At 43.4% G+C, this 72,089-nt stretch overlaps 2 protein-coding genes and 2 pseudogenes across 3 annotated transcripts; 3 read left to right on the forward strand and 1 right to left on the reverse strand.

Annotated features, from left to right (window-relative positions):
- Positions 1–14,680: 14,680 nt before the first annotated feature.
- On the forward strand, positions 14,681–21,310 carry LOC122106220 (annotated as a pseudogene).
- Positions 21,311–34,269: 12,959 nt separating this feature from the next.
- LOC122106294 (serine/threonine-protein phosphatase 2A catalytic subunit beta isoform-like) lies at positions 34,270–35,512 on the forward strand. Of its 2 annotated transcripts, none has more exons than XM_042677639.1 (2): positions 34,270–35,308; positions 35,356–35,512. In XM_042677639.1, exon 1 carries the CDS (start codon positions 34,270–34,272, stop codon positions 35,197–35,199), a length of 930 nt encoding a protein of 309 aa, XP_042533573.1. In that variant the 3' UTR covers positions 35,200–35,308; positions 35,356–35,512. The 2 variants fall into 2 exon arrangements, with proteins under 2 accessions (XP_042533573.1, XP_042533572.1); XM_042677638.1 differs by having other exon boundaries at positions 34,270–35,300.
- Positions 35,513–39,212: 3,700 nt separating this feature from the next.
- LOC122106297 lies at positions 39,213–39,947 on the reverse strand (annotated as a pseudogene).
- Positions 39,948–56,663: 16,716 nt separating this feature from the next.
- LOC122106221 (golgin subfamily A member 2-like) lies at positions 56,664–59,036 on the forward strand. Its single transcript, XM_042677514.1, has one exon. It carries the CDS (start codon positions 56,664–56,666, stop codon positions 59,034–59,036), a length of 2,373 nt encoding a protein of 790 aa, XP_042533448.1.
- Positions 59,037–72,089: the final 13,053 nt, after the last annotated feature.

The following is a 72,089-nucleotide window of genomic DNA, read 5'->3' on the forward strand; positions in this document are numbered from 1 at the left end:
AATTGCCAATAGTGTAGTTAGCACTACTGAGTAAGGTCCCTGCCACTTGGGTTCCAATTCGGGAGCACAATGCCTTTTTACCCACAGCACGCCAGCTGTCCAGGCAGGAAAGAATGGATGCAGTTTTTCTTAGGAGGCCAGAGGGTCTCAGCTACCAAAGGATAGGCAAACAAATGAACCTCTTGCAAAGCCTGCAGGGACTGTACCAGATTGTTGTTAGACATTTCTGTTAATATAGGAACCAAAGGGGGCAGCCTACTATAAATTATTTCGAAGGGAGTGAATCCTCTAACATAAGGGGTGCATCTTGCTGGAAGGAGAGCAAAGGGGAGGAGGCTTACCCAGTCATGGCCAGTCTCTGTAATTAATTTAGTTAAAGTTTCCTTTAAGAACCTATTCATTCTTTCCACCTGCCCTTAACTCTGAGGTCTATCAATACAATGTAACTTCCAAGTTCTTAGGGCCTTAGCTAACAATTAAGTAACTTGGGCCATGAAGGCCGGGCCACTGTCGGACCCCACTACTATGGGTAAGCCAAATCGAGGAATTATTTCATAGAGTACATTTTTAACTGTTACCTGAGCGAGCGGTGTCAGTTTTTGTCGGGAATGCCTCAGCCCAGCCTGAAAAAGTCTCCTAGTACTAACAAATACCGATACCCATACTTTGCAGGCTTTACCTCTGTGAAGTCCACTTCCCAAAATTCTCCAGGTGAGGCCCCTTGAATACACACCCTCTCCACATGTTTCATCTTTCCAGCATTTACCTGCTGGCAACTTTCTACATACAATGGGTAGCCTTGTCAAGCTGAGGCCCCACTGGTCTTCATGGCAGTTTTAAGCAGTGGCCCTGGACAATTTACCAGGGTGACAAATAACCAGACATACAGAGACAGAAGGCAAGTGCCATCTCCACATTTGCACACTTATGATGACTTTTTTGCTTCTTCCTTTCATCTTAACAACTAGTAGCTCCAGAGGCCCCACTAGTTTTAGGGTGGCCTCCTGAGCTAGGTGATCAGCTCGGTTGTTTCCCTGAACCTCAGGGGTCTCGAATTTCTGTAATGCCTGTTAGTACTTTGAATCTCAGTCTGGAGCTTGCAGACTTCTTCCATTGTATCCTCCTCCTTTTCTCTCAAGCTCACTTTTATGATCCCAATTTCCTTCTCAAAGTCCTTCTTAACCTGCAAGTGTTCTGCTGGGGTCACAGGAGAGTTCCTTTGACTGTCCAGCTGCTGCTCCTTCTCATAACACCTTTGCTGGATCTTCAGCTCCTCCTTTAATTTCTCAATGGTGCTATTGAGAGGATTTTCTCGCACGTCCACCTATTCCAGTGGGTCACACCGCTTCTGCATTACAGTTATGGTGAGGCTCTCAGCAGTCTGTTTTGGGCTTTTTCCGTAGTGGCTCCTCTTTCTCATTTTTCAATTCAGTGTGTTTTTGAGACAGGTCTTTCAACTTGTCTGTTTAGCTCTTCTGTTTTTCTGCCTAATGCTCTTTCCATTTCCCGAGCATTTCCTAGCAGAGCATGTATGTCCTTTAACTCTTTCTGAAGAGTAACAATCTCTTTCTTGAGCATGATGTTTTACTGTTTACTTTTCTTGGCTGCTTCTTCTCTGATATGGCACTTCTGTGCCTGCTCCGCTAACTGCTCTTTCTGGGCCTTGATTTCTGCATGCAGCATCAGGATCCCCTCCTGGCCTTGCTTATAATCAGCAAGAATGGCATCACTGGCATCCTGTGCCTCCTTCAGCCTCTGAACTGTGGCCCCCAGCTTTGTCTCATGCTCACCCAGGCTGATGTACTTAGATTCCATTTGATCCTGAGTGTTTTCCAGGTTCATTTGAGGATTTTGTTCTCATCTTTGACTCTTACAAGTTCATGATTTATGTCTTCAAACCTTTTCTTCACACCCAATAATTCTTTCTTAGTTTTCTCCAGTTTGCTGTTCAATGCACTTTTAACCTTTCTGTGTGTTTTGACTGGCACATGCTGGAGATTCAGAGTCTTTTTCAAGCCAGTGTCACCACATTTTTTTGTTGAACACAGTTTCCAGGCGATTAACTTGCTTACTTAATCTGTCATTTTCCATGTTTCTCCTCTTTGGACATTCCTTTTTCCAATGTCCATTTTGCTTGCAATAAGCACATTGATCTAGTTCAGTACCTACTGCCATTTGCAAATGAATGATACTGTCTTCACCAAGGGTTTCTTGATCCTGTTCTGGTGCTGCTACCAAAATTCGAATCCACTTTCTTTGTTTTTCTTCCAGGGTTTCTCTGTTGTCAAACACCCGCTGGGCAACCACTACCAGCTCAGATAACACGTTTCCCTGACAAACTTTCTAACTTTGAAGCTTTCTTCTAATATCTGGGGCCGACTGGGTAACGAAGGCCACATTTAGGGCTCTTTGATTCTCTGGGGCCTCAGGATCTATGGGTGTATAGGTTCCATAGGCCTCCAAGAGACATTCTAGAAAAGCAGCAGAGGACTCACTGGGGAGCTGTACAGTCTCACTCACCTTAGATAAATTAGTTGGCTTCCTAGCTGCTGCCTGTATCCCTGCTAACAGAGTCTGGCAATAATTGGTAAGCGCCTCCTTACCTCAATCGCTGTTGTAATGCCAGCTTGGGCAAGTCAGGGGAAAGACTCGCTCCAAATGGACTGGGTCATCAGTGGGTAAACCATCTGATCCAAGGACCACCTTCAAGGCACTGAGTCAGATTCGCTCCCTTTCCTCCCAGGTGAAAAGCACCTGTAAAAGTTGCTAGCAATCGTCTCAGGTAGGCTGGTGTGTGAAAAACACTGTCTCTAATAAGGAGATGAGGCCCTGAGGTTTTTCAGAAAAGAATGGATTTTGTTGTTTCCAGTTATACAGGTCACTGGTTGTAAAGGGAACATACACTAGAAACGGGGTTTGCCTACCATCTCCCCATGTGTCTGTCTCAAGGGTAATAAGGGGACTGTACCACCTTGTACCACCTCAGGCTGGTACAAGGAACCACTTCTAGTATTGGAGGGACTTAATATTTGAGGTGCGGATGACATAGAATAGGGGGGAGAGCACGCCAGTGTGTCTTCCTCTGGGGGATCCTGTAACACTGGGGGAGAAGTTTTTTCAGTTACAGTTTCACTTACGAGAACTTTAGGACATTGTTCTCCTATCCTAGAAAAAAAGAGTAAGCAGAGGTGTATACAAGACACGGATAGAATTATCAGCAAACACACACAAACAAATAGCAACAGACACTTAACCCACATGTCCCACATCTCCCAGATGACCTCTCTAGGAGGTCTCAGATGCCCTCGTGAAGAAGTCCCCAATGACCTCCAGAAGAAGTCCCAAATGGCCTCTGCAAGGAGACCCAAATGACCTCCCAAGGATGTCCCAGATGGCTTTTCAAGGAAGCTCCAGATGAGCTCCAGAGGAGTTCCCAGATGGTCTCTTGAGGACACCCCAGATGACCTCTCAAGGTCCAGATGGCCTCTCAAGGAAGCCCCAGATGACCTCTGCAGGAGGTCCCAGATGACCCCTCAAGGAGGTCACAGATGGCCTGTCAAGGAGGCCTCAGATGATCCTCAAGGAAGTCACAGATAGCCTCTGAAAAGCCCCAAATGACCTCCAGAAGAACTCCCAAATGGCCTCTCAAGGAGGCCCACATGACCTCTCAAGGAGGCCCCAGATGGCTTCTCAAGGAAGCCCCAGATGACCTCTGGAGGAAGTCCCAGATGGCCTCTTGAGGAGGCCCCAGATGTCCTCTCAAGGTTTTCCTAAAAACAGCCTGACAAACTTGCCCAGACTCACCCCTAAAGGGTTCCCAAATGATTCTTGTCCACACTGGTCCTCGGGAAGCAAACATTCCAGGGAGGTTCTCACCCCTGAGGGCTGAGACACTCACCTACAAGGGGGTTTCCCTAGGGCCAAGGCCTGCTGCTGTCCAAATGGATTATCTCACTGGAGCCTCCAAAACTTATCATCTCCAGAGAGCAAGACAATCCATCGAGGCACAGCAAGAGGTGAACAAAAGAAGTTTATTTACACTATTTACACCAGAAAGGGGACTTGAGACTACCTTGTCCTGGGAGAGATACCCAGAACCAAGAGCAGCCTCAACCACCAAACCTCCAAGGCTCCAATAGGCAGTCCTGAGCACCGCCCCCCCACACCTTTATTAGTTGGTCTTCAAACCACCAGTTAGTCGGTGTGCAAATGTCCAAACTCTGACCTCCAATGCTCCAAAGCTCCAAAGCGGAAGGTTTTTCCCTTTCTTCCCTTCCTCCCCTTCTGCAGGCCTCTCCACTCTCCACAGGCCTGCCCTGCTCTGCTCTGGACGGTGCCTCTCCACAGGCCTCTCTAGAGGAAGGTCCTAAATGACCCTCCAGGAGGCCCCAATGACCTTCAGTGGAGGCCCCAAATGGCTTCCTCGAGAAGCCCCAAATGGCCTCTCAAGGCTTGCCCTGTCCTCCACAGGCCTGCCCTGCTCTGCTCCAGCAGGCTTTCCCCTCCTGCTGCCTCTTCCTCCACTCCTACTCCTCCCCTAACTGTAGTAACTATTTTTCCCTATAGGTTCTTCCACTAATGGTTTTCCCATAACAGTTTTCCAACTGCCATTCATGCTTCTCCCCCAAGCTGCCCACTGCCTAATCACTTCCTGACAGCTTGCCATGTAGGGCTTGACGCCTCACCCCTCCAGTAGCGCACCCCTCCCCTTCCAGCAGCATGCCCTACTGGCAGCATGCCCTGCCCCTTTTTGCAGCTTGCCCTGTGTGGTGGTGACGTCAGCCTCTCAAAGCCCTGCTCTGTCAGTGGCCAGGTCTGTGGAGGGGTAAGGCCCACCTCTTGATGCCCTGCCCCCTCCCACAGGCCAGGCCATGGGGGTCACACTGACTATTGGGCCCCACTGATTATTGGGGCCCCATGGGTTATTACAATAGGTTGTGTACCTCCCCCACTCGAATAGCTCCAACAGTTTCAACTGTTATTCCTGCACCTCCCCCAAGCCACCCACTGTCCAACCACTTCTTGACACCTCTTGACAACCCACCCCGTGAGTTGGTGACATCAGCCTGGATGCCCTGACCCCTCCAGCGGGCTGAGCCTTGAGGCGATGAGGACAGCAAGGGGCGAGCTTCAGCCCCACTGGTTATTGCACCAAGAAGTAGGCAGATACACCACAAGCACCTGGAAGGAGGGGAGTGGTAAAAGTAGGGCAGTCTGGAGGACTGCATGGCATTGACGAGGCATTTCTAAGACCTGAAAATATGGGGCAAAGTTGAGACTATACAGTGAAAACTGTTCCTGCTGCCAGTTTCTCATTCACCACCTGAATTCTGGAAGTCTGATCCACCAAACCTGATCATGAGAATCTCAAACACAAGAAGGTCTAGAGCATTGGCCAAACAACTAACTCTTGGAATCACTGAGTAATTACAATTGTGTGGTAGAGATCTCCTGATATGAACAGATGTATCTGTGCAGGCACCCAACAAGAGCTGCTCCCTCACTGACCCATATTGGGCAGAGATACATAAGGGAAGGGCAGCAGGACAAGCTGTCATTGGGCCTCCACCCATTCTGCCTGGATCACAAGATTCTGGCAACACCTCCAAATTTTCCTTGTTTCTCTCTAACCAAAGGGATACATGGGTTTAGGCCATTCCCACACCCTATGTTGCCACGTAGCACTGGGATTCCCCTCTATAGGTTCACACCACTACAGCAGTTGAGAGAGGTGGAAGTGGTGAGTGGTGAGTGAGCGATTCAAGGTGATTAGGAGGTATAGTGGAGGTAGACAGCTAGTGGTGATTGTAAGAATAGAGTTGATTTTAGAGAGCCTAGGAATGTGCCCCCCCCCCTCGACATCCCAGTGCTGGGATATCTGAGCGTGAAAGACAAAAAAAATTAGCTGCAGGAAAGAAACAACTGCAAGAATACCAGCAGAAGAATGGTCCTGCTAAGCCTGCAGATTACAAGAACAAGAAGAAAATTAAAGAAGGAGGTAACCCCAAGACAAACACTGCTGGGGACTCCTTACTCAAGGGTGTGGCCCAAGACCATACAAACCCTGAGCCCCCCCCCATTCCTGGGCACTGTCAAAGCAGCCAGGGTCAAGAGTGTCACAGGTCCCAACAACACCAAGGACCTGGAGAGACACAACCAACACCTGGTGCTTGCCTGGACTCCAGCACAATACAAAACCAGCAGAGATCCAACAACTGAAGCAGGAAATGAAAGAGCTGCAGCATAACAGAGGAAAGAGAATGAGAAGATGGTCTGTGTGCACAAAGCCCTGAAAGCAGAGCTGGAGCCACACAAGCTGTCGCTATTGATACAGCTGTTGATTTCTGAAAAATTAGATTTACAGCCTTCCCTGCCACACATGCAGCAGGTGGCCAATGAAAGAGCACTGGAGCAGGAAGGTCTTACCAACTGCCTGCAGGCTGCACACCAGCACATGACAGAGCTAGGAAACAACGTTGTCTGCAGTCTCCACCATGCAGAATGAGACCTAGCAGAACAACATAGAGCTCATGAAAGCCCTGAATTGCGTGAAGCTGCAGCTCCAGGAAAAGGCAGAAGCTATGAAGACCTGGAGGATGAGAACACCGAGCTGCAGGAGAGGCTGGAAGTGCTCCTGATAAAGAAGGCGACATGAACATCCAAATCCACACATTCGAAGAGGCACTAATGGAGCAGGCAGAGTTGGAAACACAACCATATGAAAGGGTTGGTAGCAACATTAAAGGTGGAAAGAGACACCTTTGCAGAGGACCTGAGGCTGGAGAGCTCCACGGGGAAGGAGAAAGTCCAGCAGCTGCTAGAGCAGGTGAGCCAGCTGAGAGAGGAGAAGGAGCAAGGGGTGAGGCAGGTGTTGGAGCTGGAGAGCAAGCTGGTGGAGCTGAGAGAGCAGCTGTCAGAGCTGCGGCCCCCAGAGCTGCCTGCAGGGCCAGCTCAGGCTGAGCAGCAGCTGCAGGCCCACACCCTGCAGTTGCAGAAGGAGCTCAAGACCCTAGAGGAGCAACTGCACTCCAGGTGGAGGAGAACCAGAGCCTCAGTCTCCAGAACCTATGGATATTGGAGTGGCTGTGGATGTTGCAGAAGAAGGTTGAGGAATGGAAATAGCATGCCGAGGACTGACACAAGATCCTCGAGAAGATGGAGAAGGAACACTAGATATTGAGATGCACACTGGTGCACTTCGTGAACTGAAAGAAGAGCTGGCCCAGCTGCAGGATGCCTTGCAGAGGCTGAGTGTTGAGAAGGAGGAGCTCGCCAGCATCCTGCACGCAGAACAGCAGAAGACAACCCAGCAGGAGAAGCTGGATTAGCTTGAAGAGAAGTTAGGAGAACGAAAAGACTTGGCTGAGTTCAAGCGCCAATCAACTGAAGGTGTGCAGGAGCTGCATGACAAGTACCTGGCCCAGGTGCAGGAGCTGAGCGCCACCTGCAAACAGCACAGGGCCACTAACCAGCAGCTGATGTCAGAGAAGGAGGCCCTGCAGCAGCACCTGCTGAATCAGAGCCATCTGATGGACCAGCTGAAGCAGGAGCAGGTGCAGGGCAAGTTGCTGGCCCAGATGGAAAGGGAGAAGTTACAGGACACTCTGAAGTGTCTGGAAGCAACAAGACAGGAGAATGCGCAGCTGCGGGCCCAGCTGAGCGCCCTGGCTTTCCCCAGGGAAGATGAAGGCCTGAGCCAAGAAGAAGACAAGGGTGAGGAGGCGACTCCCCATGATGTGACTGTCCCAGAGGACGTAGACAACCCGCAGAGCATGTGGGCTTTTTACATGGACACACTGTCCATCGCAGAAGGCAGGAAGGCGAGGATGAGCAGGCAGCTGCAGGAGCAGCAGGCCCACTGTGGGTGCCTGAGTCAGCTGGCAGCCCACTGCCAGAGAAAGCTGGAGAGCCAGGCCGCCTTCCCCCAGCGCTGCATCCACAGGCTGTTTGGCAAGAGGAAGCAGGACACACAGGCGCCCAAGAAGCAGCTGCACATCTGCTTCCCTGAAGACCTGGCTGGCAAGGGGCACCCCCAGAGTCACGTGGATGACCTCCACCATCGCTGCAGCCAGCTGTCACAACAAGTGAGTGCCATCGAAGAGATCATTGTGTTCTACAAAGAACAGATAGAAGTCCTGGAGAAGCTGTATCAGGAGAAAGACGAGTGTGTGAGCCAGCTGTCCCAGGAGAAGAAGAGGAAGAGGAAGGAGCTGAAGGAGCTGCTGCTGTGCCTTACAGGGGAGAGCACAGAGTGCCAGGACATGATGCTGGCAGCCGCCCAGGCCCCTGCTGCCGAGGCCCCCTCAGACCTCTCAGTCCCCCTGAAGACAGAGGTCAGGCAGGAGCAGCAAGGCTGTGAAGATACGCATCTTCAAAAATACTTGAAGCCTGTCCCTGGAGAGGCTGGGGCCCCTGGGCCCCTGGAGAACCCCACTGCAGAGCCTCCTGTGCCGCTGCTGCCTGCCATCCAGCCCCAGCAAGAGCCCACAGACGGGGCGAAGAGTCCTGCCTCCCTTTCTTCTATAAGTGAGAAAGAGATGATGCATTTGATATCATTACCATCTAAAGACTGGGGCTACTATTCTCCAAAAGATACTTTTGGGCATGAGAACTGAAGTATAATGGGTTGGTAGGAAAAATGGGGTAATTGTAAGCCAGACAGAGCAGAGGCTGCTGGGAGGTAACTGGTATCTAGGGACATCTAAGAGTCTATGGGTTTCAGGGAAGGGACCCAGGCAAAAGTTAGTGCAAGGAGAAGCTCCTTTACAAAGGAAGGTGAGCAGCAACACCATCACTTCATATTACTATTTGATAATGGTGACAGTAAATATTTTATAGAGTAATTTAATAATATGGTAATATCTTAGTTTCTTTTATTTTTGATCAGTTGTGGGGCTTGAACTCTGGGCTTGGGCACTGTCCCTGCGCTCTTCAGCTTAAGGCAAGTGGTCTACCACTTGAGCCACAGCACCACTTCCAGTTTTCAAGAGGTTTATTGGAGATAAGAATTTCACAGACCTTCCTGCTCAGGCTGGCTTTGAACTGCTATCCTCAGATCTCAGCCTCCTGAGTAGCTAGGATTACAAGCATGAGCCACCAGTGCCCTAATTTCAATACATGATATTACCTTAATTTTTATATAAAATATTTATATTGCAGTACTGTATACTTTATGTTCATTTTAGATTATATGTTGGTATATTCAGGGTACAATCAATGCATTTTCGAAATGTACAGAAATCTACCCCAGCAACCGTAAATTTTCTTGTTTGAATATTAAAATGTCATGATGGGAATATTGATTTGAGAAAACAAGAGAAGGGTTCTTAATGCTGAATGTTTGGGAAAAAGGAAAAGTGAGTTTAACAATCAGAGATGTGCTGGAATTGCAAAACACCAAATGGGGTACAGAATTCTCATCCTCAAAAAATATCATTATATAATACACACAATGGAATTCTATGCCTCCATCAGAAAAAATGGCATTGCTTCTTTTGTTAAGAAATGGAAAGACGGGGCTGGGAAGGTGGCTCAGTGGTAGAGTGCTTGCCTTGCATGCTTGAGGCCCTGGGTTTGATTCCTCAGCACCACATAAGCAAAAAGAAAAAAGCCGGAAGTGGCGCTGTGGCTCAAGTGGTAGAGCGCTAGCCTTGAGCTGAAGAGCTGAGGGACAGCGCCCAGGCCCAGAGTTCAGGCCCCACGACCAGACCCCCCCACCCAAAAAAAAGAAAGAAATGGAAAGACTTGGAAAAATTCATATTAAATAAGCCAGGCCCAAAGAAACATAGGTCCCATAGTTTCCCTTATTTACAGTGGCTAGTACATGTCTAGCACAAGCAGAGTAGGTCAAAGGCTATGTACATACAACCATATGAGATAATGGTAAGCAAAATGTACCCCAAGACAGGGACACAAGAGGTTTTTTTTTTTCTCTTTCTTTCTAGTGCTTTTAATGTACTTACAATACACTGTGTGATTCTTTTGTTCCTATTGTATGTTCTTTCTCCATGGTATAACCCATTTTCACTGGATTTGATGCTGGTGTTCTGCACCTTATATATATATTTTGGTAATTTGGGGAAGGGAAGGGATATTGCAGAATGCTTAAATGAGGATGCAGGCTGACCCATTGTTATGATGAGATGTACAGGACACTATATTGAAAATGAACTTTACAATGTCGAGGTTGGGGGGCAGGAGGAGTTGGGAAGGTGGGGAAGGAAGTGATGGTAGGGGGAAAAATAATAAAGGAAGTAACAATGCTCACTATGAAATGTACTCATTACCCTACTCATGTAACTGTAACCCCTCTATACAGCATCTTTGCAATAAAATAATAATAAAAATATCATTATAGAACATCTATAGAATATCATATATCTCAATATTTTTCACTGAAATGTACTGCTTCATGTGTTTTTAAAATAAAATATGAAAATTTACTTTTCCTGTTATCTTTTGCATTTCCTGATTTAAGCTATAAGAAAACTGAAAGTTATATGTAGAACATGTTTTGTGACTTACAATGTCTTTTTGTCTGGACAACTCTGGTCTTTCCTGTTGCTTCATCACACCAAAAGTTATCTATGTAAATTGGTTAATAGCCTCTTGAGAGAGTTTTATGCAAATTACAACAGAATGAAACTGATCAGGATTATCACGATTATTTGTTTTAGACCTTTGTAAACCCTCAATTAGACAGTCACAGCAGCCTGTTGAGTTTGTTAAAAAGGACCTAGCCCCTGTAATTTTTTTGATTTAGTGGAGCCTTTGAGAGTTAATTGCTGAATTCTTGTCTTTAGTTAGACCTGGATGAGGTAAGAATTTAGGCAAACCAATAACTATTTCTTTTTTGTGCAAGTACTCCAGCCTTTACCTTCCTAGGCCTTTTTGGTAAGGTCTGGTGCTCTACCATTTGAACCTTGCCTCTAATTCCAACTTTTTCCTGATTAATTGCAGGTAAGAGTGTCTTGGATTTTCTACCAGGGCTGGGTTTGAACTGAGATACTCAGATCTCAATCTCCTAAGTAGTTAGGATTACAAGCATAAGCCATTGCCTCCTGGCAGCGGAAAACTAGGATTCTTGCAAGTGGCAGATTGTTAGCAAAACGAGCTCCCTTCCCATAACTTAATCTACTCCTTCCCTTCTCCACAGCTGAGCATGCTCCCTTCCTAAACAACAGTAGGCCCACTTAGTAAAGGCAGTAAATAATCAGCCTCCAATCCCCTCTACCTTGGGATGACACTTCTCTGGGGCAGCTACCACCATATAAGGCAACAAGATCCCCTTAGAGTGACCTTCAGGTCTGGGCAGCTGTAGGATCCCTTATCAACTACTTGGATAGCAACCATAAATCCTAGTCCACCATGATGAAGCCCCTGGCCCAGACTTTCTTACCAGGGTCTCTGCCTCCACTCTAGCCCCTCCCAAACCTTCTAGGTTATACAGGTCACCTCAGACAACAGCCGGTGCTTCGCCACTTCTCCCTTGTGAGGAGAGGCCTTGCCGGCCCCTTTCCCAGCAATAAACCTTTCTTTCTTCTCTGTACCTGGATGTCTCCATGGTTCTCTGGCAAACTCTAATAATCTAGCACAGATGGAAGAAAGAACAAAAGAAAAAACATATACTTCATCAGCTGTAATTTTACAGTTAAGAATCATTGTATCCAGGTGCCAGTGACTCATATCTATAACCCTACCTACTGAGGCCAAAATCTGAGCCAGCCCAGAGTCTCATAAATTTATCTGCAACTAACTATCAAAAAGCCAAAGGCAAGCTGTAGCTGAAGAGATCAAATTCTAGCCTTGAGGGGGAAAAATAAAGTCCAGGAACTTCTCCCATGCCCGGGGTTCCAAGGATATCCTCTATGCCCTGGGTTCAAGTTCCAGAACTAGCGCACATGCACACACACACACACACACACACACACACACAGAGTTTTCACTTATATGTGAACCTCAGCTAAGAAAGTGCAAATAATCTCAATTACATTGTCCAGTTGTTTTTAGGAAATCCAAGAACAGGCTGAGTTTTGCCCAATGATGCACTTTTTGATTTGGAGTAATTTTTATGTTAGTGGCTGAAGAAAGGGCCCACATCTAAAGACTGTTGCTGTCCCCATATAATTTTGGCCTCCATTAAGCTAATCATTGTAGAACACACTGATAGACATATATAAAATAACACAAAAACAAATTCCATTAATCCAGAGTCCACTTCTACATAAATTATCCTTTGCCATTTTTTTTTTCTTTTTAGTCAGTTACTCAGGTATAATATTGCCTAGGGGGTAAGATACAGGCAGTGATTTGATTCTTCTTTTTGTGGTTTTGTTCTGGTTTGCTTTTTGTTTCTCCTGGGGCTAGAACTCTGGACCTGGGCACTGTCTCTGGGCTTTGTACTCAAGGTTAGCACTCTACTACTTCAGCCACTGCACCACTTCTGGCTGTTTCTGTAATTTGGGGATAAGACTCTCACAGACTCTCCTGCTGGACTGGCTTCAAACCGAGGTCCTCAGATCTCAGCCTCCTAGTAGCTAGGATTACAGGCATGAGCCATTGATTACCAGCAGTGGTTTGATTCTTAATTTTCAAAAGCGTTCTCCCAAAATAACCTCATTCTCAAACCTTGCATTCTTAAATTTTTCTCTCACAAGGACAAATTTTTTATTAATTGTTCCTGCATTGTTTTGACCTTCCCAACATAGAAAGAACTGGCTTAAGTTCAAATAGAAAGAGCTCAAAAACAAGGCACACACACAGGATTTCAACTTTTCTCAAGTAGGAAAGAGTGTTGAAGTAAGAAGAAAGCAAGATCCAATGGTGCACGACTGCAGAGGACTTACCAGGAATCCAAAGGGTCTCTAACTCTACTCATTTCTCTGCTTCACTGAATGGGGCAAAAAAGCAGCCAATAGTTGCCCAAGTAAGAGAGACAAGGAAAAGTCACTGGAGTAAGAATTATTCTACAGCTTAAGGAAACCAATTCGTTTTACCTCTTTACCTAGGGGTAACTCATTGCGAGTGACAAAAATCTCTCCTGCATGACTCACCAAGGCTGCTACTGGCTGTTCGGACTGCACACTCTGAATCCAGGAGTTTCACATTAGACCAAGCCACAGGTCCTCATATGGCAAATAATTAGACATGGTGAAAGACAGGAAAGATGATTTATAAAGCTAGCCACTGGAATTATAGCACTTAAGTCCATTTTCAGCCATCCTCAGGGTCATAGGTGTGACTACAGGTTAAATATAGAGAACTAGGGGTAGGAAAAAAAAGACATACATAGTTAGTCATAGCAGTCCCAAGCCAAAACTGTGGCCTGATTGAACAGTAGCTCAATATTTGACTCTAGAAGCTCTCAGGTCATCTGTACCTTTTGGCTATTTTACTGAAGATGGTGAGAAGAAGGTATTGTCCATCTGAGAGTCGGTTTGCTTTTTGTCCACCAAGATTCTTCATGGTGAATTCTATTTTTCCTGGAGCCCAACATGATTGTCAATGACTAGCAGCGCATGGCTCAGATCCAAATGCACACAGGCAAAGGAGGGGCCCTGGGTGGTTGGGCTTTCTGTTCATTCACGGGCCCAGCAAATGGTCTTTCACATTGTCTCTTAACAAATGCTTTCCATAGATGGTGAGGTTCAACCCCAGTCTGAGGCTATTTTCTATCATGAGAAAATGGATGATTGGTTCCCTCAGTTTCCAAATCCTACCTGAATTACAGGTCTCTGAGTTCCAGGCATGAAAAAAAAAAATTGAGGGTATTCTACAAATAGCAGAGTGTCACCAATAAAGAGTTTTAGCATGGATTTATTTTAGTAGAATGAAATTGACATTTTTTTAATCAAGGAAAAATTATTTTTACTCCAATTGCAGGAAATGAGAGTTAAAGATTGAAAACAGCAGCTGTTATCTACTAAAATTATTCTTTCTAAGCCGGGGAAACATATATGACCCATATGCATGATCATATATACATGATCATACATACATAATCATGTCCTCTAGCAACCATTAGACAATATTTGTAAGTGGCCAGGATGTCAACGGCTCCTATTCTAAATTAGAGAGGTATCTCTGGGCTTGCCTGATTAAAGATATCCAAGGATTCTCACTATCCAAGTTCCAATGGGTCAACTCCCAATATCATATGTGAAATACCAGGTATCTCTTGACAAGGCTAAAAGATCGATTTTAATGGGTTAACAGGACCCAACTTTTGGCTTTGACTGACTAGATCTTTTTTCTAACTTGACCTGAACTAATAACCAGTCTTATAAAACTTAAATGATCAACATTCACTGCTCTCCTCATTGTAAAGCTATGAGAGAGCCTAGTCTTGATTCTCAAGCCTCTTGAGTTGCTGGGACTACGAGTGTGTACCACCACAATGAGCATGTATTTTTCTTGCTGTGTAAACAGTGGTTTCAATCCTTTATCCCAACAGCCCTAGTCCTGCCCCTGCATGTAGTTACCTTCTGATCTGCTCATGCACTGTGAGGATCAAAAATAGAATGCAGCCCTACCCATCAGCTCCCTGTCTTGTCAGATCCCCTCTGGAGCAAAGGGCCCAGCAAGGTCTCATGCCTGCTTGGCCTTGTGAGGTGGTGCTTCCTCCTGGTTACTGTGTGGAACAGTTCATTGCTGTGCTATGGCTTCCTCTACTGGGCACACTATGCGCAAGCATCCCAGGCCACGCCTTGGGAGAAGACAGGCACCTGATTTCCCAGCCATGCTTATCTTTTGAGGAAATACCCATAATGACACTTGAGTAATGGTGCAAAATGTTTTTCTGCCCATTCACTGGCCTATGCCATAGCTTGTGATGAAGGAAAACGTTACTGTAATTAAATCTTAACAGATTTGGACACTCTACCATAGCCACTAATGGGTCCATATATACATTTGGTGGATTTTTCTAGTGTAACCTGATGATATCCTTGTATACAAGCCTCCAAATTGCAAAGCTTTCAGAGATGAAGAACTTTGTAGAAATGCTGCATGTATAGAAGATTTTTGGGATAATAATACTCACAGTGAATCTTGGGAATCTGGGAATAATATTTTTAGAGCCAAATGCTCTACAAAACAGCTGCTTCTGATGATAGATGTAATAGATAAGCAGAGTGTGCCAGCTGTGCTGCCAATACAAAAGGGAGCCAATGCTGGGATGACAGGAAATGCATTTCAGCAAATGGTAACTGTAGTGCGCCTGTCAGAAAAGAGACCAAATGTCCTGTGAGAAGATTTGTAACCAACTTACAAGCTGTAAATCCACTCACTAAACATGAATTGCCAATGGGTTCAGTGAGGAGAGCAATGCCAGGCTTGGCCAGCTCATCTTTGTTGCTATAATCTCAGTGGGAATCTTTCTTCATTAACACCTTGCAAGGAGGTGGATAAACAACAGAAATATACACAACGGAAAGTATCACCTTGGGTTGGGCTGGGCTAGATCAATATATCCCACTGGGTACGGGAAGATACATCCCCCATAACAAATGCTTCTGGAGAACTAAATGCTTCTGTTTTTTTAGAAAGGGCTGCTGAGGCAGGCTTAAGAGCAAATCCTTCTACATCAAGGTCTGTGAAAAGCCTGTCATTAGTCCAAACCAAAATGTAAGGCCATGTCAAGATCCACAGTCTCTACAACATTATGTTCCAACTATACAAGCAGCTTGTACAACTAGTATATGTGGAACAGCAGTACACACTGATGTGTTGGCTCTAATATCTATGTAATCTGGGCAATGGCTGGAGTGGCAAAAACTGTCACCCACTCTCCTCAAAATTGTTCTAAATTAAGAACCTGTGGACATTGTTTAGAACAGTCCAGATGTGGCCTGTGCATTGATCCTGGTGATGCAGTTAGAAGACACTGCATTGAATGGTCTTGGTGAGGACTAATGAGGCTTGTTGAATGCACAATGAGAAAATTCTTGACACCAATCTTTGCCCCGAAGAAAAGAACTGAGTGGTCTCTTATCTAGTGTCCAGCTGGCCAGTGTAATGGACATAGTACTTGTATCAATAATAGTGTGTTTGAACAGTGTAAAGTATCTCCCTACAGGAAAAAAAATGTCAAGATTACATGCTAGGTTATTAAGGAGGTCCAACCGATGGTGGACAATGTACAGCTTGTACATGTAGTGACCATACAATTATATCTCATGTGCACACAGTAAAATGTTTCTGTACATCCAGAGGAATAAAAGTTTATCTATGCCAATTATGGGATTCTAAAATCATTATGTTGACAATCAACAAGTTACTGCAGCCTTTTGATGGACTATCAGTTTACCTTCAGCTTGTTGTAGGAAGATGATTGCTGTCACACTGCCAGAAACTTCATAGCAAGCCCAGAAGAAGCACGCCAAAATGTGGATATTTCAATTAACACATCGAACAACTTTCATCTCAATAGCACAAGATCAATGGGTTCAGCAGGTGGAACAATACCTGGTGAAGAGACTCCTCGAGTTTCCAAGACTAATAGAAAGGATCACAGAAGTAGATTTTCATATAAAAAGTTTAACTTAGAAGCAGTCCTAATATTACATTCTATGTGTATGTCAGCAACTGTTCTTGTCCTATTAAGATACAGATTGCATTCTCACAACACAAGACAATCTTGTGCTTTTTTTGTCACCTTTTAAGTAGAGTTTTATCTTTATTACTTATGGCTTCTGTGGTATGGAAGATCAAGCCAATTTGTTGTGTTCTCCATGGAGAATATGGAGAACTTCCATGGAGGTGTCCATATTATTTAAAGCAGCTGCTTTAATAGCTAGCCGTCTTTTTGCTTCTGGTGACGTAGAGCCTGAAGTAGGAGCTAACCAGACTTTCTGCAAGGGCCATTTAGAGGGGGCTTCTGAAGCTGTTCTGTGGTCTCAACATTCACTTACCATCCAGAACCTAAATACAGTTCCCTCAAATTCGGCAATATCCCAAGTGGCCAAAGAATGTCAGTAGTTTTATTGAAGTACCATTACTGATGGTCATAGGTGATAAGGTCAGGTTTTCTTTACTAATTAGGATTATCATAGCTAACATTTAATTGCTCTGGGAAAAGAGGTACATTATTTCTTAAAGCAGATGAAAAATATGTAATACCTATCAATCAGCTATGTATATTTCAAGACTTTAAAGAAAAACAATTAAAAATGCTACAATGACTGGGGCTGGGAAGGTGGCTCAGTGGTAGAGCGCTTGCCTTGCATGCCTGAGGCCCTGGGTTCGATTCCTCAGCACCACATAAGCAAAATGAAAAAAGCAGGAAGTGGCGCTGTGGCTCAAGTGGTAGAGTGCTAGCCTTGAGCTGAAGAGCTGAGGGACAACGCCCAGGCCCAGAGTTCAGGCCCCACGACCGGACCCAAAAAAAAAAAAATGCTACAATGATGAAAACTGTACAATTTTTGCCTCATTAGTAAATATAAGTCACCTGTGTATGAATAGGCAAATGTGCGGCCATGAGTTCAAATTCTAGTAATGCCAAAAAGAAAAGCTGATATTTACTTCTCATTTATATGGCAAATTATTTCCCCACATCAGACCAGAGATAGACATTTCTATTAACTGCTGTGAATAGGATCTTCCTTAGTCCCTTTCATCCCTATGGTAATATCATAATGACATACTCATATCCAATCAATTTAGGCTGACTCAAAAATGATTAAGATAAGGTGGGGCACTGGGACTCATCCTGTAATCCTAGTTACTCAGGAGGCTGAGCTCTGAGGATCCAGGTTCAAAGCCAGCCTGGGCAGGTAAGTCCATGAGATTATTACCTCCAATGAACTCCCAAAAAGGTGGATGTGGAGCTGTGACTTAAGTGGAAGAGAGCTGGCCTAGAACAAGAAAGGTCAGGGATGGCATTCATGCCCTGACCTCACCGCCTAGCACCTGCACAACACCACCAAAATGAGTTAACTGAAAACCATTCCTTCTTTTTTTCATTTTCATGGATATCCTGTAATCTGATCAGAAGATAGAGGCATTTAGCCTTTGTGGTCCTTCGAAGAGTCGCCTCCTTTGGTTTCACTGTGGTGAGTAACTAATGTCTCCCGTCCCGGTGGGTTTTAGATCTATACAGTTCAGTCTAGGAGCAAGATCACATGCTCACGTGGGCAGCGCGTGTAAAATCACTTCAGTCCCCTTCGTATGTGACAGATGGACACAGGCGCCATTTTACCACATCTATTGTTAGATACATTCATGGCGCTCCCACCCCAAGACACTGTCTCAACACGCTTCCTACTTCCTTTCAATGAGCACAATCTCTGAGCCTGTGGGGTTTCATTCTGTAGCTGAAGGTGTATGGGCTGGGCTTCTCTACTGTGCAGAGAGCGGTCCTGTCTGTTTCGGAGGTAATGAAAGCCGGGTTCCTTTCTGCCGTGGGGATGTGTGTGGGGATGTGTGCGTCCCTCCAAAGGCGCCAACGGCCTGAGGCCCTCGAGGAGCGGGGGGCGGGGCTTCCGGCAGGACTGACAGGTGAGGTCGGCTTTCCGGTCTGGCTTTGTGCTCTGCTGGCCTGGAGAGACGCGAGCACGTGGGAGCCTCCGGGGCCTGACGCTCGGGAAACGCGGGCAGGAATTGGCCGCTGCGGCCGCCGTCATCAGGTCACCCAGCGCGTGCGACATAGGTGCCATGTTGGACCCCGGCGGCTGCGGAGGCTCAGCTGCCGCCTTGGTCACGGCCGCTGCCCGGGCTCTCCTCTCAGTGTGGAGGACACAGACAAGGAGACGCGGGGAGCCTGGCCTGAAGGGGGAGGACCACACAGGAGGACCCAAGGAAGACTACTCTGAAGGGTGAGTGAAGTGGGCCGTGGAGGCCTGGGCTTGTCAGCGCCGCTTGGGTCGTGAACACGCCCGAACTTCCGGTCCTGCGCAGTGCACACATCCCTGCCCATCGGACCAGATAGTAACAGCGCAGTGGTCATTGATGTCTAGTTTGAAAGGTGGCATTTTCTAAGAAATGAGAGCCCAGCAACTTATACAGGGTCAAGGCTTTAGTGGGCATCAGATCTGCCCCCCTGCTCCAAGCAGAAATGGAATGCTGCTACTGGGAATGGAGGCAGTAGAGCTGGACAGGTATGGACAAAATTTAAGTGAAATTCAGGGGACTGTCATGGGTCACATTAAGTGGGCTTTGGGAATTGGGGGAAGAGTTAAATTCGGAAAAGAGGTGTAGGAGAAGAGGTGTAGGGGGCCTGATGCAACTGGGACAGGGATTCTTGTGTCCCACAGGGAAGTGTATAGCATCCAGGAAATAGACACTTAGCAGGTTTTTGTAAACAGGAAGGGATGCAGGGAGAGGACTTGCCAGGATGGGCAAGCTAACTCCAAGTCCTTAGTTCCTATGCTTTTTTTTATTTTTTATTTTTTTTATTGTGAAAATACTGTACAGAGGGGTTACAATTACATGGGCAAAATAATGAGTACATTTCTTATCAAGCATTGTAGCCTCCTCCTTTGTTTCTCCTCCCCTCCCATCCCTTCCCATCCTCCCCCCACCCCAACCCCTGATTCCTATGCTTTTTATGCATAGGTTTAAAAGTAAGAGGCAGAGGGTGGGCAAGACACTGTCTAGCTGTTTCCTGTTGTTTTGGGGCATTAGGGTTTAAACATGGGGGCATGTGGAGGTGTCCTGAGGTTCTCCTTTTTCAGGACCTGGTATCCTGCCATGGAGAGTTCGGTGAACTTTTGGTTGGTGAAAGCTTCCATACGTTCCTTTAAGAAATTGCTACTGTTAGATTATTTGGACTTTGCCAAAACACCACACAGACATCCAGGTACAGAGAAGAAAGAAAGGTGTATTGCATTGCCGAGAAAGGACTGACAAGACCACTTCTCACAGGGAAAAGTGAGAAGAAGCACTAGCTATTGTCTGAGGTGACCTATATAACCTAGGAAGTTTAGGAGGGGCTAGTAAGGTCTAGGAGGCAGAGACCCTGATATGGACATGTGGGCCAGGGGCTTCATCATGGCAGACTAGGATTTATGGCTGCTGTCCAAATAGTAGATAAGGGGTCCTGCAACTGCCCAAACCTGAAGGTCACTCTAAGGGGATCTTGTTTACTTATATGGTGGTAGCTGCCCCCAGAGGAGTGCCACCCCAAGGTGAAGGAGGTTGGAGGCTGAATATTTACTGCCTTTACAAAATGGGCCTAGTGTTGCCTAGGAAGGGAGCATGCTAAGCTGTAGAGAGGGAAAGGAGTGTTCTAAGCTATGGGAAGGGAGCTATTTCACTAACAGCTGACACACTTGAATAGACTGGATCCAAAAGGAAGAACCAGGATGAGGAGTGGTAGGGTTCCCATGAGTAGTGGGATCCACAGGAGGAGAGACTCCCACATGGAGCAGGGCAGGGACTGTGATTGTAATTAATCAAGTTTTGGAGCTTGGTCTAGTAGTCTCTTGGTCCCCTCCCTCACCAGGCCAGACTTGTTATGATAAAAGCAGCATTGTTCCCAAGGGCCAGATACACAGCACCTTTTTCTGCAGGTAGAGGTTCTGGAGAACCATACCTGCTAGAGAACCCAATTGGTCTTGTACCTCAATACATTGTTGTGCAATTTCCTGAAGAGTCTCCAAGCTCAATGGAGAGGGTCTTGTAATTGGTAAGAGATGTAGCCAGACCCCTGAGCCCAATGCAGTACCTACTTTTATCCCCAAGGCAGCTAGAAGGGGCACCAGCTGGACAGCCCTGCTGGAGGGGTTGGATTGAGAGGGAGGATGGATGGGACCTGAAATGAGGCATCTGCAGGGGCCAAAAAGACAAAACAGTGAAAGATATATAAGGGCACAGGCACACATCCAGTTGGTAGGCTAGTAAAAGTAGGAGTTTGAGCCACAAAGGAAAAAGGAGCCATCTCCAGGCAATCATGAGGACATGTGAAAAGAGAAAAATGGAGCAAAGGATAGACACCTTGACATTCAGGCTCAGCCCTGCACACAGGAAATGAGGACAACAGAGCAATGCCTGGGAGAAGGGCATTGAGTTGGAGGCAAAAGAAGATTGGAGACTTTGCCAGCAGGACATAGTGTTACTTTGCCCAGGGAAAAGAAGGAAGGTAGGATCTGTCCACCAGCCATGAACAGTTTAGGCCAGAGGCATTAATCTTGTCAGGGGGAACGGGAGGGGGTTCCCAGGAAGTAGCCGGTTTGTAAAACCTTGCCCTTGGCCTCCAGGAACACAGTTGATCTACTTGGATATTTTGATGATGGTGGTAATGGATAGAAATGGTACAGTTACAGGCGTCTGGCAGCAAGATTCCTACCAGGGTAGAGAGAAGGGTAGGAAGTGAGGAGAAGCAGAGGGCTGCTCGGGTAAATAAAGGAGTATTACCGGTGATGGGTCCAAAAGTGGGAGTAGAATTAGGTGCAAGTGATAGAAGGAGTCAAAGTAGGAATAGTGCAAGGTAAGCTGCACTTCCCTGGGAGAAGTGTAGTATTGGAGGTATGCATTAGATTGAACAAAGAAGGAGGAGCCTTTAATCTTGGAATAGGCTAGGCAGATGTGCTGGGTAAGAAAGGCATTGAGGGGAATAGGGAGGGCAGAGTAAGCAGATGAGGAGTGAAACCAACAAATCCAGCCTCCATCTGCATATGAGATATGTTGTGATTTTAAGATAAAGTGAAGTTGAGGGATCTTTTCAGGCCTGTGGACTGAAGGAGAGGATTGCCTGCTACTCCCTTGAGAGGGAGGGAAGAAGAGAGAACAAGGCCAAAAAAGGGTGGCAATTGACATGGCTGGTGGGCTGTTGTTTATCCACCAAGGTTGCTGGCAGTGGGCCTGTGGGAAAAAATGGGATGAGATTGGAGTCACTAGGTGACTCCAGAATAAAAGGTAGAGTAGAAGAGGAGTGTGAAATTTTAAGCTAGGTTGGGGACAGTGTGGTGGGAGAGTAGGAGAAGAGAGAGAGGGAGTGGTATGGGTCAGAAAAGGGAGTGGTAGTTCATGGAAGGGTTTGACTAGAGAGAGATGGTACCAAGGGAACTTTCCTGGAAGGTTTACAGTGGTGGGGTAATTAGGGTGACCATGTAGGGACCAGCCCATTTTGATTGTAGGGACTTGGGAGAGTGAGTTTTGAGGAGGACCCTTTTGCCTGGGTGGACCTTAAGGTCATTTGGACTGGTCAGAACAGGTTGGGGTGAGAAGGAATCTACTTGTTTCTGGAGGAGTTATCTAAAGAGCAGAAAGGTAGGGATTATGAGGCTAGAGGTGAAAAGTCTGATGGCCGGGCAGAAGAAAGGAATAAAAAGAGGAAGCTATACATTGGCTCAAAAGGGCTAAGGCCAGAGGAGTGCTGCCCTAATGCAAGTGAGTGCAAAGGGTAAGAGACAAGAGTTTACTAAGATGAGTTTTAATGATGTGGCTGGCCTTCTCAACCTTGCCAGAAGACTGAGGGCATTGGAGGATGTGAAAGTTCCATTTTATGTGGAAGGCCTCAGCTGAGTTGGGTGAGCCTAGAAGGAAAACCAGCCCCCGTTATCAGATTGGAGAGAAGTATGAACACCAAAATGGTAAATGATTTCCGAGGATAAAATAGAGGCGACATTGGAAGCATCTTCTGTCGTGGGGGGAATGCCTCAATCCATCCTGAGAAGGTGTTTACCATTGTAAGCAGGTATTTGATTTTTTGTGTGAAATCAGCTTGCCAGTCCTTACCTGGCACATGGCTTTGGGCTTGATGGGTAGGAAGGGGTGAACATGAAGTCCCCCTTGACTGGAGCATTTTTGACAAAGGAGACAGGCATGGACAATAGATCATAGTAGCTGAGATAAGGGGTAAGTGTAAACTGTGTGATGTGTGTAAAGCAGGGGTTTAAAGGCCATGTGGGAAGAGGTGTGAATGTCAGTAAGAAATGGGCCTGGGAGTCAGGGAGGACATATAACCCATTAAGAATGAACCAGCCCTTTGACATAGTTGCCCCCTGGGTAGTGAGATCACAATGTTCCTGAGGAGAGTATGTAGAAAGAAGAGTTGGAAACGCAAGAAGCTGAGGAGCTGGAAGGGAGGTAGGTGTGGGTATGGACTGGGCTGCTAGTTTAGCCATCTGGTCTGCAAAATTACTCCCCTTGGTAATGTGATCTGTGAAGGCCTGGTGTCCTTTAAAAAGGAGCCTGGGAGGGGAGTTGGGCTGCCTCCAGGAGAGACTTAGTGAGGAATCCATTTTTAATGGAACCCCCTTGTGTGATCAGAAATCTTTGTTCCTGCTAGATGACTGCACAAGAGCGGAAAATGAGGAAGGCATACTTTGGGTCCATGGACATATCCAGTTGGACAGATATGATACTGGGGCTAAGGAACCCAAGAACAGAACTTGAACAAAAAAAGCCTCATGACTGGGTCACACAGCAAATAAAGGATAATGACAGGTTAGGCAGAGTAAGGGCCAGGGCTAAGGGAAGTTCCTTTATGAGGCTGTGGGAGGAGGTTGAAATAGGTTTTGTGCAGTCTAAGGGTTCAGAAAGGTCACCGCTACATGCTTCTTAGAGGGACCTGGCAAGAAGAGAAAATTTGGAAATCCACATGCAAAGGTAACCTGCCAGTTCTAAGAAGGAAAGAAGCTCCAATTTAGAAGTTGGGGTAGGGAGGGTAGAAAGGAGGGCTTTGTGGTCTGTCCTGGTAGAACAGGTGGTTGGAGTGAGACACACACACCTCCAGGAAGGTAGCAGACTGTAAAGAGATCTGGGGCTTTTTTGGAGAAACAGAATAGCCATGGTCAGCCAGGAAGTTAAGGAGACAAACAGTGCTAGAGTGTTGGAAAGAAAGGCTACAGAGAAGATTATCCACGTACTGGAGGAGAAAACTTGGGGACAGGGCAAGGTGGAGTGAATCAGAAACAAAAGCCTGGCCAAAGAAATGTGGACTGTCCCAAAAGCCTTGAGCGAGGATTATATAGGTGAGCTGCTGTGAATGACATGTCCGGATCTGTCCAGGTGAAGGCAAAAAGGTCCTGACATTGTGGGTGTAGGGGAACAGTGAAAGAAGCATCTTTAAGGTCTAGGCTGGAAAAGTATTTGGCTTGTGGGAGATGGTGGATAAAAGGGTGTTTGGATTGGGCACTATTCGGTCAATGGGAAGGATAGCTTCATAGAGAAGGTGCAGGTCCTAAACAAGGCGAAAGGAGCCATCAGTGTGATAGCAGGAAGGATGGAGTATTGCACAGAAAGTTGGTGAGTCCTGAGGTGAGAAGCCTGGTAATAATGAGCTTAAGGCCCCTAAGATGCTTAAGAGCAATAGGTTTGGGGGTGGAGGGAAGGTGAGGTAGGCCAGGAAGAGAGACCAATACCAGTATGAGGGGAGTGGCTATAATGGAAGTCCTGATATCCCGCATGGCAGGGTTTACTTCTGAAGGAGGGAATGAAGGATGTGTATCTAGGAGCAAGTCAGGGACATTATGGGTGAGGAAGAGAGTCACAGAGGGAAAGTTGTAAGCGTAGCCTTGAATCTGGAGAGAATATGGCAGTCCAAAAAGGTCATGGAGCAGTGTGAAATAACTAAAAACAAATGGGAAAACTGTGAGCCCTGAAAGGTAGAGTAGAGGGATATCATGCTAGGATGCTAGATGATGCTATCAATACCCACCACCGTTACAAATAGGGCATGGTGGTTCTCAATATTCAGGCAAGGAAAAAGAGGTGGCCCCAGTATTTATTCCAAAGGAAATCAGCTTACTTGACACCAATATCATTACGATGGGTTCTGAGCCCCTGATGTGCTTTGGGGCTGGGGACCCTCAGCAGAATCTCCATGGGCTAGGCCTAAAAACCCAGGCTGGGGAGAGGCTCCCAACCTCTCTGGGAAATGGAGCTGCCCTCCCTAGAAGGGGTGGTGGTCTACCAGTCCTTTGACCCTTTGAGGAGTGGAAGAGTTGATCCCCCAGTGTCATGCTTGGCAGTAGTGAGGGCGTGGCCCAGGAATCCAGGAGGTGGTCTGGGGTTTTGAGCAGGCTCAGCACAATGTCCAGACTAAGAACAGTTAAAGCAGGGCCCTGAAGGCTTTGTCCAAGGTAGACCTGGCAAGCTGGTCTTGGAAACACTTGGAGAATCCTGTAGAGCATTAGCCAGAAGCTGATATTTGGCCTGGTCTTGTTGGTACCGTGCCACAAACTTGCATGTACTTTGTAATTATTGAGACACTAGAAAATGAATCATTCAGTAATTTCAAGAATTTCAAAGAATTGACAGTCTGGAGATTGAATTACTGCAAAAGCAATCACTTATTGATACTTTTGTCTCACAAGAGACACAACAATGGGGGGCTGGGAAGGTGTCTCAGTGGTAGAGCACTTGCTTTGCATGCTCGAGGCCCTGGGTTCGATTCCTCAGCACCACCTAAGAAAAAAGCCGGAAGTGGCGCTGTGGCTCAAGTGGTAGATTGCTAGCCTTGAGCTGAAGAGCTGAGGGACAGCGCCCAGGCCCAGAGTTCAGGCCCCATGACCGGACCCAAAAAAAAAAAAAAAAAAAAAAAGAGAGAGACACAACAATGGAAGCATTACTTTGGTCTTATCGTGTACATTTACATTTTGTTGAAGAAGGCTTCAGACAATAACTATATAGTTAAGTAAAATCATTATAGGTTGTAATAGTTGTAAGAAGGGAAAACAAATAGGGTACTTAAAAGAAATTTAGGGGCAGGTAGTTTAAAAATAGCATAGAGAGTTCTGTCTTATGGAACACAGATCCAAAGATGAATAATAAAAATATATATTCCTAATAAAAACAATTAGACAAATATCAATACTTAGTACTACATGTGATTGAATATTATCTTTGACATGTCAAAGATAAAAGTAATACAATATTGAAGTGAATAATAATAGTAATTCTGACTGGAGTTATTTCACACATATTTATGGACAAAATAATATTTCAATGGGTTTTTCAGGGTAGGTGTTGTATTGCTAACTGATAGAATTCTGAGTAAAAAGAATTTAAGAGGCATGAAAGAGAGAAATGATATTTCAGGTCCAGGCAATGATGAGTCATCTCATACCTAGAGGCAAAGGAAGAGATGGATATGGAGAAAACAAAACAAGATGACCTCACAGATAGACCTAGGCCTAGCAGGACTAAAAGCAGTTTTTATTTCTGTAATTGAGAAAGGGAAAAATCACTCCACCCAATTTTATGAGAAATAAGAAGGACCTCATGCAACTTTTTAAAAATGTATATTTTTTTTCTCTCAGTTCAAGTCCAAGGCCTCATCATCTCTTGCTTAGTGTCAGTTTTCTTCCTGTATCCTCAAAAGGTAAAGGGAAGTGCATCACACAGTAGTGTGTGTGTGTGTGTGTGTGTGTGTGTGTGTGTGTGTGTGTGCATGCCACTACTAGGGGTTTGAACTCAGGACCTCATGCTCTTACTTGGCGTTTTTGGTCAAGGCTGGCATTCTACCATTTCAGAGGAAGCTCTACTTCCATAGGCAGGAGGTCTTTTTTGTTTTGTTTTTGTATGTGCTCATACTCACTCTTGAGCTCTAGGCCTGAGCACTATCCCTGAAGATTTTTCCTAAAGGCTAGTGCTGTACACTTGAGCCATAGATCCACTCCCACCTTTTCTGTTGGTTATTGGAGATAAGAGTCTCAGAGATGTTCCTAAATGGACTGGCTTTGAAATTTGATCCTCAGGTCTCAGGCTCCTGAGTACCTAGGATTACAGGCATCTCCCATCAGCAACAGCAAGCAGGAGTTCTAAATTCTGGGCTCTATGGATGGGCTTCAGGGCTCATCAGAATGCCTTAAGTAAGAAACAGGATTTTATATGTGTTTGTGTTCCTTGCTGTGGTTAGATTATTGTTAAAGAGCATCAGTGTTTCTCCCATGGGCCATTGTTTACATGAGGGGGAGGCAGTGCTACTAGGTCCAGGTTTTGAAGGACTCATGGCATCCTCAGAAACCTGCATGTTAAAAACCCAGTGTGCCTTCTTAGTCTTTTTAACCCCCAATGTAATTTCCATACACCAGATGCTGGCCAGAGTCCTTTGGATTGAAAATCACTGAATAATACATAATCTGAAAGAAGATTTGAAAACTTTGTTTCTTAAGCTATATTTGCTTCATTTCAGGATGTTTTTTTTTTTTTTGGGTCCGTTCGTGGGCCTGAACTCTAGGCCTGGGCGCTGTCCCTCAGCTCTTAAGCTCAAGGCTAGTGTTCTACCACTTGAGCCACAGCGCCACTTCTGGCTTTTTTCTTTTTGCTTATGTGGTGCTGAGGAATCTAACCCAGGGCCTCATGCATGCAAGACAAGTATTCTACCACTGAGCCACCTTCCCAGCCCAGGATGATTCTTTAATGACTTGGGATGAACAACTTACAGAGACTGCACAGAGAGGGCTGGAAATATCACTTAGGTAGATTAACACATTTTTGGGGGAACCCAGAGGAAAGAGAAACAAATACTAGATGTGTGCTGAATGGCATGTGTGAATCTTGAGTTCAGAAGTTCAGGCAATTTTAGAGGATCATAGATTTCATGGTGGCTGTAGAAATACATGGCTTCATATGCGACGAGGAATATCTTTAGAAATGAAGAGGGTTTCTGGCCCAGTAGCCCACACCTGTAATTGCAGATTCGTGGGAGGATGAGAATAGGAAGATCATAGTTCAAGGCCAACCTGGACAGAGACATTTGAGAAAGCCTATGTCAAAAACAGAAAACAGAGCTAGAGTCATGACTCAAGTGGTAGAGCTGACCAGCCTAGCACAAGTGAGGCCTTAGTTCAAACCTCAGTATTGACAAAAGAGTGGGGTGAGGGAAAAGAATAGATTCATACATTAATTAAAAAGGCTGGGGATGATGTTAGGACAGGACAGTAGGAAAGTGTTGGGTCATAGAACTTTTTTACAAGTATGTCTGGGAATTAGGGTTCAGGTAAGTTGCCTACCTTACCTGGTTGATGATCAATTCATTTGCCCTGCACAATAGAACAAAAGAACAGAGAACCTGACATTGGAAAAGATATCTAGTATTCCAGTACTCGGGAAAGTGCAAAGCAAAATATAATTGAATGGCAAACGTGGCTATATGACCTTCTAATCTCAGCTCCTTGATACATTAGGCAGGAGATCAGCTGAGCTTCAACTGATCAGCTTGGGAAATATAGCCAGACCCCATTTCAAATGAACAACAACAACAATAATAATAATAGTTAATAATAAAATACTCTGGGGACAAATTAAGTACATATATATCAATACATGCCTGGAAGGAATGCCCTTATCTGTTGGAAAGAGACCTGACAATGTCTATGAATTACTTTTAAAGATAAAACTATCATGATGAGTAAAACAACCTATTTCCTGAAATCAAAGTACAAGTATATAATGAGACAAAATAAATATACAAACAGTATCAAGAGGCAAGATAGTTGTTGGGACTGAAAAGAGATAAGAAATAGTGATATGCTGAGAACGTAATATAAACTTGCAATAAGTTTCAAGAATTTTTCTTTTTTGTATATATTTGTATTGTAGAAATACTGTACAGAGGAATTACAGTTACATGAGTAAGATAATGAGTACATTTACCTCTTCCTTTGTTTTTCCCCTACCATCCCTTCCCTTACCTCCTCCTGAAATGCTCCCTCCCCGCTCCCAGAAGTTATAAAGTTCATTTTCAACATAGTGTCTTGTACATCTCATTGTTACAATGGGCCAACCTGTATCCTTATTTTGTTTTTTCCTTTCCCCTCCCTGAATTAGATCAATGTATATACAAGATTCAGGGCACCAGAATCAAATACAGTGAAAATAAGGGTAATACCATGGGGAAAGAACATACAAAAGAAACAAAAAAATCACATGGTACATTATAAATACATTTAAAAACAACAGCAAGAAAGATACAACGACTTGTGTATCTTGGGGTTCATTTCACTTAGCATCATCTTATATGGTCATATGTACATAGCTTTTGAGCATTTCTGCTTGTCCTAGACATATACTAGTTACTGCAAATAAGGGAAACCATAACACCTATGTTTCTTTGGGCCTGGTTTACTTCACTTAATAGAGTTTTTCCAGGTCTATCAAATTTGCTAACAAATGGGGCAATGTCATTCTTTCTGATGGCGGCGAAGAACTCCAATATATGTGTATATGTACCACATTTTCTTGACTCAGTTATGTACTGAGGGACATCTGGGTTGGTTCCATATCTTAGCTATGGTGAATAATGCTGTTATAAACAGAGTTGTGTTGGTAGCTTTGGTATGGCCTTGTTTGTGGTCATTTGGGTAAATGCCCAGAAGAAAGATTGCTGAGGGAGCTCTATGTGTAGTCTTTTGAGGAACCTCCATACTGCTTTCCAAATTGGTTGGACAAGTTTACATTCCCACCAACAATGCAGTAGGGTTCCCTTTTGGCCACACCCCCTCCAGCATCTGTTGTTATTAGATTTCTTGATGTAGCCATTCTAACTTTGTGAGGTGGAATCTCAATGTTCTTTTGATTTGCATTTCTTTTATAGCCAGAGAAGTTGAGCATTTCTTCATGTGTCTATTGGCCATTCTTATTTCCTCTTCAGAGAAGTCTCTAAGTCTTTACCCCACTTATTAATCAGGTGGTTGTTTCTTTGAGGATTTGTTGTTGGAGGAGTTAATTTTTTGAGTTCTAAGCATATTTTCAATGTGAGACCCTTGTCTGTTGTATGGCTGGTGAGGGTCTTCTCCCAATCCGTGAGCTTTCTCTTGATGCCCAGCCATTCATGCATTTCTTATGTATTACTTTGAAAAGTCTCAGGATATACCTCAATAATGGAGTGCTTACCATCCAGGTGCAAGTTGTTGGGTTTGTTCTCCAGTGCATGAAAATATGTATATGATGTTAGAAGAGTGGTTTTGAAAAGAAATTGACAGCATTTAGAACTTAACAGGCATTCCCTGTCACATTTCTTGTTTCATTGCCTAAGTACTTCCTTTAAAATTATTCAGTGTTTTGATGTATTGCCTCAAACTAGAGTAATACTTTACCAAACATAGCCCATCCATAGCCTTTAGATATAGATACACTATTGCAGGCCCTGAAATAAAGGAAAATGGGAAGAAATAAAGCAACTATCTTTCTCTACTCAAGGTGACAAAGAATTGTTAGAGGTAGATGGTATGTATTGCAGAACTCAGGCTACAAAGACAACTCCTTTCAGAAAAATTGTAACGGTATTTCCAGGTTTCCCCCCTCTACACATTTGAGTTAATGCATTCTAGAAAGAGTGAGCTACAAACCTAGGAGTCATCGGCAAAATCCTCCCTTCCTTCCAGTTCCACAAGAACCATAAGTAGGTGGACAGGTGTGCGGTAGAGTGGCAGCCTTGTCACATCATCATGCTCTGCTTGTCCAGTTGTTGATCCAGCCAGAGGTTGCAACCCAATAAGGAATAAAGGACAACTTCATTCCAACTTGTCTTCAAATTCCCAACTTCACTTATAACCTGGTATTAAAAGGGAATTAACTTTGGAATAAAATCCTTCACGGATGGTTTTAACTATATTATTTGCACATTATTTTTTCTTTTTCCTTAATTTTTGTTTCTGCATAGGGATGATAGTAGCTATATGGAGTTTTTATGAAGATGAAATGGGCAAATACATGAAAGCTCACTGCCCACAACCTGCTCAGGAAATACTGACTGTCAGTAGTTTGGGTTTTCCATTGGTCCTAGGGTTTGAACTCAGGGTGAGCTGGGCACTGTTCCTGAACTTTTCTGGCCCATGGTTAGTGCTTCACAACTGTATTCCCAGCTTTTTGGTAGTTTACTGAAGAGACTCATGGACTTTCTTGCCTGGACTGACTTCACACCAGAATCCTCAGTTCTTAGCCTCTTGAGTAGCTAGAATTAAAGGCGTGAGCCACTAATCTATGTATTTCCTGCAGTCTGCCCCTGCACCCTCTTTTAATTTTCCTCTCACTGTCTAGCTCATTTACTGTCTTTCATTCCTGGCCCTTTGGCTTCTCTAAATGACATTTCTGTGGAGAAATTGGGATTCTTTGCTGTGCTTTTTATGTATAGCCACCAGAGGGCGACATAATAAGATGCAGTGCTATTCACCTAACCACGCTAGACATGGGAAGTAGCCCCTACTAGGTACCTGTGTGAAATCAGCCATTCAAAAATGAAGAGATCTTAGCCAGCTCCTCCACAGCTTCTTATTTTAAAAACTGGAATGCTGGACATTTAAACACATTCAAGCAAGTAGGAAACTGACATGTCCAATTTGTATAACTACTTGATTATATATATATATATATATATATATATATACATACATATAATATTTTTATGTATTAAGCAAGTAATAATGTTTTCCAAATCACTAGTTAAAAATGTTCATTTTCTCCTTGTGACTTATTTCTTTAAAAACTACATAAAAGCAAGTGAGTCTCCTTTCAATTTATTGTGAATAATATAGATCAAAATAAACTCAGATACTAATTAAAACTACATACTCCCTAAATTTGAAATATCTCAAGTATATTCTAAATATTGATTTACCTTCCATCAGTTGAAATTTGTCTATACTTAGATGTCTGACCTATTTCAAACATTCAAACAATGCCTTAACTTTAAACAACTACACATTCTAAAATAATTACAAGTTATACAAAGAAGCATTCATGCTTACATATCAGTGACCAAAAACGATAGAACAGTAAATATTTTATATGGTTCAAAATATAGATTACAAATATAAACAAATTCATTAAAAGTCTATGTGTGCTGGGCACTGGTGGCCCACGCCTTTAATCCTTGCCACTCAGAATGCTGAGATCTGAGGATTGCAGTTCAAAGCCAGCCCAGGCAGAAAAGTCTGTGAGACCCTTATGTTCAATAAAACACCAGAAAACCAGAAGTGTTGCTGTGGCTCAAGTGGTAGAGTGATAGCCTTGACCTGAAGAGCTGAGGTACAGTTGCCAGGCCCAGAGTTCAAGCCCCACAACCAACACAAAAAAATAAAAAAAGAAGTCTATGTGACAGAACACTTTATATTTATTCAGCTCCCTTTTACACAGATTCCATCTGCCAGCAAAATGTTGTAAGTTTCCTCTTCCTTTTTGTTGTGTGTACTGTTGCCTCATTCTAACAGTGTTGCTGTGATCCCCTTGGGGACAGTCCCCACTCCACTGTACTGCTGTAGGTTGTGACAGTGCTGTGTGTGTGTCACCTGCTCAAGGGACAATGGAGCTGCCAAGCCAACACCCTGGGTGCCAGTGGCAGTCTACTCTCCTGTTCAAGTTACACCTGGAGAAAAGACATGTAAAACATTGTATAATTTTCCTATAAATCACCTTTCTTCTAATCCTGGGTTTTGAACTTAGGCTTTAAGTGCTATTTCGAATTGTTTTTGACCAAGACTAGTGCTCCACTTCTAGCTTTTGGGTGGTTACTGGGAGATAAGAGTCTCACAGACATTCCTGTCCAGGCTAGCTTCACACTGTGATTATCTGATCTCAGCCTCTTGAGTAGCTAGAATTAGAAGCTGAGCCACTGGTGCCTGGCAAAAGTGTGTGTGTGTGTGTGTGTGTGTGTGTGCATGTGTGGATTGTGTATATGCATGCGTGTACATGCATGTGTCTGTGCATGTGTGTGTGTGCACGCACACACACCCCTATTCTGGTTCTTGAAGTCAAGGCCCTTTCCTTTCACTTGGACTTTTTACCCAAAACTGTCACTTTACCACTTAAGCCATATTTCCACTTCCAGCTTTTGCTGGTAAAATAAAATGAGAATCTTTTCTGTTTGTCTGCCTGTGCTGTTTTTGTTCAGAGATCCTGAGGTCTCAGCCTTCTGAGTAGCTAGGATTACATTGTGAGTCCCTATTACCCAGCATTAACCTAACACTTTATATTTATGGGACAACCCAAATTCTGAATTTAACTGAGACTAATGGTTATGTAGGCATACTGTGAGGTACAGAAACATGGGAAGGAGAGTTTTCTGTTGCAGTTGTTCATATTTGTTTCAGAAAAAAGACCTGCAACTCTAATGTGTGTTGTGCTATGCCAAGAGAAGAGAAAGCTTGAGAACCTAATTATAGAGAATGGGAGACTGAATGAGCTAAAGAAATAGAGTGTCATTGAGATGACTAAAATGGTCTTAAGAATTCATCTGAAGTTGATGCTCATGAAGGTAAAATGGATATTATTCCTTGCTGAGTGGGTTTTCCAGCAAAACTAAACTACCTTTGTGCAGGGGGAAATCATAGGTGATGAGAATCAGTGATTGGTCAGTACAGTTGGGAGCAATACGACAATGTCAAAATGTTCATTAAGATTATCAGCCTGGTATGGTTTTACACAACTGTCATGCCAGTATTTCAGAGGTTGAGGCAGGGAAGTTCATGAACTTGGGACTAGCCTGGTCTATGTAGTGAAACTCTGTCTTAGCAAGCAGGCAACACACACACACACAGAGAGAAAGAAAGAGACTTGGGTACTGACAAACCACAATTTTCCATCTCATTATAAAGAAAACTTCAATGGACACAGGTTTCAGAGTTCCCTGGGAAATGGAAATTCCCCTGAGAAGGTAAAGGAGAAGAGGAAGGACGCTTGCAGACAGCATGAAGTCCTAGGTCTCCAGGACCCCTGCTTTCCATCCTCTCATGGCTAAGGCCACGACTCAGGTTACCATAGTTCTGTTTCCTCTCAAGTCCCATTCTTCTTCTTACATTAACCTTCTTTGTGAAGATTTAGGGACACATTGAAATTGTTAAGGAACTGGGACCGTGATTTAGCTCTTTAGACCAACCCTCTTCCATGCAGCTTCCAGCTTCACGAAATGGTAGAAACCATAGGCAAGACAGGAGAGGCATCGTACCGTCTAGCATTTTAGAAATGAAAAAGTACAAAAAAAAGAAACCTTATCTTTGATATGTGACTCTTTTTTATCTGCTAATCCTTCATTTATCAGTCAATTATTCTGCCAATTATTCCACAAGTTTATATTGAGTAAATATTATTCATCAGACACTGATCTTTCTCACCCCAAAGACTTTGTATTCAGGGGGGGCGAGGGCCTCGGGAAGGGGGCTGGCGGTCCGTGGCAGTGATGGTTGGGCGCTGGTCGTCGGCCGAGCTCTCCGGGAGACCGTGCTCGTGCTCCTGGAACCGCCCGCTGGGCTTGAGCGGGGCACAGGGCTTGGGCTTGGCGGTCTCAGGCCAGGAGCTGGCACTGGCGGCTGGGGAGGTGAGCGCCTGCGGTGGCAGGGGCCAGGGTGGGCGGGGAGGGGGGCGGGAGGCGGGGCCGGGGAGCGCGCCGCCATGAACCACAAGATGTTCACCAAGGAGCTGGACCAGTGGGTCGAGCAGCTGAACGAGTGTAAACAGCTGAACGAGAACCAAGTGCGGACGCTGTGTGGGAGGGCTAAGGAAATTTTAGCACAAGAATCAAATGTGCAAGAAGTTCGTTGTCCTGTTACTGTCTGTGGAGATGTGCATGGCCCATTCCATGACCTTATAGAACTCTTTAGAATCGGTGGAAAGTCGCCAGACACAAACTACCTATTCATGGGTGATTATGTAGACAGAGGTTATTACTCTGTGGAGACTGTGACTCTTCTTGTAGCATTAAAGGTTCGATATCCTGAATGCATTACAATATTGAGAGGAAATCATGAAAGCCGACAAATTACCCAAGTTTATGGCTTTTACGATGAATGTCTACGGAAGTATGGAAATGCCAATGTTTGGAAATACTTTACAGATCTATTTGATTATCTTCCACTTACAGCTTTAGTAGATGGACAAATATTCTGCCTCCATGGTGGCCTCTCTCCATCCATAGATACACTGGAGCATATAAGAGCTCTGGATCATTTACAAGAAGTTCCACATGAGGGCCCAATGTGTGATCTGTTATGGTCAGATCCAGATGATCGTGGTGGATGGGGTATTTCACCACGTGGTGCTGGCTATACATTTGGACAAGACATTTCTGAAACGTTTAACCATGCCAACGGTCTCACACTGGTTTCTCATGCTCATCAGCTTGTAATGGACGGATACAATTGGTGCCATGATCGGAATGTGGTTACTATTTTTAGTGTACCCAATTACTGTTACCGTTGTGGGAACCAGGCTGCTATCATGGAACTAGATGACACTTTAAAATATTCCTTTCTTCAGTTTGACCCAGCGCCTTGTCGTGGAGAGCCTCACGTTACCATGCGCACCCCAGACTACTTCCTGTAAATTCCTTCTGAGAAAACCTTTCTTTGTATGTGGAAGTATACCTGGCTTTCAGTGAGTGAGTGAGTGAATGAGTCAGTGAGTGTGTGTGTGTGTGTGTGTGTGTGTGTGTGTGTGTGTGAGAGAGAGAGAGAGAGAGAGAGAGAGAGAGAGAGAGAGTGTTTAATACCAAACAAAAAGACAACAGTAATCTTTGTGTTTCTGTAACAAATTGTGATCTGTCTTGGCATTAAACCACATCATGAACCAAAATGTGCCATACTAATGATGAGCATTTAGCACAATTTGAGACTGAAATTTAGTACACTACGTTGTAGATGGGCCAGTCAACAGTTTGCCTGCTGTATTTGTAGTAACTATTTTTCTCTGGACTGTTCATACAGAAAAGGTAACAAACTTCTTAATCTCCTTTTGCGCTTATTTGTAAATTTTAGTTATAGTGTTTAACTGGCATGGATTAATAGAGTTGGAGTTTTATTTTTAAGCAGAAATGACAAGCTGACTTCCACTTAATCCATTAACCTTATTTTGTTGAAATGTATAATTAACTAAAGAAGAGATTCTTCTTGAAAGTATGTTGTCATAACATGAAAAAGATTTCCCTCCATTTAAACTAAATTACTGTTTTATGTTGATGTACATATTTCTGTATATTTGCCATGACAGTGCTTGCATCCTATTTGATGAACTGAGCAAATAAACTTGCCATTTAAACAAAACAAAACAAAAAAAAAGACTTTGTATTCAGACTTTATGCTTCCCTTTTCAACAACATAACCCAAAACAATCATTTCCTGAGGGATACTGATGAGATTTCATTTATATAATTCAGTCCAATATGTGCATCATTGGGACTAACTGTAACTATATGCCAAGCTCTCTCCTTAGGACTTTATATAGATACATGTTTGTGCTTGTAACCTGCTATGAAGTAAGTACTACTGTGATCTCCATTAATAATATGAACAAACCAATCCAGGTGCCATTGGTTCATGCTTGTAATCCTAGCTACTCAGGAGCCTGACATGTGATGATCATGTGTCAAAGCCAGTCCAGGCAGGAAAATCCTTGACACTATACTTAACTACCAAAAAAAAAGCCAGAAATGTACTTGTGGTTCACTTGATAGAGCACCTTCCTTGAGAAAAAAAAGCTCCAGACACAGCACCCAGACCCTCAACAGAGGTCCAAGGACTGATACTAAAAAACTTTTTAAAAATAAATCTGGCCATGGTCACTTTTATATGTATTCCTAGCTACTCAGGATCCAAGGCTAGCTCCAGGCAAAAAACACAAGACCCTTACTATTTGGAAGAGCAACCTGTACTTTAATACTAATTGCTTTATTGTTTACAATGACCAAGGCATGGAATCAGTATATCTACTAATATATGTGTGGATAAAGAAAATTATACACACATATGTATATTCATATATATAGATATGTACATGATACACATAAATCACTAAAACCATCTATGTTTGTTTATATTTGCATTATTATATATCATGTAACATGTACAGAATACCTATATCAAATATATCACCTTCTATGCATGTATAAATATATACACACCCACAGAGAGGAATCGTTTTCTGTGATAAATCCCAAGGAAATCCTGCCATTGGCAACAGCATTTCTGAACCTGGAAGACATTCTACTAGGTGAAATAAGTCAGATGCTGAGACAGATATGAATACGTCCATTTACACATGGGAAATAAAACAGCTGTGCTCTGGAAGTACACACACACACACACACACACACACACACACACACACACACACACACACACACTAAGAATGCTCAAACTTCACTGCAGTCATTTTATCCTCCCTCAGACTACCTCACCACCTCACCTCCTCTTCACTGATAATGTACCCATATCTCCTGCCTCTTGCCTCCGCCATTGATTCAAATCATGTATATTTTACATTTTCCTCTTTCCTCTTTTTCATCTTTTAGGGCTTAAGTTCAATGCTGACTCCTTAAAGATTCCTTCTTTGTAACTACATCATGGCTCATAGACAAGTAAGAAATACTAAATATGAAATTTCCAGGTAGATAATTCAAGTTATATTAAGCATTTGAAAGCAAACATGTATTATTCTGTGTAATACAAAGATAGTGATACAGTTAAAACCGACCCAAAATCTCAATTGTAAAGAACAAAAATATCATTAATGAAAATGCAGTTTTGATTCTGACTTCAGTATTCTTTCTTTATTTTTTTAATTGTCAGGATTTTGTGTAGAGAGGTTTCAGTTACATAAGTAAGCTAATGAATACATCTCTTGTCAACTTTGTTTCATTTCTTTCTTTTTTTATTGTGATAATACCGTACAGAGGGGTTACAATTACATGGGCAAGATAAAGAGTACATTTCTTATCAAGCATAGTTGCCTCCTCTTTGTATTTCCTTCCCATCCCTTCCCATACTCCCTCCCTCCCCGCATCTGATCCTTCCCCCACCTCTCCGCCAAAGTTGTAAAGTTCGTTTTTCTATATAACAACTTGTTGCTTCATTTCTTCATACAGTTCATGTAGAACTTTATGTGAAGATGTTGACTCTTTTCGTTTGCTTTTTTTTTTTTTTTGGCTTGTCCTGGAGATTGAAATCTAGGCATGGGTGCTGTCCCTGAGTTTCTTTTGCTCAAGGGCAGCACTGTACCTCTTGAGCCATAGCACCACTTCGGTCTTTTTGGGGTAGTTTATTGGAGATAAGAGTTTCATGGAGTTTTCTGCTCAAGCTGGCTTCAAACCACGATCCTCAGCTCTCAGCCTCCTGAATAGCTGGAATTAGAGGCATGAGCTAGATGTTGACTTTTAACATGTCTCCATATTGTAAATTTTTGGGTTCATTTGTTTTTCCATTCATTTGTTTACTCATTTCTTTAACTTCAACTCATGTCATTTCTCTGCTCCGTACAGGGGAACTGAGGCAGAATGAGGCCCCCTAGGCTCCTCTGTAGAATTTATATCGAACCTTCTCTTCTCCTGGCCATTAAAAGTAAGAATACACAAATATGCTTTGAGGTGTTTTCTGATGGGTTTTATGAATATATATTAATTAGATATAAACAGGAAGAACTTTTTATGTGTATGCTGGTCATGGGGAAGAACTCAGGGCCTGGGCACTGTCCCTTAGGTTTTGTGTTCAAGGCAAACACTCTAACACTGGAGCCATAACTCCACTGCTCAATTGGTGGTGGCTAATTGGTAATAAAAGTCTTAGGAACTCTCCTGATGATACTTGCTTCAAACTGTAATCCTCAGATTTCATTCTGGTGAGTAGCTAGGGTTACAGTAGTTAGTCTATGGCACCCAGCCCAGCAAGAACTTTTATCAGTGTATGTGGTGCTTGGAAGGGAATTGTAGCTCATGCCTTGCACAGCCTGTGCTAGTGCTCTAACACTGGACTCCATAGCCAACCCAGGAACATTCTTAATATTAAGGAATAGTAATATGCTTTGTGGTCACTTGCTTTCTAGGAGAGATAGACAAAGAACATAGACCACAGCGGACAGCCTACAGCACACATGGCTATGTTGATGCCCTTCCAGTTTCTACATGAGTCCTTTCCTCTTAGACATAAAGTTGGACAAGAGAATATTTATTTCTCTTCTATGAATTCTTTTTTATATGCAGTGTGAGGGTTTGGACTAGTGGTTTTGCACTGTGTAGTGGAGCACTTTACTACTTGAGCCAAGTCCCCAGTCCTTTAGCTAACTTTATCTTTTTTTTTTTCCCCGCCGTGGGCCTGAACTCTGAGCCTGGGTGCTGTCCCTCAGCTCTTTAGCTCAAGGCTAGCGCTCTTCCACTTGAGCCACAGTGCCACTTTCTGGCTTTTTTCTTTTTGATTATGTGGTGCTGAGAAATCGAACCCAGGGCCTCATGCATGCAAGGCAAGCGCTCTACCACTGAGCCACCTTCGCAGCCCCTAATGTTATCTTTTTTTATTTAATAACATTTATTCAATTATTACGTATTTATCAAGTATCTGACATAGACCAGGCAAACAGAACAGAAACAGGAATTACTTTTCACTCTTTCAGCAATGGCTACATCTTCATTATGAAAAAAAATCAGTCTACTGAGTTAGCCTCCATCCATTGTTTGGTTAATCTTTACATATAGTTTTTAAGTGTGCTTTCTTATATTGCATAATGTTGTAGACTGTTAACTAGTCCAAAACGTGTCTGAAAGATCAGAGGACTTACCATTAGTTTAATTTCTGTTTGACAAAGCAGCACCCAGTGAAGTAAAGCTCTTCCTTTTGGTGGCATGGAACAGTATGGTACTTGACTGCCAGACGTCCATTTTTAGAAAAAGCCAAAGCACTGGGATGTAGTATACCACATACGGTACTAACCTGCAAACTTCTCAGGATGCAGTTTTCCTTGCATCCTGAACACAAAGCATCAGTTACAAGGAGCTTGTAAGTAACTACTGAAGATAAAAATGGAAGCATAGCCAATGATGAATATGTCTTCAAAGTATCATAATTGACTTTCAAGCAGCTTCTGAAGACCAAGTTTGCTGATATTCCAGAGTTGCTAGCTGTTGTTCCAAGCAGGATGTTCCATTTATATTTAAGGCCTTTTCTTTTCTAAGTGATTCAATTTTTTTCTATGATATCCATGACTATTTGTCTTCTAAGTTTTGCATCTCTTAGGGAAGGAGTTGGATGATCAGGTGGGTATACTGCTATCTTGGTGTCCTCGGGCCCGGTATCTCTCACCGGAACCATACCTCCTAACATTATCTTTTTGAGATAGAATCTCCCTAACTTTTCCTGGACTGGCCTCAAACCACAATTTCTCTGTCTCAGTTTCCTGAGTCAGTGGGATTATATGCATGCATCAATCATCCTGCAAAGCAGTCTTCTTTTATGAATCCCAAATAAATGCAACATGGATAGATAAATTACTCTCAAAATGTATACATTCTATAGCATCAATATCCTTATATATATAATACTTGTATACTTCAAAGCAACCTTCTTAATAAGTTTATCACACAAAAAAGCAAATAAAAATATAACAGTCTAGCCAGGTGCCAGTGGCTCACACCTGTAATTCTAGCTACTAAGGAAACTGATTTCTGAAGATCAAGATTTGAAGCCATCCCAGGCAGGAAACTGTGAGATGCTTATATCCAATTAATCACAGAGAAAGATGGAAGTGGCACTGTGGCTCAAGTGATAAAATGCTAGCCTTGAGCAAAAGAAGCTCAGGGACAGCCCCCAGGACCAGAGTTCAGCCCCACGACCAGCCAAAAAAATAAAAACTAAAACTAAAAATTAAATATCTCTTCTGTCACACAACATAATTTCAAGGTAAGAATTGGTCTAGAGAATTGGAATATGGTTGGTTGAAAGGCAAAATGTGAGAGGAAGACAAATTAACGTAATTCCATTCCACTAAATGTACTACTAATTAGTACTTTACTAGCTGACTTTTCACATATTTTAAATGTTGAACTAGGCCAGGTGCTGGTGGCTCATGCCTGTAATCCTAGCTACTCAGGAGGCTGAGATCTGAGGATCACAGTTCAAAACCAGCTCAGGCAGGAAAGTCCATAGACTCTTATCTCCAATAAACCATTCAGAAAACTGAAGTGGCACTGTGGCTCAAGAGGTAGAGTACTCACATTAAGCTGAAGAGCTGAGGGACAGCACCAGGCCCAGAGTTCAAGGCGCATGACTGACAAAAAAAAATATTGAACAACAGATGCTGGAGGGGATGTGGACAGAAGGGAACCTTACTAAATTGTTGGTGGGAGTGTAAACTTGTTCAACCACTTTGGAAAGCAGTATGGAGGTTCCTCAAAAGACTTCACATAGAACTCCCCTATGACCCAGCAATCCCACTTTTGGGCATTTACCCAAATGATCACAAACAAGACCACACTAAAGCTACCAGCACAACTATGTTTACTGAAGCATTATTTACCATAGCTAAGATATGGAACCGACCCAGATGCCCCTCAGTAGATGAATGGATCAAGAAAATGTGGTATATATACACAATGAAATTCTATGCCTCCATCAGAAAGAATGACATTGCCCCATTTGTTAGGAAATGGAAAAACTTGGAAAAAATTATATTAAGTGAAGTAAGCCAGGCCCAAAGAAACATAGGTCCCATGGTTTCCCTTATTTGCAGTATCTAGTATATGTATGAGCCAAGCAGAAAAGGTCAGATAATGTGATGTTAGGAAAATGAACACTTAGATATGTATTTTAATGTTTATTTCTTTCATGCATTTGTTTCTAACACATTTATAATATTATCTCTTTGTTGCTTTGTATGTCCCTCCCCCACAGTATAACCCCTGCTTTCACTATATTTGATGTCAGTATAACTTGAGGAGGAGATGGGGAAAAATAAGTCGTTTAAGGATACAGGTGGACCTGTTGCAACAATGAGAAGTACAAGTTGTCATGTCGAAAATGAGCTTTACAACATTGGGGGGGGGGGGGAAGATTGGAGGGGGTGGAGAGGAAGGCTGGGAAGGGATGTGAAGGGTAAACAAAGGAGGAAGCTGTAATTGCTTGATAAGAAATGTACGCATTATCCTGCCCATGTAATTGTAACCCCTCTGCACAGTGTGTTCACAAAAAAAAAAAGAAAGAAAGAAAAGAAAATAATAAAAAAAAAATATTGAAGTACCTCAGTTCTGTTAGCATTTTGGGAAGTTTATGCAGAAATTGAATCAGGGACACTAAAGTATGTGAGAATATTCAGATCTGTGTAAAACACCAAGTGAAATTGGAGACTGAGACAGATTCAGAAAAAAACTTGGAGTTACATGATTTTACCGCCTGAGTGTGCTTAGAGGTAACAGGATTCAGTTCTCATGAAGCAGGAGACCAAAGGCAGCTTTTCCAAGCAAGTGATCTTCCCATTGTCCCTGCTCCCTTCACTGCCACCTGCACGACAGACAGGTGTCATGACAGATGTACCATTTTGTGTCAGAAATCACAAAGATGATTACAGTTTAAAAGACAGAAATTTTACTTGTTTGCTTTCTGAGTTACATTTTCCTCTGATAGACCACAATCTGAAATGTTTGTATGGGAAGAAGGAAAACATTTCTGTGTTCAGAGAATGAAAAAGATAATGTTTTTCTACTCCCAAAGGAAACAAAATACATTTTTACTTACTAATATTTGGCAAAACAGTAAATATAGCTCTGAGAAAGTGACAGTATTGAGGGAGGGGAAAGGAAGAGGGCTGGTACTCAGGTTGGAATTCAGAGGTTTGTGCTATTGTTGGTTTTTTTGAGTTTTTGTTTTTTTTGTTTTATTGTTTTATTTTTGCTGATGGCTGGCTCTACCACTTGAGCCAGTTCAGCTTTTTTGGTGGTTAATTGGAAAAACTGTCTCTCAGACTTTTTGCCTGGCCTGGCTTTGAACTTCAATTGTCTAGGTCTCTGTCGCATAAACACCTGAATTATAGGTGACTGACTGAAGCGTTATCATGTATCCTGTCTCTTTGTTTTGTACTTTGTTGTAACTTTGAGTCTTTTGTCTACCTGAACTCTTACTATTGTAGTCTACTTTGCTCTCATTCAGGACAGTGCAGGGTGGGTGGGTCATAAGACCGGACTGAAGGCCACACAACCTGTGACAGGAGACTGATGATTTAGTGGTGGCTCAGGCCATGTAGAGACCTGAACAATCTTCCTTTGCTAGCTCCTGCTCACTTTAAAATGCCTGTGGTTTAAAGTAAGGATGAAGTGGCTAGATCGCCTGCTCACAAGCAAGAAATCCTGGCTCACACATAACGTTACCTGCCAAAAAGTACTCTGAATTGAAACCTATCCATTTTTCCTGCATTCTGATGATGGTCTCTAACTTGCAAGCTTTTCATAACAAGTAAGAACCACATTGTTGGGAAAGCACCACACACTATTCATTCCCTGAGAAGACTGTGGTCTCTGTTCTGTTCTACCTTTAGTTTCTCCACGCTACCTTGGAGTTTATCTGCTTCTGCTACCTGTGGAATATTTATTTCATCTCTTTCCTACTTTTGGGGGTAGGGGTCTGTGGGGCTTGAATTCAAGGCCTGGGCATTGTCCCTGAGTTCTTTTGCTCAAGTCTTGCTACCACTTGATCCACAGCATCACTTCCAGCCTTTTCTGAATTGTTTATTGAAGATAAGAGTCCATGGACTTTTCTTCCTGGTCTGGCTTTGTGAATCATGAACTTCAGATATCTCAGCCTTCTGAGTAGCCTGGATTACAGATCTGAGCCAGCAGCCCCAGGCTAGGGATATATTATATATAATTATTCCTCTGATATCAAGGAGATATCAAATATCTACCCAAAGCCCTGCGTTGGTGGCTCACGCCTGTGATCAGAGCTACTCAGGAGGCTGAGATCTGAGGATCTCTGTTCAAAGCCACACCAGGCAGAAAAGTCCATGAGACTCTTCTCTACACTAAGCCACCAGAAAACGGGAAGTAGCACTGTGGCTCAAGCTGTAGAGCACTCGCCTTGAGCTAAAGAGCACAAACTAGGACACTACCCAGACGCAGGGTTCAAGCCCCACAATCGACAAAGAAAAAATTACCCACTTTTCTTTGTATTGAAGTAGGAATATCATGTTTTTAAAGTTTTTTATAGCATAGGTGATACACAGAGTGGTTATAGTTACATAAATTAGGAATTAAGTACATTTCTTTTGGAATAGTGTCACCCCTCCTTTATTTTCTCCCATATTTTCCCTTACTTCCCTCTCCCCAGAAGTCATACAGTTCAAACAGTGTCTAGTGAGTAACACTGCTGAATTAGCTTACTCATTGTCATACTGTTTCTGTGCTTTCCCTTCCCCTCCTCACATCAGATAAAACTGCATACACAATAAAGATACAGAAATTGAAAACAGCGACAAAAGGGAAAAAATAGGAAGTGCAAACATTAGAATAAAAACCCTCTTGTTAATGGAGGGGGTAACAATGTTCAAGAGGAAGTGTACTCATTACCTCACTCATGTAACTGTAACCCTCTGTATAGTATCTGTACAATAAAAAAAAAAAAAACCCTCTTGTTCCATTCCTTGGAATTCTTTTCAATAAGCATCATTTTATATGATCACATGCACATAGCTATTGAGCCTTTGTGATGAGGTCTGAATACCTTTGTTTGTTTGTTTGTTTATGCACATCCTGTGGATTGAAGTCAGGCCTTGTGTGCTACCCCTGAACTTTCTTTGCTCAAGACTAGTACTCTACCACTTGAGCCACAACTCTAATTCTGTCTTTTAGTGGTTAAGTGGACATAGAGCCTCATGGACATTCCTACCTCATCTTGCTTCCAAACATGATCCTCAGATCTCAGCCTCCTGAGTAGTTTAAATTATAGGCAAGAGTCACTGGCTCCGGGCCTGAGTTTCCTTCTTATACTGAAGCCTAGTGTATATTACGTAGCATGTTTGTATATCACAGGGGCTCCTAATTTGATTTTCTCCCCTACAGATAAGTCACTTCAGTTCTTTGTTTTGTTACTTGAAGTGACAAGCAATCAATCTTAAGAAATCCATTACCTGATCCTGTTTACTCCCAGTAGGCCTGAATTGATCAAAATCCTTTCTTAGGGTTTTTGTTAATATAAAGTAGCCAAGGTTTTATTAGAAAAATGATTTTTATGCAAGAAAACATTAACCACATGGAGCTTCTGAGAGCATTAGAACTCTCATAGTTGGCTGCATAGAATTTTAGATAAAAATGTTAGTAGTATCATTATACCTACAGATTCATTCTTTGCAAGTTGGGTTGAACTCCTCCAGCCATCCAAGAAAACTTGTCCATGAACTCTTCTCACAGTAGCATGCTCTTCCAGCCCATTTCACTCAAGGTGATGGAAATCTTTCATTCCACTTAATAGAGCCATCAGCCTGCCGAGTGGGCCACAACCTGGAGTCCCAGGAGTGATGAGAGGTTTGATGGGCAGCAAAGAGCCAGGGAGAGAGGGGCCGGACCTGAAAGAGCATCTTAGGACATGTGCAGAGATGGCCTGTGGGACTTGTCCTCTGAGAGCAGCCTGCCTCCAGGGAGGGGAATGCAGTCAGGGCAGCGACACCGAGTTTTCTGCACACAAACGGATTCTGTTACCTCTTTACTACTCATGCCTAAGTAGCTTCTAGATGATTTGGGAACTACTGAGGAAAAAGTTGATAGAGTGTGTGAAACATGAAATCTCCTAATTGTTTTGTACCCTTGACATTTTTTTCAATTAGAATGTGTTTAGTCACAAGTAATGGAGAATTCATAGCTATTTCTACGTGTGGAGCTGTTAGGGGTGTTGATTTTGCTTTTCTCACAGATTGTTAGTTCAGTAGGTAGTAGTTATACAAATCAATGTTCCAAATCTTTTATTTTTTGTGTTATTGTTATAAATGGTAATTCCTGGTAATGGGAAAGAGTACCAAAAATACCTGTACTAGTCAAGATGTTAATTTGCCGAATCTGCTTGAAAACATGAAGGCCACAAACCAAGCAATCATTAGCTCTTCTACTTCCAAGAATATTGAAGAGGATCTCAGAAAAAGAAGAAAACCACCCAAATTTGTATGTGTGGGTACTTTCTGTTTTTGCTTTATGCAAAGAACAAACCTGAATGTTGCCTGCCGAGTTGGCTTCTTTTGAAAACCCTGTGGCCTAAATGCTCTATCTCCCAAAATAGTGCAGAAATGAGCACCAATCAGATGGATCCATGAGGTGGGGGCTTTTGGGAGATGATTAGGTCATGAACTCTAATAATGGGATTTGTGCCCTGGAAAAAGAGCCCCCAGGAACTGTCTTGCCCCTTCCCATACATAATATACTGAGGACATGCCATCTTTGAGAAAAGTGTTTTGTTCTAGCAGCCCCAATAAATGAAGAAGAATGAAACTCTGTTCCTGCCATGTCTGTCTGTAGTTTCTCAGATGGTTACTTCATAGTACACTTAATCTTTGAGTATTCATCTTATTTCTAAGTGTTTTACAACGGCTACTATTAATGAATCTTTCAGTTTGAGAAGTGTCTTCTTGACTTCTAAGTAAGGATTGAAAGTTTGTCCCTCTTCCTCTCTTAGCTGCCCAATTAGAAAACACAGAGTATACCTTATTTAAAGACTATGTAGATACTTATGTAAGTGGCAGAATTGTATGATTATATTTCTGTTTTTGAACAATTTGTACTGTTTTGTCCTTGTTGAGAATGAATAATGATCATCTTTGGCATGAACTTAATGTACTCTGTGCTTAGCACTAATGAAATGTCTCCCATTTTCCTACTAGGAGTTCTTAACATTGCTATTCTAGCATCACAGTGCCCTCTTCCATCTTCCTAGAAATCCTCATCCACCTGATTTTCCATTTCACTGTGTAAATATTTTAGACCTTTCATGACTGAAGATGTCTTTAGTATATGTTCAGACTTGATTATTCTAGTTGAGATAGATAAAAAACCACTTTACATATAATTTCACTTAAGACTTGTCTACACTTTAGATTCTATTTTCATTTTGTTTTTGTTTTTGTTTTTTGGGGTCCGGTCGTGGGGCCTGAACTCTGGGCCTGGGTGCTGTCCCTCAGCTCTTCAGCTCAAGACTTGAGCCACAGCGCTACCACAGGCTTTTTTCTTTTTGTTTATGTGGTGCTGAGAAATCGAACCCAGGGCCTCAGGCATGCAAGGCAAGCGGTCTACCACTGAGCCACCTTCCCAGCCCCTCTATTCTCATTTTGAATAAGAACTATATCCTAATTCTACCTGGATTGTGTAGGGGTGGGTGCACCCATGCATGGGCTTGAATTCAGTGCCCAGGTGGTATACCTTGGCTTTTTTGCTGAAGGCTTCTGTTCTACCACTTGTGCCACAGTTCAACTTCCAGATGTTTGATGGTTAATTGGAACTAAGAGTATTGTGGTCTTTTGTGCCTGGTCTGGTTATGAGCCACAACACTCAGATCTAAGCTTCCTGAGCAGTTTTGATTACAGACATGGGATACGAACACCTGGTTCGTTGGAATTCTTTTTCAATGAAAAGGTCTCCTTCTGCCTCCCTACATCTTCCTATGTCAGCTTCTATATGCCTATCCTAAGTTTTTATATTTTCTATGATTCACTTAATTTTACCTCTTATTGTCATTGTATTAGGTAGAGAAAGGAAAGAGTCACCAGTTACAGAATTGCATGCCTCGGTTGAGATGGAGCTGGGATCGGCATCTGAGTGACTTTCCTGAAAATCTGGATCATAGTCAGAAGAGGTTGACCACTGCCTCTGGAAGCTGAGGACTGGAGGAACGGTAGGGGCAGGTATGGACTTGCCCATGGAGGGTCACACTCCCGGGCTCCCTTTGGGTACCTGAGGATCCTTCACAAAAGTGACAAGTGTGTGTGGTGTGAGGGGCTTACAAGGCAGGTCCTGAGAGGGAATGTAGACAGAGTTGGTTACACTGGCGGTGTGAGTCCAACCATCGTCACAGAGAGGATCTTTGACCTTGCCCTTCCATCTGTAGCCGAGGACTCTTCATATTCATAAAATATCTGGGCTCTTCAAGAAATGCTTGCTTGGCTTTTAGCTTTGAATGTAGAGCTTGTTTTGAATATACTACTAGATTAGTTTTAAATTGAGTGAATTTCTTCTATGTGGATTAATATCAATACATGCCTGGGGCTAAGGAGGTGGTTCAGTGGTAGAGCGCTTGCCTTGCATGCATGAGGCCCTGGGTTCAATTCCTCAGCACCACATAAGCAAAAAGAAAAAAGCCAGAAGTGGCGCTGTGGCTCAAGTGGTAGAGCGCTAGACTTGAGCTGAAGAGCTGAGGGATAGCACCCTGGCCCAGAATTTCAGGCCCCATGACCGGAACAACAAAAAAGAAAATACATGCCCATCCACATAATCTTACCATCTCATAAGGCCGAATTTGGAGAGATCAAGGTTTACGGCCAATTTAGGCAAAGAGTTAGCAAGACCCAAACTAAAGAAAAAGCTGAGTGCTTGGTCATGGGTCTATACTCCCAACTATGTAAGAGTCATAGGTAGTACAAGAGCCTACCTGAAAAAAAAAAAACAACCCAGTCTAAATGAAGAGGCAAATCTACATAAATAAATAAAAATGAAATGAATAAGTTTTCTTTTTGTTTTGCTCAGTACTAGGGCTTGATCTCTGGGGCTGAGGGCTATCCCTCAGCTCTTCAGCTCAAGGAAGCCCTCTTAAGCCATAACACCACTTCCAGTTTTCTGCTGGGTTTATTTGTAGATAAGAGTCTCACAGACTTTCCTGCCCAATCTGGCTTTGAACCGCAATCCTCAGATCTTAACTCCTGAGTAGCTAGGATTATAGGCATGAGCCACCAGATATGAAATAAGATTTTTAAACTAGTAAAGTACCTACCACACATATATTGACCTTGATTTCAAATCCCAGCAAAAGAAAAATAAATAAAGTAGAAAATAAAATAAATACTTGGGTAACATTATTTTTCTCATGATATGCTGACATTTCTTCATATTGCCAAATGCAGGGATTCTAAAAGACAACAGAAATAAATAAAATCATTTTTCACATTCCAGTTCAACAAGATGTGGTCTGATTCTTACAAGTCCAGTTTGAGTCCACAGTGAATGGTATGCTTTTGCTTCAGTTCTGTCCCTGACCAGCTCCATCTTCCTGGCTAATGAACAGCTTTTACTGCTCACATCACTACTGAGAAAGTACCAGTCTTGCTGTGAAGGAACTTATAATCCAAATTTAATTTTAAAAACTCATTAGGAAATTACAAGATGATGAGTACTGAATCAAGAGTTAGAGGTTAAAGGCCAGAGAATTTTTCTTTTTCCTTCTGTTCCTGCTTGAACTCAGGCCTCAGCACTGTCCCTGAGCTTTTCTACTCAAGGCTCGTGCTCTTCAGCCACAGCTCCAATTCCAGCTTTTTGGTAGTTAATTGGAGATAAGATTCTCAGGACTTTTCTGCCCAGGATGGCTTCAAACTTCAATCGTTAGGTCTCAGCCTACTGAGTAACTAGGATTCCAGGTGTGAGCCACTGGCGGCTCGAAGGCCAAAGGACTTTAAAAGAAGGAAATTCTGGGATTGTTTTTTCAGCATTTCATTTCATGGAAAAAAATTGATATGTACTAGTGTTAGTTCTTCTTTAACAGTCTTCTGCAATTCTGCTGTGAATCCCTTGGACTTTCCCTGGTTGGGAGACTCTTCATTTTTTTCTCTGATAACTTTGCTTCCTGGGATTTTGTTTAAGTGATTCGTGTCTTTTTCATTCAGTTTTGGCATCTTGTATGTCTCTAGAACTTTCTCCATTTCTTGGAAATTTTACAACTTTCCTGGGTATCTGTTGTGATGTTTCCTTTTCCATTTCTAATTTTGTTGGTTTGGTTCTCTTTAAGGTTAGTGTTCTACCACTTGGGCCATACCTCCTCTTCCTATCTTTTGCTAGTCATTTGGAGATGAGTCTCACAGACATTCCTGTCCTAGCTGACTTCAGCCCCTGATCATCAGATCTCAACCTCCTGATTAACCAGAATAATAGGCATGAACCACAAGCTTGAAAAACTTATTGTAGAGTCCATTAACTATGAGTACAGGCATGTGTCTAATAACATACCTGTAGAACTCGTGGGGCTGTTCTTTGTGACCAAATCTAATTCTGAATATAGCACCATTAATTCTATCCAGCTTGGAAAGACTTCCAAAAGAGCATGGTAAATTCAGAGTTTGCAAGTCAGGTTACCTTGTTTTATACAAATACATACATTTAGGGCTGGGAAGGTGGCTCAGTGGTAGAATGCTTGCCTTGCATGCATGAGGCCCTGGGCTTAATTCTTCAGCACCACAAAAGCAGAAAAAGCCGCAAGTGGTACTGTGGCTCAAGTGGTAGAGCAGTAGCCTTGAGCTGAAGAGCTGAGAGACAGAGCCCAAGTCCAGAGATGAGGCCCCACCACACACCACACAGACAGACAGACAGACACACACACACACACACACACACACACACACACACACACACACACGCATTGAGAAGAGGAAATGACAGTATTAGGTGCAAATATGTCCCAGGCAATTTATTTCCTATTCTGGAATCAGTGACCTGAGGGAATCAGGCCTAGAGGTTTCTACTCATCCTCTACAGGAAGAACAGCTGGCTTAGCTGAGTAACAGTGGTTTTCAGGTATTGCACTGGAATTGACGCTCACTTTACTAGATATCTAAGTGGAAAACATTTGGGCTCTTTTCCTAGAAAATTAAAACTAATGATTATATCTTTGTATATGTTAGCATGTTTAGGTGTTGTTGATTCATTCCTATAATTGTAGCCACTGGGGAGGCTGAGGTTCAAGCTTCTTCAAGCTAGCCCATGCAGCGTTTGCTCTGTAAGTGAGATACAATCAAACTGGGAATCATGAACAGAAATGTCTTTGGAACATTCGGAAACTAAACATGTTTGTAATTAACCCATGAGTTTGAAGAGGAAGTCTCCAGGGAAGCTATTGTAGTAATGCGTCTAATTGAATAAAACTGAAAATACAACATACCAAACTTTGTGGGACACAGCTAAATACATGCTGAGAAAAATGTTTAGCAATAACTGTTTACATAAAATCATTTCACTAATATGTCTTCCATCTTCCATCAATGTGTATCCGCGGTACATCAAGCGCATTCATTTCTCATTCTTTGATAATCTACATATGGTATAGGCATTATATCAAATGATTCAACAATTTCTTTCTTTGAATTTAGGAAGACTTTTCTCTCTTGTGCTAACTGTATTTGAATAAGCCATGGGTTGCTTTTACTGAAATGTTTTGATCATAAGCAGTAAAAATAGAAATACTGACCAAAATTGGTGATGGATTTGCTCAGCTAATTCTAGAAAGGAATCAGCTGTAATGGGTAGAGCTCCCTGAGAAGCCCCAGTTTCGTCACTGTCTGTCTGAAGTCTCAGAACTGCCTTGTGAAAAGTGTGTACAGTCAGGACAGCTCTTTCCAACTGTGTAAAAACCAGAAAGAAACCTCCATGCACCTGTTTCACTGGTATAGCAACAGCTCAGCAGGAGAAATGAGTGAGCTCAGTAGTTCCTTGTCAAACAAGAGGGAAAATTGTTCTGCTGGGTTCAATTCCCCAGCACCACATAAGCAAAAAAAGCAGGGAATGGTGCTGTGGCTCAAGTGGTAGAGTGCTATCCTTGAGCTGAAGAACTAAGAGACAGCACCCAGGCCCAGAGTTCAAGCCCCATGACTGACAAACAAAAACAAAACAAAAAAAAACACAAAAAACCTTCAGTGATGAATAAGCTGGTATTTCCTCAAAACAAATTGCAATTTTACAAAGGGATGACATGAATGTATAAATAGTATCAAGAGGAAGGATAGTTGTTGGGCAGTACAAGAGATAATAAATGAATAAATAATATATTGAGAACAGTATATGAGCAAAGAACTCACATTTGTGTTTTGTTTTGGTTAATCATTGGGCTTGAAATCAGGGCCAGGGCACTGTCCCTGAGACATTTTTGCTCAAAGCTCCTGTGCTACCACTTTGATCCACTCCTCTATTTCTGGCTTTTTGGTGGTCAATTGGAGACAAGACTGTCGTGGACTTTCCTGCACAGGTTGGCTTCAAACAGTAATCCTCAGATCTGTCTCTTGGGTAGCTATAATTATAGGTGTGAGCCACCAGTGCCTGGCTCCAAATTATTTGTGTACTTAATATTTTTTAGAACAAAATACCTATTCAAGTTTTAAGTCAAATGATCATGTAGAGGTTTGTTGTAGTGAGAACTACTTGACAGAAAATTTCTTATGATGTATGTTAAGTATTCTATCGATGCATTTCTTTCATGGGTGTGTGGTCCTGTGCTTAATCTCCCAGCCTGGGTGCTTTCCCTGAGATATTTTGTTCAAGGCTCATACTCTACCACTTAAGCCATAGCTCCATTTCTGTCTTTTTGGTAGTACTTGGAGATAAGAGTTTCAGGGCCTTTTGTGCCAGGACTGGCTTTGAACTGTGATCCTTAGATATTAGTTTCCTGGGTAGCCAGCATCACTTTTCATTTTCATTTGAAAAGACTGGGGATGTGGCTCCATAATAGAGCACTTGCTTTCTATGTGGAAGTCCTTGGGTTTGATCTCCAGCACAAGAAAATATATGTATTACGTTAGATGATTAGTTTTAGAAAGAAATTCACAAGTAACATTTAGAATTTTATAGGCATTCCCTGTCACAAGTCTTGTTTCGTTTCTTAAAAACATTTCTTAAAGTGATTCACAGTGTTTATGTATTCCTGGAATCAGAATAATATTTTACCAAGCATTGCCCATTTCTAGCCTTTAGCTATAGATACAGTAATATAAGCCATGAAATTGATAGAGCAAAATAAAGGCAGTGGGAAAATGAGAGGAACTAGGCTGTAATCTTTCTCAAGTCTAGGGGATAGAAAATGGTTACAGGTGGTTGATAGGCATTGCAGAACCTGAGATATGGAAATCACTCCCTTAGGAACAATTTTATCAGTATTTCTTGGTTTGCTCCCACTGTATTGATATGAGTTAGTACATTCTAGAAAGAGTGAGCTACAAACCTGGGAGTCATCAGCAAACTCCACCCCTCCCCTCCAGTTCCATAGGAACCATAAGTAGGTGGATAGCCAACATGATGTTGCATCCCAGTAAGGAATAAAGGCTGACTTCATTCCAACCTGTCTTCAATGTTCCCAACTTTGCTTGTAACCTGATCGTAAAAGGACATTGACTTTGGAATCAATCACTTCCCCTATAGTTTCTGATTACATTATTTGGCACATTATTTTGACCTTCCATTGAAAAGCTCTGTGTAAAAACAGGTTGTACTATCTTTTTGGAGTTTTTCAAGAAGATTAAATTAGCAAACATGAAAGCATTGTTGAAAGCCTGCTTTGTAAATACTGAGTCTGAATCTTCTTTTTTTTAATTTTTTTTGGGGTCCGGTCATGGGGCCTGAACTCTGGGCCTGGGCGCTGTCCCTCAGCTCTTCAGCTCAAGGCTAGCGCTCTACCACTTGAGCCACAGTGCCACTTCCGGCTTTTTTTCTTTTTGCTTATGTGGTGCTGAGGTATTGAACCCAGGGCCTCATGCATGCAAGTCAAGCGCTCTACCACTGAACCACCTTCCCAGCCCCTGAATCTTCTTATCTAAGTGCTTCCTATAGTTTTCCCCTGTGTCCTATTTTATTTTTCCTCTTGCTGTCTAGATGATTTGCTGTCTATCCCTACTGGCCTTTTTATTTCTTCAAATGACTTTTCTGTGTAACAGTTTTTTAAATTCTCTTTAATTTGTTGCCACTAGAGGGCAACATAGATGCATTACTACTCACCTGATCACACTGGGAATGGCAGGATGGGACCACATTACCTGGGTGAAATCCATCATTGCAAATTGAAGAGACTTTAGAAACCACTTCCATACATTCTCATTTTAAAGGCTGGAATGCTAGACATTTAAACAAATACAAGCATGTAGTAAACTCATAGTTGAATTAAAACTTCTTTGTATAACTAAACATGACTTTTAAAATTCTATTTAGAAAACAGTAGGTAGGATGGGTAGGTGGCTCATGTCTGTAATCCTAGCTACATGGGAGTCTGAGATCTGAGGATCCTACTAGCTTTGGCAGGAAAGTCCATGAGATTCTCATCTCCAATTATCCACCCCAAAGCCAGAAGGGGTGCTGTGGCTCAAGTGATAGGGAGCTAGCCAGGGCACAGAAACTCAGAAACATCACCTAGGCCCTGAGTTCCAGCCCTAAGACTGGCGTGAGCATGTGCACTCGCACGCACACACATACACAGCAGGTGATAATGTTTTTTAAATCACCAACTCCTCTCTACAAATTATACCTAAAAATAAATTTTATTTTCTCACCTATGATGTGTGTTTTTAAAAAGATGTGCAAGAGCAAATGAGTCTTTTTACAAAGCTCATTTGCACATTTTTCAAAATTTACTGTGACTAATATAATTCAAAACTGAATTCACTTAGTCATTAAAACAGAAAACTGAGGTACATTCTAACCTTTATTTTCACTTGCAACAAATTAAATACTGAATGTACTTAGATATCTGACCTACTTCAAACCATTCAATGATTTAGCTTTAAACAACTATGCATTCTAAAATATATAAATGTTATACAAGAAGTATTTATGTTTGTTGATGAATAAATAGAATGGAATAGAAATATTTTATAGGATTAAAAATAGACATATCCAAGGTAAACAAAAAAATTTAAAATCAATGTGAAGCACCCATTTCTCAACCCTTTATATTTATTTACATAAGTTCCTTATGTCAGGAGAGTTTTTTTGTTGTTTGTTTTTGTCAGTCATGGGGCTTGAACTCTGGGCCTAGGTGCTGTCCCTCAGCTCTTCAGCTCAGGGTAAGCACTCTACCGCTTGAGCCACAATGCCAAGTCTGGTTTCTAGTGGCTTGTTGGAGATAAGAGTCTCATGGACTTTTCGGCCTGGGCTGGCTTTGAACCATGATCCTCAGATCTCTGCTTCCTGAGTAGCTAGGATTACAGGCGTGAACCACCGTCCCCCGACTTGCCAGGAGAGTTTTATGTTTCCTATTTCTCTTTGTTGCTTGCACTGTTGCCTCATTTGAATAGTGTTGCTGTGATCCTCTTGGGGACGGTGCTCACACCACTGCAGACACTTACAGAGACAATGCAGCTGGCAGGCCAATGCCTCTAACATCCCACCAGTTTGCACAGTTCCACTTTATTCTGATGTTCAACTTGCCCCTTGAGAAAAGACATATAATTTTGCCCATAAAATATTATTTAAGTTGATATAACTGACCTGGTGTGTGGGTGTGTGTGTGTGTACGTGGGCGCACGCGTGTACGTGGGCGCACGCACGCTCAAGGATGGTTAGTTTTTTGGAGATCAGAGTCTCACGGGCTTTCTTGCCATGGCTGGCTTTGAACTACAATCCTTAGATCTCAGCCTCCTGATTAGCTAGGATTACATGCATGAGTTACCAGGTATTGGATAATCTTAGGAGTTTTGATGCATGAAAGCTTGCTAGTATTTAAATTTAGAGTTGTAAATGAGTATTTTCTTGTCTTTTTTCTGATTAATTTTAGAGATTCCAGGGCTTGAACTGAGGGGATTGAACTAACTTCGATTGCTTGCTTGGCAAGAAGTCTATTAATTTTAGAGATTCCAGGGGTTGAACTCAGGGGATTGAACTAACTTCGATTGCTTGCTTGGCAAGAATTCTATCAATGGACATATACTCCCAGCTTCACTTTTTACTCCTTCACTGGAGGTGGAGTCTCTCTGACTTCTGAGTGCCTGGGTTCAAATCTCGGTCTTGCAGATATCTTCTGTTAGCAAACCATGCAGTGTCCCACTGCTTTCCAGGAGGCCATCTTAAAAGCCAAAAGAAGGCATCAAAGGATTAGAAAAAGGATGGGGTGAACTCCAGAGAGGCGATTATGGATATGAACTTACAGGGCAAGATGAACTTGGCCAATCCAATTAGCCCTAGTGGAGAGATTTCTAAGACAGAAATATTTGGAACCAAGTTGTAAAATGAGGAGAGGGACTCTACAGGGATGCACTGTGCCTGTTGTCCTTCCTTAGTCTCCACCTGAGTCCTGGGATGCCACCACCTGAGCCCTTGTCATGAATGTCTATAATACAGGACCTCTCAGGATCATCTGGGACTAGAAATGTGGGATGGAGGTCATGGTCTGTAAAGTTACAAGTAGAGCTGTGCAGGTTCCCAGCTAGAGCTGGTCCCTAACTGTCCCCCATGTGGGCGGGGCTAGATAGGGGGGACTGCAGGTGCAGCTGTTATTGGACCTTGGCTGTTCTGCCTGGATGAGAAGATTCTGGCCACACCTCCAATTTTTTCATGTTTCTCTGACCAATAGGATATGAGTTGAGGCCACGCCCACATTCCATGCTGCCTAGTAGCACTGGGATCCCCTCTATTGGCTCACACCACTACAGGAGTTGAAGGAGGTAGAGGTGGTGAGTGGTGAGTGTGCAAATTGAGCTGATTTTGAAGAAATAGTTGGAGGTAGATATTTGAGTTACTGGTGATAGAACAGAGTTGAGTTTAGGCAGCCTGGGAATGTGGCCCCCCCACCTTCGCCGTCCCAGAGCTGGGATGTCTGAGAAAAAAAGAGAAAAAAAAGTAGCTGCAGGAAGGAAACTACTGCAACAATACCAGCAGAGGAATGGTCCTGCTAGACCTGCAGAATCCAAGAAGAGGAAAATGAAAGAGGGAGGTAACCCCAAGACAAACACCTTTACTCAAGGGTGCGGCCCAAGACCACGCAGACCCTGAGCCTCCCCCTCCCCTGGGCACTGTCACAGCTGCCAGGGTCCAGAGTGTCACAGGTCCCAATAACACCAAGGACCTGGAGAGACACAACCAACACCTGGTGCTTGCCCTGGACTCCAGCACAATGCAAAAGCAGCAGCTCTGCACTGAGATCCAAGAGCTGCAGGATCAACAGGGAAAAGACAAGGAGAAGATGGCCTGTGTGCACGAAGCCCTGAAAGCAGAGCTGGAGCAGCACAAGCTGTCGATACAGATGCTGATTAGAGAAAAAGCAGACTTACAATCTGCCCTGGCCCACAAGCAGCAAGAGGCCGATGAAAGAGCACTGGAGCAGGAGGGTCTTACCAGCTGCCTGCAGGCTGCACAGCAGCGCGTAACAGAACTGGAAACAACATTGTCTGCAGTCAACACCACGCAGAATGAAACTGAGAACAACAACATAGAGCTCATGAAAGCCCTGAATCGCGTGAAGCTGCAGCTCCAGGAAAAGGCCAGAAGTATTGAAGACCTGGAGGATGAGAACACCGAGCTGCAGGAGAGGCTGGAAGTGCTCCTGACACAGAAGGCCGACATGAAAATGGAAATCCACAAGTTCCAAGAGGAACTAGTGGAGCGGGCAGAGTTGGAAAGCCAACTCAACAACATGAAGGAGTTGGTGGCAAAATTAAAGGAGGAGAGAGACACTTTTGCGGAGGACCTGAGGCTGGAGAGCTCCACGGGGAAGGAGAAAGTCCAGCAGCTGCTAGAGCAGGTGAGCCAGCTGAGAGAGGAGAAGGAGCAAGGGGTGAGGCAGGTGTTGGAGTTGGAGAGCAAGCTGGTGGAGCTGAGAGAGCAGCTGTCAGAGCTGCGGCCCCCAGAGCCGCCTGCAGGGCCAGCTCAGGCTGAGCAGCAGCTGCAGGCCCACACCCTGCAGTTGCAGAAGGAGCTCAAGACCCTGGAGGAGCAACTTCACCTCCAGGTGGAGGAGAACCAGAGCCTCAGTCTCCAGAACCTGGAGCAGCAGCAGCGGCTGTGGATACTGGAAAAGAAGGCTGAGGAATGGGCACAGCATGCCGAGGACCGGCGCAAGATCCTGGAGACCATGGAGAAGGAACAGGAGACCTTGAAACGCACGCTGGTGCACAACCGCCAGCTGAAAGAAGAGCTGGCCCAGCTGCAGGATGCCTTGCAGAGGCTGAGCGCTGAGAAGGGGGAGCTCGCCAGCATCCTGCACACAGAGCAGCAGGAGAAGACAACCCTGCAGGCGAAGCTGGATGAGCTGGAGGAGGAATTCAAAGAAGGAAAAGACGTGGCAGAGTTCAAGCGCCAAGCAGCTGAGGATCTGCAGGAGCTGCATGACAAGTACCTGGCCCAGGTGCAGGAGCTGAGCGCCACCTGCAAACAGCACAAGGCCACCAGCCAGCAGCTGATGTCAGAGAAGGAGGCCCTGCAGCAGCACCTGCTGAATCAGAGCCATCTGATGGAGCAGCTGAAGCAGGAGCAGGTGCAGAGCAAGTTGCTGGCCCAGATGGAAAGGGAGAAGTTACAGGACACTCTGAAGTGTCTGGAAGCAACAAGACAGGAGAATGCGCAGCTGCGGGCCCAGCTGAGCATCCTGGCTTTCCCCAGGGAAGATGAAGGCCTGAGCCAAGACGAAGACAAGGGTGAGGAGGCGACTCCCCATGATGTGACTGTTCCAGACGACGTAGACAACCCGCAGAGCATGTGGGATTTTTACATGGACGCACTGTCCATCGCAGAAGGCAGGAAGGCGAGGATGAGCCGGCAGCTGCAGGAGCAGCAGGCCCGCTGCGGGTGCCTGAGTCAGCTGGCAGCCCAGTGCCAGAGAAAGCTGGAGAGCCAGGCCGCCTTCCCCCAGCGCTGCATCCACAGGCTGTTCGGCAAGAAGAAGCAGGACACACAGGCGCCCAAGAAGCAGCTGCACATCTGCTTCCCCGAAGACCTGGCCAGCAAGGGACACCCCCAGAGTCACGTGGATGAACTCCACCATCGCTGCAACCAGCTGACCCAACACCTGACCACCATGGAAGAGACCATCGTGCTGTACAAGGAACAGCTTGAAGTCCTGGAGAAGCTGTGTCAGGAGAAAGAGCAGTGTGTGAGCCAGCTGTCCCATGAGAAGAAGAGGAAGAGGAAGGAGCTGAAGGACCTGTTGCTGCGCCTTACAGGGGAGAGCACAGAGTGCCAGGACATGATGCTGGCAGCCGCCCAGGCCCCTGCTGCCGAGGCCCCCTCAGACCTCTCAGTCCCCCTGAGGATGGAGGTCAGGGAGGAGCGGCAAGGCTGTGAAGATGTGCATCTTCAAGAAAGCTTGAAGCCTGTCCCTGAAGAGGCTGGGGCGCCTGGGTCCCTGGAGAGCCCCACTGCAGAGCCTCCTGTGCCGCTGCTGCCTGCCATCCAGCCCCAGCAAGAGCCCACAGATGGGGGCGAAGAGTCCTGCCTCCCTTTCTTCTATAAGCCACAAGCAGATGATGTATTTGAAATCATCACCATCTAATGACATGGCCTTCTATTGTCTAAAATGTATTTATAGCATGATGATGGGTAGCACTGTCTAAGGCCTTACTTTAATGAGTGGCATTTGGGGAAGAGTATCCATATCCCAGACAGAGCAAAGGCTGCTGGGAGTGGTCTAAATTTGAAGAACATCTAACAGTCCACTTGTTGTCAGGGAGGGGGCCTAGATATGGGTCACCATTAAGAGAAAAATAAAATGAAGTTGGGAGTGATGGTAGGGTTTATAGTTCATGTTTATTAGTGACATTTTATGAAGTGCTTCTTTATTCATATGCTCACTGCATTATTTTCTGATATCTTAAAGAAGTACTTTTCATAATTGATTTATGGAAAAGGTTTATGTTATTCTTGAATTATTTCATTTTTTAACATTATATGTTGATGCAGTCATGCATTTTTTCAAAATGAACTCTGTCCCAGCAACAGGGAATGTTCTTTTTTGTATCGTAACATGCTGCAATGAGAATATTGCAGTGAAAACATAGTAATGAGAGTGAAAAAGAAGAAAATTATAATGTTGAAAGTTTGCAAAAAAAACCTCACCATGAATAGAACAAATGAAGATGTGCTACAATTGAAAATCAGCAAAGACAGTGCAAAAATGGCATACAAAAAATAAGAATACATAAATATAGAATATCTACAGTATGTCAACAGCCTTAGTAATATTTCAGTGATGTGCTGACGTGATGTTGGATATTATTCATTGAATAAAATTATTAAAATTCAATTTCTTGGTTCTTTTTAAAATTTGCTGATTGTAGCTATTAGAAACTTAAAAATTACTCTGGTGACCTGAGAGGTCTAAGACAGCCTCAGCAGCAGGGGCCTGGCTATAATCCTAGCAAGCCAGGAGGCTGTGGTCTTATTATTGTTCAAAGCCCACTTTAGCAGCAAAGTCCTTGAGACTCTTCCTAAACTACCAAAAAGCCAGAAGTAGAGTTAGGATACAAGTGATAGAGTGCTAGCCTTGAGCAAAAATGCTTAGGGACAGAGCCCAGGCCCTGAGTTCAAGCCCCAGGAGAGGTACAAAAAAAAAAAGGACAGGAAGGAAGGAGAGAAGGAGGGAAGGAAGGAAGGAGGGAAGGGGGAAGGAAGGAAGGAGGGAAGGAAGAAGGAAGGAAGGATGAAGGAAGAAAGGAAGGAAGAAAGGGAGGGAGGGAGGAAGAGAGGGAAGGGAGGGAAGGAAAGGGGGAGGGAGGGAAGGAAGGAAAGAAAAAAAAAGAAAGGAAAGAAAGAAAAGAAGGAAGCGGGGCTGGGAAGGTTGCTTACTGGTAGAGCGCTTGTCTTGCAAGCCTGAGGCCCTGGGTTCAATTCCTCAGCACTACATAAGCAAAAAGAAAAAAGCCAGAAGTGGCGCTGTGGCTCAAGTGGTAGAGTGCTAGCCTTGAGCTCAAGAGCTGAGGGACAGCGCCCAGGCCCAGAGTTTAGGCCCCACAACCAGACCCAAAAAAAAGAAAAAAAAGAAAAAAATGAAGAAGAGAAAAGGAGGGAGGAAAAAAATATAAAAAAAGAAAAAATTAAAAATTATATATGGGGCCAGGCGCTGGTGGCTCACGCCTGTAATCATAGTTACTCAAGAGGCTGAAATCTGAGGATCACGGTTCAAAGCCAGCCCAGTCCGGAAAGTTCGTGAGACATTTATCTCCAATAAACCACTAGAAAACCAGAAGTGGCACTGGCTCAAATGGTAGAGCACTAGCCTTGAGCTGAAGAGCTCAGGGACAGTGCCCAGGCCCCGTGTTCAAGCCCCACAACTGACATAAATAAATTTAAATAAATAAATAAATTTAAATAAATAAATAACGGGTTGGGTCAGGTCACCCATGGCTCATGCCTTTAGCTACTCAAGAGTCGGAGATCTAAGGATCACAGTTTGAAACTAACTCCAGCAGAAAAGTCAGTGAGATTCTTATCTCCAATAAACTACTCAGAAAAAGTTGAAGTGGCACTGTGGCTCAAGTGGTAGAGCGATAGCCTTGAGCACAAAGAGACCCCAGGACCTGCAAACTTAAAATAAAAACACAAAACATATGGAACTTCTTGTTTGCAGTTCACCACTGGCCTAGATTGTGGGAACATGACACAAAACTAGTGCTACCGAAAGGAAAACAAGTACAAGCTTCCTCTGATATGATTGTCACCCCAGTCCTCATACTGCAGAAAAGATGTGATCAGAATTGCCTACACGCATTGTGGTTGTCTACTTCAGCACTTGCCAGGATTATTCTCCTGTGAATAAGCCAGTCTCTCTTCTCTCCTGTAGGTAGAGTTAGTTCTTTCTTTGAATCTGTACTGGAATTGTAGCCCATGGTAATCAGAATGAAGTGGTGGAAATATTGCTCTTTTATTTTTCCCCAAACTCTTTTTATTAGCATACATTAGCCACACAAGGAAGGGGGTATTTCATTGTGAGATTTCCATGTGTGTTCCTATGATGGTGGGAACACGCATGTACTCCCTTCCTACTACAATTTGCAAAGGTTACATTCTTCTATCTTCATTCATGCTGACAATCTACTTCAACCTTTAAGACCAAACCCCTCTCAGGAGTACCTCTACACAGAATCTGTTTTCTCAACTCCACCCCTACTCTTAACAGCTTCCAGGATAGTCCTTTATAAAATTTTCACATGCACTTGCAATGTATTTCAAAAATTTGCACCCTCTATTATTTTCTCTTTGTCCTCAGTAGGCCCTTAGTTAGTCTCAGTTATCTCTATATGCAATTATGTATACAGGTGTGTGTATATGTACATATATATATTTGTCCATGATTATGAATGTATTTTAGGTCTACTTTCCACTTTTGAACAAAAACAATATTGTTTGTTTTTTGTTTGTTTGTGTGTGTGTGTGTGTGTGTGTGTGTGTGTGTGTGTGTGTGTGTGTCCCAGTGTTGGGCTTGAATCAGAGCCTGGGAGCTCTTTCTTAGCTTTTTCTATTTAAGGTTTATCCATTCTACCACTTGAGCCACCTTTCCCCAGCGCTGCATCCACAGGCTGTTCGGCAAGAAGAAGCAGGACACACAGTCGCCCAAGAAGCAGCTGCACATCTGCCTCTCTAAAGACCTGGCTGGCAAGGGGCACCCCCAGAGTCACGTGGATGACCTTCACCATCGCTGCAGCCAGCTGACCCAACACCTGACCACCATGGAAGAGACCATCGTGCTGTACAAGGAACAGCTAGAAGTCCTGGAGAAGCTGTGTCAGGAGAAAGAGCAGTATGTGAGCCAGCTGTCCCAGGAGAAGAGGAGGAAGAGGAAGGAGCTGAAGGAGCTGTTACTGCGCCTTGCAGGAGAGAGCACAGAGTGCCAGGACATGATGCTGGCAGCCGCCCAGGCCCCTGCTTCCGAGGCCCCCTCAGACCTCTCAGTCCCCCTGAAGACAGAGGTCAGGCAGGAGCAGCAAGGCTGTGAAGATGTGCATCTTCAAGAAAACTTGAAGCCTGTCCCTGGAGAGGCTGGGGCGCCTGGGCCCCTGGACAACCCCATTGCAGAGCCTCCTGTGCCGCTGCTGCCTGCCATCCAGCCCCAGCAAGAGCCCACAGACGGGGGCGAAGAGTCCTGCCTCCCTTTCTTCTATAAGCCACAAGCAGATGATGTATTTGAAATCATCACCATCTAATGAATGACTGGGGCTCCAGCGCCCAGGCGCAGAATTCAAGCCCCATGTCCCACAAAAAAAAAGAAAAAAAAAAGGAGCTATTTCCTCCAAAAGATACTATGGGCATGAGAGTTTCAATGTAATGGGGTGGTGGGAAAAGAGGTAACTGTAGGCCAGACAGAGCCGAGGTTGCTAGGAGGTGGCTCATATCTAGAGACATTAAGAATCCATAGGTTCCTGGGAAGAGGCCCAGGTGAGGGTTATTACAAGGAGTCAATCCTTTACAAAGAAAGGTGGGCAGCAATGCCCTCAGTTCATATTACTGTTTCATAGCACTAATAGTAATTAATGGAATAATTTAATATATGTTGATTCATAAACTTCATTTTTACATAATATCACATAGGTGATATTAATCATTTCATATTATATGTTGGTACATTGCTGTGCAGTCATTTGCATTTTCAAAATGTACTAAACTGGACCAACAATAGGAAATTTTCTTGAGTATTAAAATGCAACAGTGGGGATATTGAGATTAGGCAATCATCAAAAGTGTAGAAAACAAGAAAAGTTTCTAAATATTGAATCTTTGCTAAAAGAAAAAAATGTGACATTAACAATTGGAGCTATGTGTAATTGCATAACACTTTCCAAATGGGGTACAAAATTGTAATTCTAAAAGAAGAATACAGCATTATAGAGGATGTATAGAATATCACATATCTGAACTTTTTCAGTGAACTATACTGTAATATGTTCAGTATTCTTTCTTTAATAAATAAAATAATAACACTTATTTCTCTTGTTTTTCTTTTAAATTTAAGATCATTTAAGATAATTTTTAAGAAATAAGAAAATTGGGTGCTGGGAAGGTGGCTCAGTGGTAGAGCGCTTGCCTTGCATGCATGAGGCCCTGGGTTAGATTCCTCAGCACCACATGAGCAAAAAAAAAGCAGAAGTGACGCTGTGCCTCAAGTGTTAGAGCGCTAGCCTTGAGCTTAAGAGCTGAGGGACAGCGCCCAGGCCCAGAGTTCAGGCCCACGACCAGACCCCCCCCCCCAAAAAAAAAAAAAAAAAACAGAAGAAAATTGAAAGTTATGTATAGTGAAATGTTGTACTCTACCCAGAAGACCATGTAGACAAAGTCACATCGAACAAAAAGGGGTTATTGTCAGTGGAGCTGACAAGGCCAAATTTCCCACAAGGGAGGGTAAAAAAGGTGCCTGTCTGTCTCCCAGGGGGACCCTTGTACAGCCAGGAGGCTAGAGATGGGAGGTATTCTACATGCCCAGCAGGTACCACCAGTGAGTAGGCAGGGCAGAACTTAGGTCTGGATGGGGGCATTCCACTGACTTCATTCCCCACTTTGTTGTTGAATAGGTACAGTACCAAGCAGGGAGTATGGGCCAGGGTCTGTTCTTTGAAAGCTACTTCCTGCTGAGAGGGGGCAAGGTAGTCAATAGGAGCGTCAGGCACTGTCCAAGTGGACCAAGGCTGTACTGTTAGACACATGTTACTTGTCCAGAGTAGGGTCCTTCAGGTCCTCAGTGACTGGAGGAAGACTGTGTCCAATCTTGTTTTATCCATAGAGACGGGTCCAGTTGGCTAGAGGTATATGAAGGTGGATCACGCAGGTGACGTTTGATGTGGCAGAGATGAATCCAGTGTGGATGGCCCGGAACCTGCACCTCTGTGGGAATAAAGTTACTAGAAAAGGTCCTTCCCACTTAGCAGAAAAGTTGGTAGAACTTGATGCCTGTGGCAGGTAAGTTTTTGAAATATACACTAGGTCCCCAGCATCGATGAGGGCTCAGAGGATGACAGGGAAGGCGGAGGGCTATATTGGTCAGCATATTTCCAAGAGAAGTAGGCAGGTGCTGAGGGAGAGAAGACAGCATTGGGGAGGGTAACAGAGAATCCAAAGCCTGAAACGAGGAAGGCAAAGGTAGGCGGCCATACATCACTTCAAAAGCACTTCGTATTAAAGGCTTTTTTGGGTAAAACATGCAGACGAAAAAGAGCCAAGGATGAAAGCCTTAGCCAATCTCAGGTTAGAGACAGTTTGGTCAAGAGCTGTTTGAGGGGGCGGTTGGCAGGTTCCCCCTTCCCCAAGGGCTGAGGGGGATAGGGAATATGAAAGAGCCAGGAAGTGTTCAAAGACTTAGCCAAGTGCTGGCTTATGGAGGAAACGAGTTCCAGGACAAGGTCCATCTGGAAGGAAGCTGGCAGGCCAAAGGGGAATTCTTTCCTGCAAAAGAAGCTGGGACACAAGAGGAGGCTCTCTGGGTGGTGGTGGGAAATGCCTCTGTCCATCCTGTAAAGGTGTCTACAAGAACAAGCAGATGCTTGTACCTGTGAACAGTTGGCATAGGGGTAAAAGCAACTTGCCAATCCATTTCTGGGAGGTCACCTCGAGCCTGATGGGTTGGGAAGATGGCTGCACATTGGTATTGGGGTTGGCCTTTTGGCATACTTTGCAGGTCTGTGAAAGCTGTGTGAGAAACTGTGTTGGGGCAGGTTTAGGGGGCTGCTTTGTTGAAGGAACTCCCGTAAGGCACCTGTACGGGGGGTGGAGAAGGTGGTGCACTCTAGCAGGAGTGTGCCACTCAAGATGACATACACATCATGCTAGGATTCCTCCTAGGCTGGACAACAAGCTGCTACTCCGTGATGTAGGTGGTGGGACTGGAAGAGAAAGAGCCCAGGCGCGTTTCCATCTGGGATGCATCAGTTAGTGAAAAAGGAACATGGACATCTAATATGCCCTCTGCTCCTGTCACCTCGCATGAGGGGAGAAGGGAAGCTGGGGCAGAACCTGACCTTGAGTGGGCTCCAGAGTCTGGACCTGGGTAAGGGCGGCCCCAACATTGCTGCAAGATGTCCAACAACCTCCAGGGCACCACCGAGTTGGTCATCTGGCGGCTGGCTCACGAGGCTGGGTTGGACTCATCTTTGTGCCATCAGGGAATCAGGGGGCCTGACAAGGAAAAGGGGTGCTGAAGGAGGAGAGCATAGACCTTGGAGGGTGCAAGTGCTCGGGTGATGGGTGGGTTGAAGAAAGCTGGGGGTTGAGGGTGGGAGGAAGTACCACCCCGTAGAGGAGGTTCCTCCTCCTCTGGTGGAAGTCCAGGCTTTTCTGATGGAAGTCCCACCTCCTTTTGTAGAAGTCCCGCCTGAGCAGCAGTGGGAGCTGGTAATGTCTTTGCCTAAAATGGCTACAATTTATCTGTAGCATCAAAGGAGGTGTTTGGGCATATGATGGAGGCCTCATGGCTAGGAGAAGTTGGCCAGCTGAGCATGAGCACCAAAGAAACAATTTAGAACCCAGAAAAGAGAAGGCCTCTAAGTAGCTGGCTGCTTTTAACTTGCCAGAACACTTGCAGAAGTTACATAAGTCCTGTATAGCATCGGGATCCAGTGTCCCATGAACAGGTCACATAGCCTGGTGATCCAGCGAATATTGGGCCAAAGCTGATTATATAAGCATATAAGCTCCCAAGGGTTCATGTCTGATTCAAGCTTAAGAGTCTTTTGGTTGTTTAAAAAACAAGCCCAAAGGAGACTCCTGAGGGATGTTAGACTGTGCCCCTCCCATGGGGAGCAACCACAGAGCTGAATCTAGAGTCAGATACCAAGTGTCCTCAGTGCTCCTCTGTTCAGCTAACATGGAGGGAGGAAACAGCAAAAGGGGTGGTCACCTAGAGTTGTGGGGTCCCTTGGCCTTCAGCCCGGTAGCCTATGGCTCCTGGAGTGGGGCTTGGAACTTGCACCAAGATTTTTCTCTCTGTAATGGCCCAGTGGTCTTACTGAAGTTGGTTTCTGATCCCTGGGCTTACTGTACATGGTCACTTACCTGGAGGGTGAGGGCAAATCTCCTGCTGTTGGGTGGGAAAAAGTTCAGTCAATAGGAAGCCAACTTGGCAGTCCTGTGGGCTAGCTAAGGCCTGGGTCAGCTTGTAGGACCCCGCCCCCCAAAAGCTGGGGATTGGGACAAATATCCATGGGGGAAACTATCCAAAGTCAAGCACCAATGAAAGGTAGTAAACGGAAAAGACCACATGGACAAAGTCACATAGAGTCAAAAGACGGTTTATTGCCAGTGGAGCTGACAAGGCAAAGTCTCCCACAAAGGAGAGAGAAAATGGACCCCTTCAAACAGGAGGCAGAGGTGGGAGGTATTTCACCTGCCTAGCAGGTACTACCAGGTAGTAGGCGGAGCTTCGATCTGGGTGAGGGGTGTTGTGCTGACTTACACCTAGAAAACTGAGCCTAAGTCAGAGTGATTTGTATCTTCATAAAAACCTAAGATTAAATGAGTAGAATTTAACTCCATACTAAATATGTGGGCTATTTATGCCAGGACTAACTTAAGTGTTATGCAGAAATTGTACTGGATGTAGGGTGTTAATGCATGCAAGATGGCAGCCAAGCGCTCTCATTTTACACAATATACACTGAGCTGAGGACATTGTATATTTGAGATGCATTTGTGCAGTAGAAAAGTCTATTTGGGTTCACTAGTACTCTTCCATCTAACTTGGGAGAGATCTAAAATTAGAATCCATATCAGTGATGTCAGCCTATATATTACCTAGCCAAAAGATTCTAAATTTTACTCCAATGAAAAAGTTAATATAGATGTATGATAGTTTGTGTAACTATGACCTTAATTGTTGCTGGTTCTTGTATTTGTTAAGTGTATTCCTGTGCCTCAAGTGTGTAACATAGCCTTCTAAAGTGCTGAACTTTACACAAGTTTATGAAGCTGACAATCTCTAATTTAGTGATGTGTATGTGTATTCCTCATTGTGATAGGAACTTGATAGTATGGGCATAAATCTGTAAATCCAAAGTAAATCCTAAATGTCATATGGATGTCAATAGGAATGACAACACTTTTGTAAATTGCTAAATTTTATCTATGAATATACTAAATTTTTGTCATTACACTTTGGATCCTTTCTAAGACATTTATGATTAAAATCATGCAAAACAATTCTAGCAAGTGCTTTGAAAAACTACTATAAGCTTAGTTTTACAAGGGATAACTTTAAATCTGATGCTCAAAATAGCGAAGAAGATTAATAAAGCTCTTTCTTTTTGACTTAGTGTAGTACATCAGACCCTAAACCTATTGCAACTAAAAGCACGTTAATAACAGAATTAAGGCTTTCTATAAACTTTGGGCAGTTATCCCAGTGTATACATAGCTCCTTAGTTTCTTGGGGTCTGTAGGGTATTGCATTCAAATGGCACAGCACTCTTCTAGGCCACATTTTAACTCCAGGGGAACTAATAACCCTTCTGCCAGAAAAAAATTAGGCTTGAGACTTTGAAATTACTACAGGAAAGTGTAGGAGAAACACTAGGAGTGATTGTCACAGAAAGAAACTTGTTGAATAGCATTCAAGAGGCTCAGCAAATAGGAAAGGGAATTGACAGATTGGATTGCATCAAGCTAAAAGGCTCTGCACAGCTAAGAATAGAATCACTAAGGTATAGACTTTGCATGTAGGGTTCCTTCAAGGAAAGCTATATTAACCTACCATATAGGAAATACTGTTTGGCTTAAGGGATGTTTTGTTACTAATATCTCTGACTTCTCTTTTAGTTAAAAGATTAACTGATATTTTCTGATCCTGATTACATTCTGACCCTCATAGTGGCAGCTTTTCAAGTGAATTTCCTACCCACTGTATTTCTAGTGCCACCTCCTCAATTAGGTAAGGAAGGGACTTTTGGTTCTCCTTTGTTTTTCTACTTTTCCCTATTGAAACCATATTATACTAACATACATTATTGCAAAACTCCAAAAAAGCGAAAAGAAATGCCTGAGAAGATTTACTAAAATCCAAGTATTTGTTCGCCGTCCTGAGACATGAAGTACTTTTACTTGAGGCTCATTTACAACACCTTCTATTCTCTGGTGTCAATTTAATCATGTTCTTAATTACATTCTACAGAGGACCATGGCCCACTGTGATAATATTCAAGTCTACCATTCATGGAAAATCATCTCATTATATGCTAAAACCTTAACCATTTTTCCCTAGAGACTGGAAAACGGGAAGTAGGAAATTCTGCATTTCAAGGGGTACATCAATGACAAGATAATTCTACAACTAATGGAAAGTTTTGAAGTCTGAAATTTAGTGTATATTGGAAATGTCTTACATGTGTGTGTGTACTAAGACTTGAGCTCAGGGCCTGGATGCTCCTTAGTATTTTGGCTCAAGGCCAGCAATCTATCTCTAGAGCTGCAGCTCCATCTCTCTTTCTGCTGGTTAATTGCAGATGATACTCTCACAAACATTCCTGCCCAGGCTAGCTTAGACTCATGATCCTCATCTCTTAGCCTTCTAAATAGGTAATATTGCAATTTTGTATCACTTGTACCCAGTAAGTCTGATTAGTTTGTCAGTTGGCACTAGGACTATCCCTTAGCTTCTTCACCCAAAGCTGATTGGTACTCTATCACATTGTCTTTTTGATGATTAATTGGAGATTAGATTCTCCTGGGCTTTCTTGACTTGCTTAGTATTGAATGATGATCCTCAGATCTCAGTCTCCTGATTAGCTAGGATTACACATATTAGCCACCAACACCTAGCTCAAGCCTGACTTTTATAATCAAAATTCAAAGAGAAATGTGAATGCTGTTCATGAAGGTCTCATTGGCAGATATACAGACACTAATTGCTGAAGCTTAGTCTTTAGTTTCAAGACTATGCTTTAGTCACTAAATGACATTAAGACTTCTATATTGCTGCTTTTCTAAATGCTAAAATAGCATTTATTATTTATTTATTTATTCATTCATTCATGTATTTATTTTTGTTGGTCCTGGCGCTTAAACTCAGGGCCTGAGTGCTATCCTTGAGCTCTTTTGCCCAAGGGTAGTGCTCTACCCCTTTGAGCCACAGCATCACTTCCAGTTTTCAAGTGGTTAATAGGAGATAAGAGTCCCATGGGGACTTTTCTTTCCAGTCTGGTTTTGAAGCAAGATCTTCAGATCTCAGCTTCCTGAGTAGGTAGGGTTATAGCCAAAGCAGAAGGCAGAGGAATCTGAGGTCAAATTGGCAACATAGTAAGACTTTTTATTAAAAAGAACCAGAACAACAGATGACTATCAAATGAAGTGTGGGCCAAAGTATAAAGGAGCATACTTTTAGTATTGAAGTACAAGTTGAAATTTTAAATGTAATCCCTGTAGTGACCACAAATGAACTATCTATAGAATGTGTACAAAAGGAAATGTGATGGGAATTTAACTGTTCTATGATTTAAAACACATTAAACACAAAAGAAGATGGTTATGCAAGGAATGAGGAGCGTGGACAAGATGAACAACATCGGAAAATTAGCTAGTAGCAGTAACTGTGATTGAATTTTGCCCTCTATTCAATCAGCAAAGATTGGTAATGGTAACTATTTCTGACTTCCTTGTGCAGTCCACAAAGGACTTTAGAACCAGAAACATGAACAGATTAAGAGTGAAAGGATGAAAATAGCAACCAAAAGAAAGCTGTTTCAATACCAGTACATATAAGACATTTATGTATGTATGTATGTGTGTATGTATGTATGTTTGTATGTATGTATGCATGTCAGTCCTGAGAACTCATAGCCTGGGCCCTGTCCCTGAGCTTTTGTGCTCAAGGCTAATGCTGTACCACTTGAGCCACAGCTCCACTTTTGGCTTCTTGGTATTTAATTAGAGATAAGTGTGTCATGGAATTTCCTGCCTGTGTTGTTTTGAAGCACAATGCTCAAACCTCAGCCTCCTAAGTAGCTAGGATTACAGGTGTGAGCCACAGCACATAGCTTAGACTTGTGTGTGTGTGCGCGTGTATGTGTGCGCATGCGTGTGCACACGCGCTCACATATCCATCATGAGGCCTGACCTCTGGGCCTAGGATCTGTTCCTCCTCTCTTCAGCTCAAGGCTAGCACTCTACATTTGAGCCACAGGGCCACTTCTAGGTTTTTCTGTTTATGTGGTGCTGAGGAATCAAACCTAAGGCCTCATGCATACAAGGTAAGCACTCTACCACTGAGTCATCTTCCCAGCCCCAGATTTTTATTTTTTATATTTGACACAGGATCTCATGTATTTCAGGCTGGCCCCAAGTTCCTGGCTCAAGAGATTCTCTTGCCTCAGTTGATCTACTGAGTAGCTGGAACAATAGGTGTGTGCCACCACAGACAGGTTAAGAAAGAATTTGTATCAAAGGGGGAGGATGGGAAGGGATGGGAAGGGGAAACAAAAGAGGAGGCTACAATGCTTGATAAGAAATGTATTCATTATCTTGCCCGTGTAATTGTAACCCCTCTGTACAGTATTTTCACAATAAAAAAAAGAATTTGTATCAAAGGGTTTGCAGAAAAAGGATGTTACCTGTTAAGAAAACTTTCAGCACAATAAAATGATGGATCAGTTACAAACATTTTTACACCTAACAGTGGAGTATCAAAAGATATGAAGCAAAAAAATTGAAGAGAGAATAGTTTCACAAAAATAATTGGAAGTTTCAATATCTCAGTTTCAATAATGAAAAAAAATTGACAGAAGCCATGTAAGGAAATAGAGGAACAGGATATCAATGGATGCAACCAATAAAAAAATTACTATAACAGCAACAAGAGATTCCTATTTTTTTCATGTACACATAAAGAGCACATGTAGTTACAAATAAAGTCAATTTTAGGACTCAAAGAAGATATAAAATGGCCAACATGAAAACATGAGTAGACATTTAGCATCCCAAACAAAAATATGAATATCACTTAACACCTATTAGGATGATTACTATAGAAAAACAAACAAAAAATAGCAAGTGTTGGTGAGGACATAGAGGAATTGGAACTCTCATGCTTTTTTGGTGGGAATGTAAATGAAGCAGTCACTGAACAAAAACAATATGTGGATTTCTAAAAATATTAAAAATTAGACTACTGTGAGATTACTTCTGGGTCTGTATCAGTCCAGTTGAAAAGAGTCTTTACCAGGCACTGGTGGCTCACGCCTGTCATCTTAGCAACTCAGGAGGCTGAGATCTGAGGATCACAGTTTGAAGCCAGCCCAGGAAAGTTTGTGAGACTCTTTTCTCCAATAAAGTACTAATAAAGCCAGTAGTGGAGCTGTGGCTCAAGTGGTAGAGTGATAGCCTTAAGCAAGAGAAGCTGAGGGACAGCACCCAGACCCCAAGTCCAAGCCCCAGGGGCTTATACAGAGGATTGAACCTGGCTCCTTGTCCAGTTGCTAGGCAAGCAGTCTACCACTTGAGCCGTACCTTCCAGGCATTTGGCTGGTTTTTTTTTTTTTTTTCCTATTTATCATTTTTATTTACAGAAGGAGTTGAAACAAATCTGGAGTGTTGTCCCTGAACATGAATCATTTAACTGAAACCAACTGAACTATAGAAA

Source organism: Dipodomys spectabilis, unplaced genomic scaffold (assembly GCF_019054845.1).
Source record: "Dipodomys spectabilis isolate Male_0828 unplaced genomic scaffold, ASM1905484v1 ptg000039l, whole genome shotgun sequence".
NCBI lineage: Eukaryota > Metazoa > Chordata > Mammalia > Rodentia > Heteromyidae > Dipodomys > Dipodomys spectabilis.

Excerpts from the sequence above, each read along its gene's own strand:
- LOC122106294 (XM_042677639.1), top strand. The coding sequence starts at position 34,270 with ATGAACCACAAGATGTTCACCAAGGAGCTGGACCAGTGGGTCGAGCAG.
- LOC122106221 (XM_042677514.1), top strand. The coding sequence starts at position 56,664 with ATGCAAAAGCAGCAGCTCTGCACTGAGATCCAAGAGCTGCAGGATCAA.